At 40.5% G+C, this 62,353-nt stretch overlaps 1 protein-coding gene across 1 annotated transcript; it reads right to left on the bottom strand.

Annotated features, from left to right (window-relative positions):
• Positions 1-8,406: 8,406 nt before the first annotated feature.
• LOC122553021 (adipocyte plasma membrane associated protein) lies at positions 8,407-51,238 on the bottom strand. The gene is made up of 9 exons (XM_043696435.1): positions 51,055-51,238; positions 41,508-41,624; positions 37,734-37,849; positions 30,744-30,836; positions 29,793-29,909; positions 26,592-26,766; positions 23,613-23,747; positions 17,959-18,151; positions 8,407-10,263 (listed from the first exon to the last, which is right to left on the bottom strand). The coding sequence occupies exons 1-9, from the start codon at positions 51,144-51,146 to the stop codon at positions 10,054-10,056; spliced, it is 1,248 nt and encodes a 415-aa protein (XP_043552370.1). The 5' UTR covers positions 51,147-51,238; the 3' UTR covers positions 8,407-10,053.
• Between the last annotated feature and the right edge of the window lie 11,115 nt (positions 51,239-62,353).

Here is a 62,353-nt window from a genome sequence, read left to right as displayed (position 1 = left end):
CTTATCTCTCCACACTCCAGGCTCACTGCCTTTATTCCTGATGAAGGGCTTTTGCCCGAAACATCGATTTTGCTGGACCTTGGATGCTGCCTGAACTGCTGTGCTCTTCCAGCACCACTAATCCAGAATGAGGCTTCTCTGTCCTTTTCAGTGCATGGAGAAGAGTCATGTTGTGAAGATATGGGTGTAATATGCCTTTAAAAGAGTAAAAGCTAGCAGTGACAACACCTAGTGTTCTCAATAAGACACAATATAACATGTGCTCCAGCTACTGGGGCAGCTGGTTGCCTGGAAATGACAAAACAGATTCAAATTAGGCCAATCGGTTTAAATTATACCCTGAAACATACCAAATTCCAATCAAGTTTGAATTGAGTATATTGACAATCTTAAAAGCCAATGACACAATCCGATGCTTTGGGGTATAAGACCAGGGAAAATTGAACATTTAGGAGGAGAACTGCCACCAGACCAACAGCAGTAGACTGCTAGTCAGAACTCTCTGAGAGGTTCCTATCTCGAAAAGAAGTTCGCACAGAGAAAAACCTCCACACAGACCTAGAGAGCCAATCTACCGATGAAGATAAAGAGAAGATTCGACCGCTGCATGGTTTTAAAATTTGAATTTTCTTGTAAATCGTAATTGGGAGTTTTATCAGTCTAGTATTATAGAAGGGAAAGTAAAGATAGATTAGAGAAAGGAGGTGTAAATAGTTGTGAGTTAATTATTCTCTGTTATTCTTTAAGAGATGAAGTTGTTAATTTTTACTTTAAATAGTTCTTAGCCACTCAAAGTTTTACAGATTATTGGACAGGATAAAGCTTTTCTGTGTTGCTGGTTTTAAATTAAGCAGGAGGATTTACCCGGTGTCATAACAGTCAACAAAGCTATTCTGGAGAAAACTGGAACTGTCTGTAAAATCTGAGCATATTAATCTTTCAGTCAACATCACTAACCTTGTAACACCCCATTTAACTGTTGCTTTATTGTGAAAGTGGCTACACTTCAATAGGTGTGCATCAATTTTGGGTGTACTAACTGAAAATGTAACTCCTTACTTTGTTATGAAAGCTGGGATTGATTGTTCTTGTTGAATGTTCTCTCCTCAAGAGCTAATAGCTTGGGCCTTTCAAGAGTTTTTCTCATTTTTGTCCAAGAAGTGAGATATTGCTTCCTCTGAACAAATACATGCATATCCAATCTGCTGATTGTATATTTTACTATTATAACAGAATAGATTTAATTAAAGGCTGATTGGCTGTAGACTCATTAAGCAGTAAATCAAGCTTTGTGTTACTGAAGCAGAGATCGTAGAATCCCTACAGTGTGAAAACAAGTCCTTTGGCCCAACAAATCCATACCGACCCTCTGAAGAGTATCCCAACCAGACTCATTCCCCTACATTTACCCTGACTAATGCATCTAACCTACACACCCCTGAACATTATGGCAATTGAGCATGGCCAATTCACCTAGCCTGCACATCTTTGGATTGTGGGAGGAAACCAGAGCACCTGGAGGAAACCCACACAGACATGGGGAGAATGAGCAAACACCACACAGAAAGTCGCTCGAGGGTGGGAATGAACCAGGGTCCCTAGTGCTGTGAGCCAGAAATTCTAACCACTGAGCCACTGTGGTACCCAGTGTTAGATTATTAAATGATTACAATACTGTACTTGCAAGAACCCAGTCTTTCTTAAACTGTTTGGGAGAATGTATTTGCTCCACCTTCTATGGACTCTTAGCCCTGTACCAACCCCTCTTTGCTACAACTCAAAATGAAAACCTTTTAAAAAGTGACTAGATCCTAGTGTGCAGGGGTCAATTTAAAAGTTTGCAGATGATGCAAAACTTTGAAGCACTGTGAACCCTTGTGGAACTTCAAAAAGACATGGACAGGTCAATGCAGTGAGTGGATAGGTGGCAGATGAGGTTTAATGCAAAGAAATGTGAAGGGATGCATTTTAGTAGGAAGAAATTAGATGGACAGTATAAATAAAGGGGGGGTAAAAGACAATAAAAATTTTATAATCAAAGTGCATACTTACAGTCAATAGACATGAACATGTAATGATTTTATTAGAATGATGTACTCATGAACATTTGGATTTGATTGGATAAAATAATCATGTATAAATTTGAACATAATAATATAATCACGTGTACTAGCAAGATAAGTTGGAATGAACACCGTCGGACAGAGACAAGAACGTGTAACTTCTTTTGTTGGAAAACTGTTACCTGTAAAATATAGTATAAAACCATTGTTTTGTAGCTAATCAGTTGTGCACCATCTTTGATGGGTACACCTCCCATGCATACATGAATAGCATTTAGACAAAGAAACCAAAGTCTTGTTTGATCGTTGAGGAATCAAAGGGTTGAAGATTTTCCATTTCAGGATACAATATCCTGGGGTGGCACGGTTTCTAGCACTGCTGCCTCACAGCGCCAGAGACCCGGGTTCAATTCCCACCTCAGGCGACTCTGTGTGGAGTTTGCACATTGTCTGCGTGGGTTTCCTCCGGGTGCTCCGGTTTCCTCCTACAATCCAAAAATGTGCAGGTTAGGTGAATTGGCCACGCTAGGCTGCCCGTAATACTAGATGTAGGGGAATGGGTCAGTGTGGACTTGTTGGGCCGAAGGGCCTGTTTCCACACTGTAAGTAATCTAATCTAATATTTAGGAGGTGGGTGTGCAGGAGCATTAGTCTGGGTGCATATGTGTGTAGATCACTGAAAGTGGCAGGACGAGTGGGGCTCAATCAACAAAGCATACAGTATCCTGAATTGGGCTAACAGCGGCATGGAGTAAAAGAGCAAGGAGTTTACACTGCACTGGTACAAGATACTCACTAGACTCTGCTGCAATATTGTGTACAGTTCTGTGTGTCACATAGGAACGATGTCATTGCATTGGAGATATTTGCACAAATGTTTTCAGGCATGAGACATTTCAGTTATGAGGATAGATTGGAGAGATTGGGACCCTGGTGAGGAGGAGGCTATGAAAATTTCTCAAAATCATCAGAAATCCAGATACTTAGGGAGAGAGAATGAGAAGGCACAGATTTAAAGTGATTTGTAAATGAAGTAAATGTAATATTTTAAACAAAAACTTTTTCACATGAATGGTTGGGTCTGGAATGCACTGCTTGGCAATATGGTGGAGGCAGGTTCAATAGTTGAATAGAAATAATGTGCTAGAGTATGGGGAAAATGTAGGAGAACTGCATTAGATCCTAGTGCTTCTTAGACTGCTGGTGCAGATATAAGGAGCTGAATGGCTTCCTTCTGCACTGTAACAATTCTGAGATCTTGTGGACTTAAAACAATGACAAAGATTGGGCTGAGAAAATTATTAGAACTGGAAGTCAAGTACATAGGTCCTGATAGATAGCGTTCAAGAGTCTTCTAGAAATGGGTACTGACGTAATAGGTACATTGCTTTTAATTTTTCAAAATTCCCTAGATGCTAAGAAAGTTCCATCAAATACTATTTTCCACTATTCAAGAAAGGAGCATGGCAGAAAGTGGGAAACCATTACAACTTGACATCTTTCACAGGAAAAATGCTGGAAGCTATTATTAAGGAGACTATGCCTGGGCACTTTAGAAAATTTCACTGCAATTGGGCAGAGTTAGCGTGATTCTGGAGGGGAAAATGTGTGTTTGATAAATTAATTAAAATGTTTACAGGAAGTACTTGTGTTGTATGTAAAATTCAGGAAGGCAGTTGACGATATTTTACATAAAATATTATTACACAATATGAGAACCCATGGTATAGGAGATATTATTAGTACGGTTAGAGGATAGGTTAGGTAACAGGAAACAGAGTGAGAGTGTAAAGAGGCTTTTCTTTGAGCTGGCAACATGTAACTGGAGCACATGGAACAGTGTTGGAGCCTCAAAAGCTAGAAATCTGTCAATTACTCACATGAAGAATTGAAACTACAGCTGCTAAAATTGCTGAACCTTAGTTGTGAAGAGGACATGAAGAATCTGAAAAGGGATATAAGTAAGTTAAGCGGGTAAAAAGTTAGTAGATGGAGTTCAGTGTGAAAAAAAATGAAACTATCCACTTTGAGGAAGAATTGAACAGCAGCATTTATCAAAATGGACAGAGATCACAAAACTGAGGTACAGAGGGACCTGGTACATGAATTGCAAGACGTTAGTATACAGTTACAGCAATAGATTAGAAAGGTAAATGGAATACTGTCACTTATAAAGAGGAATGTGAAATCAAAGTAAGAGCGTTTTGTTAGCTGTACAGGGCATTGGTGAAACCACATTCAGTCTCATGTATATATATATACACACACACACACATATAAAATCGCATTCAAAGCAGCTCAACAAAAAAGTTTAGTTAGCCCCTTTTGTCCATGGAACTGGTTATCTTACGAGGGAAGGTTGGGCCTATATCCATTACAGTTTAGAAGAATGAGATCCTGAGGAAAATCGATAGGATGGCTGCTGAAAGGATATTGTCCGTCGTGAGAGAAAACCAGACCAAGGAACATAGCTTATAAGGGGGATCTTCTATTTAAAACAATTGAGAATTTTTGAAACAAAATCAAAACCAAAATTGCTGAAGGTGCACTGGACCTGAAACATTAACTGATTTCTCTCCACAGATGCTGCCAGACCTGCTGAGGTTTTTCCAGCAATTTCTCTTTTGGTTTCGTTTCTAATTTCCAGCATCTGCAGTTTTTTTTTGAGAATTTTGTTTTCTTTCTCATGGAATATTGCGGAACTCTCTTCTCCAGAGTGTAGGCAGAGTCACTGAATGTCTTTAAGATAGAGATACATATTTTTTGATTCTCTAGGGATTCAAAGAGTATCAAGGGTAGGCAGGCAAGTGGAGCATGTTTGATGGGCCAAATGACCTAACCCCACTCCAGGTCTTTTTTTTCCCCTGAATGAAAGTGTGCAGCCAGGTTTACAGACATCAGTTTGCTTATATCTGTTATAGTTTGGAAGAATGAGGGGAAGCACATCATCCTGAGGCTCATGACAGAGTGTGTACTGGAAGGATGCTTCCCTTATGAAAAAGCTTAAAATCGAGAACACAGTTTAAAAGGAAGGGATCTCCTATTTAAGTTGGAGATGAGTTTTTTTTTCCCTAAGGATTTTATTTTCCGGAATGATCTTCCTCAAAAAGCAGCGGGACGCAGGATTATTGAATATTTTTTTAAGTGGAAGTCAAAGGTTATATTCAGGTAGGCAAGGGAAGGTTGGGCCTATATCCATTACAGTTTAGAAGAATGAGATCCTGAGGAAAATCGATAGGATGGCTGCTGAAAGGATATTGTCCGTCGTGAGAGAAAACCAGACCAAGGAACATAGCTTATAAGGGGATCTTCTATTTAAAACAATTGAGAATTTTTGAAACAATCAAACCAGCCATGATTTAATCAGAGCAGATTTGAGGGGTCACATTTATTTCTGCACCTAATTTATATGTACACAGAACTGCTGCGGAAAGATCCCTGTTCCACAGATCAATCATCCCTTGAGAAATAAAAGTGAGCTCCAATTCTGTCCCTACACTTTTCATTTCACTAAGTGTCACATTTCTCTAGTATCAAATAAACCAGTATCAGCAAATAGAGAATGATTACCATAAATAAATCTAACAGCTTCATAAATGTCCTTCAGAAAGGAAGCATGTAATCCTTAGTCTTCTCAATGTAAGACTGCAGTCCCACATCGTGACTTTTATCTGCTCTCACGCAGTTGTGTCACCATCTTCATAGAGCAACTAGGGATGGGTAATGAAAAACCATTTTGTCAGAACGCCAATGTAAATATTCACTTATTGGCAGTCTTGCAAGCTCCCAGTGCCCTTCATAATTCCAGTGGAATCAGATCATCTCTTAAGTGTATGCCTCTCTAATTTTAAGACCAAGAATAAAGTCTGCCCTATTATCTCAATCTACTTAAACCAGGAATCTTTCTTGTTCTCCTACTCTAGTCAGAATCTGCTTCATGAGGTAAATGCAAAAGTAATAAAACCACATACAATTACTGCAAATGAGGTTGCACCAGAATTTAATGGAACTTATTAGCTCTCAGATTAAAAAGGAATCAATCCCAGGTCATAGCTCCTGAGATTTGGAAATGCTCCATAAAAATGGCCTAATCTACAAATTAGGCCTCTCTCCATAGTTGTTTCCTGCAACAGGCATTAAAGGGAGGCATATAACACAAATGGATGTGGCAGTGTACTATAATCCCAAGGCCTGGACTAATCTGCTCAAATCCCACCACAGCAGCAAGGAAAAAAAAACTGAAATTTAACTCATTAATAAGTTTGGAACGAAATGGTGGCACCATCTGGTTTACAAATGACATTCAGGTAGTTTCTTATCTGGTCTGATCATGCAGTTCCTGATCCATAGCAATGATGTTGATTCTTAACTACCCTCAAATATCATTGCAAACCACTTAGTTCAAAGGAAATTAGAAATGACTAACATAAGTGATTCTCATATCTACAGAATAAGTTTTTAAATGTTCCTGCGCCAACAGTGACACTATTATGGTTCACAACTTGTTTTTTATTTAAAAACTATTACTTCACCACTGATCCCACTTTTACAACAGTTTTCTTTAAAACTAACTCATGTGTATGGAATTCACAATAAGGCTATTTATTCTTTGACTTTAGCTACCCCCAAAAAAAGTGTAAACAAGCAACAATTAAGAGTCATTCATATTGACAGTGGACCAGAAACAATTATTTAATTGCTTGTTGTGCATGGTAGAGCTTAACAGGAAATTCCTCCATCAGTGACCATAAGCTGCAAAGCACTTTCAAATATCTTGCTGTCATAAAGCAAAAATAGAACTTTTTTTTTAAAAGTGGGACAAGAGATAACTATTAGCCAGAGTACCAGGGAAAACTCCAGTTTTCTTCCAGGTGTTCTAGATGTGTCAAAACTACCTGATGGTGCAGACAGGTATTAACATTTCATCTAAAGTACAGCATTTCTGACACTGCAGTAGTCCTTCACTCAGCAAAGTACTGCTGATACTGGAAAACTGATACTGGGAATGGAAGGACTGTCCTATGATGGGAGATTGGCTCGACTGGGCCTGTATTCACAAAGAGTTTAGAAGAATGAAAAGGGGATCTAATTGAAGCATATAAAAGTCTGACAGGACTGGACATACCAGCTGATAGAGTGGATGTTTCCATTGGTTGGAGGTCAAGAATCAGGGACACTGTCCCAAATAGAGGATAGACCATTTATGACTGAAATGAGGAAAGGTTTATTCATTCAGAAGGTAGTAAACGTGTGAAATTCTGGACTACAGAATGCTGTGGAGGGCAAGTCTCTGAATATATTCAAGATAGAGATTTTAAAGACTCAAGGGGTACAGGGAGAATGTGGAAATATGGCATTAAGATAGAGGTTCAAACATAAACCGGTTGAATGGTGGAATGGGCTAGAAAGGTTGAATGGCCCACTCCTGTTCCTAGTTTTTATGGTGTCAGCACTGCTGGCAAGGCTAGTATTTGTTGCTCATCCCTAATTACCCTTAAGCTGAATGGCTTGCTGAACCATTTCAGAAGGCAGTTATGAATCAAATATATTGCTATGGGTCTGAAGTCTCATGTAGGCCAGGCCATGCAAGAATGGCCGATTTCCTTCCCTAAAAGGCATTAGTGAACCAGATGCATTTTTAGGAGCATGGTTGTGTGATCACTGGAATTCCAGATTTCAAACGTCATTATCCACTATTGAATTCAAGCTTCACTGTCTGCCATGGCAGAATTCAAAACCATATCCCCAGAACATTAACCGGAGGTTCTGGATTTCTAGTCCATTGACATTATCACTTTGCCATCACTTCCCCTGTCTTAATTCCTCGAGCAACTCCCTCTCCACTCCCTCACTAGAGTATGCTGATGATAGGCCAGCAGCCTAAAGCATTTTACTCTTCTTTATCTCAATGGGTGCTACAAGATTTTTCCAGCCTTTTCTGACTATAGTCTTTTGTCAATAATCGTCCTAGAGTATGTACTAGATTATGTAATCAAGTTTCTTAAATGTGACTTAGTGCAATAACTTTCTAATTCAGAACATGTTTGTTGAAATATGCTTCACATACTATGCTTCAGACAGGGATGCAAGGGCTTGAGAGAAAGTCTGCCACCCCTACAGGAACGTTGAGATAAAATGGTCGATTTATTTCTCCAGAATTTGACAGATGCAAAAGGAGGGAAACTTAATGTAAATCAGATCTATTCCAATGTCTGCTCCTTTACTGAAATTATGTCCTCATGCAGCCATAAAAGAGATTATAATCCTTACATTAGTTGTGTTCCCATCCTTGGCATTCCATAAACTAGTGTTGCATCACTAAACAAAAACACGGAAGAATAAGTTTCAGCATGATCATCTTTTTAATGAACAATGCAAGACAAGGTATGCTGCAGTCTTATAAATTTAAATGCCTAGTCTTAATGACTAGAAGTACAATCTTGCAGTGTCCCATCAACAGTCTTGTAAAGGCAGGATGGAGAACTCAGTTGAAATAATCTGGGAATGTGTTTAGTGATCTTTCCTCTTAGTTTCAGGTTATAATTTATACAATTACTGTAGCTAAACTTTAAGCTGTAACAAGTTTAACCATCCTCAGTACAGATACTCTGCTAGATTAAAAAAATCACATTCAGGTTCAATTTATAATGCAGAAGCCCACTATTCATGACTTTTTAACACCTGGTCATACAATTGAAAAACATTATCAACTGTTTTCATTCATTCTTCTATTCACAAGACTAGTAGTACTGCCTGAGGAAGAGGTTTGGAACAGTGAAAAATTTTTCAAAATTATTTTAAAAGACAAGTAGTAACTGGAAATAAACCATTGTGTTTGAATGAGAAAGGGCCAGTCTGACCCATCACTGATCACACTAGCAATAGGTATAACCACTTGCAAAGCTAAAACATTTCAGTAGCCAGCATGGAGGAAGCTGAATATGACAGCTTCCATTTCGTACCTGTACATCTTTATAAATGAGGTAGCCTTGAATGCTACAATCAAAACAACAGTGCAGTGGCAACTTTTGATAAGGCCCATTCAATCCATCAAAATGTAGCATGATGTAAATTCTATCATAAACATTACACTCTGATTTCCATTTAAGAAGCATTTAATCTCCTTCAAAACTGTAAGTAATTTAGTATGATAGCATCTCAATTGTTCAAAGAAAATTGACTGTGAATGTTCTCTCTTTATGACAGTCTGTTCTGTATGTTTACATCCGTGTGGGACTGGATGGAAAATGAAGAGGAAATGTCTCGCCCAAATCTTTAATTTCTGGAACGACATTGTTAGATAGAGAAAATACTGAAAGGTTAACAGATAGGACTAGCTATCTACCAATATCTGCCTATTAATGTTGTAGTCACTAATTGATATGTAAATTGATAATTTTGTTTACTTTTTGACCCAGACAATAATATCCTGGTGTGGTTCTCCAATTAAAAACTCCAAATCATGATTCAAGTGTGTCCTCCCAAATCGATCTAAACCCAAAGCTCAATTGAATGGAGCCTAAATCTGTCACATTATTAAACAGAAGAACCACAAACATCACAATCAGAATTAGCAATTAAACTTTCAGTAAATTCCAAAATCCATAATGTTTATTGCATCACATTACATAAATTCACAAAATTGGTTAATATGATTGCTGTACTTCCAAAAGTAGATAGTTATAGGTTTAGTGCAATATATTAATTTCACAAACTTTTATTAACCCAACTTCAGACAATGAACTGTTTCATAATGAACATAATCAGAAATTATTCCTCATTGTCTAGTTTCACAAATCATTGAGGAAACTTGTTGATATTTAAAGGTCAAACAAAACAAAATTAAATCTTGAACATTCATCATTATGATCTTCAAAGCATGGCAAACTTTTGAAATGCATTTTCTTGAAGTATCAGTTGGCGGGATGTTATAAATTAGCTTTTGTAGATGGACCTTCGGCAAAAATCCTTTCACTTCAGACCAAGCATGTTAAACCTTGTTGAGATCCAGCCGGCAGAGGAAAGGGGAATAATAGGAACCAAGGTACAGGTAACCATCATGCTCATCTGCCTCACTAACTGCAGGCACCACCACTCCATGGGGATCATGGAAGCTCCTGTTGATGGATCCATCCTCATTTAGCTCCAATACAAGGCCATACTTGGGTACAAACTTCATTGTCATCTCCTGACTGAACAGCTAAAAAGGGTACAAATCACAAACACAGTAAGGACTGTTAGGCATTTACAAGAGAAAAAGTGGAAGATAACAGTCACTCCTTTTGATCTGCAAAAGTGACCTGTGAATACATTAACATCGGACAGAACAAAAAAAAACAGAAATATAGTACCAATTTTTGTTTTTATTTGAATTGGTCAGTGACCATGTAGATATTGTTGATCCAAACAAAGCTAGTAGATAGAACATCACTATCAGAGGAGGTATCTGGGGCGTACGAGGAGGTGAAGAAAGCCATCTTAAGTGCACATGAGCTTGTGCCAGAAGCCTACAGGCAATGTTTCAGGAATCTAAGGAGCGACCCTGATCAAACATACATTGAGTTTCCTGAAGAAGGGCTTTATGCCCGAAACGTCGATTCTCCTGTTCCTTGGATGCTGCCTGACCTGCTGCGCTTTTCCAGCAACACATTTTCAGCTCTGATCTCCAGCATCTGCAGCCCTCACTTTCTCCTTTAAAAGGATCAAACAAAGCAATTTTGATAGGTGCATAAAGGCATTAAAAATAGATCAAACATATGACACTCTTAGAGAGACGATTACAGGGGAACCTCAATCATCCAAACTTGATGGGCAGGCACTATTTCGTTCGGATAATCGATTATTCGGTTAATCGATTAAATGCCTTTCCTCTGGAGCTCGGAGTTTTTAAAATGTCTGCTCCCTGTTCAGGAGACTAGCAGCAGCACACAGCGTGGAGACCCCGCCCCCAACCCCGGGCAACACCTCTCCCCACCCCCAAAACTACACCCCCCCCCCAACACTACCCCAAACTTGTGCAACACCGCCCAAACCCTGTCCAACACTGCCTCCCACCCCCTCTCCTGGGGCAGCTGGACTGGACTCCAACAAGACTGCTGCAGTTACCTTTATTGGGTAAGTCTCCAAATAGCGCACACACACGCAGCCACAGCCACACACACAACTATTTACTGCAACTTTTAGACAGGTTCCACCTTTGCCCTGTACAGAACAATGTTGGAGAGGTTATGTGGGAAGGGGGGTTTAGGGTACATGGCTGTGTAGAACTTGAGAGAAAGTGTGGAGAGAGAGAGAGGGCGGGCAGTCAGTCAGTCAATCATTTGGAGACGATGCCTGTTTAATCACTATAAACAAAAGACACGATCACTGTTGGAAACACGTCTTTGATATAATGTTCCCATCGGGACCTCAAGATCTCCTTCGGATAATCGGTACTCAGATAATTGAGATTCCTCTGAATTTTGAAGGAGTTCAAAAATTCATTTCCTGAAATAGTTCATGTGGAAGTCATGTGAAAGAACAGAATTACAATGGCAAGATTAGCTACTGAAATGGCTGACGATGAGTTGGTTCATAAATCAAAGTTTGGCTTTCAACATCAATTTCGATCAGTGAGGGATAGAAATTGGGGAAAAAGAGAAATCCTCAAGTGGTAGGGGAAAGGTAGGTCTCAGTGAAGATAGTAAAGATAGCTAACCACAGGGTAAAAAGGAAACCCATGCAGGGGAAACAGAAGTTTAAAAACTCCAGTGTTTTCTATGCAACAAAGTAGGCCACAAGAAATCATAGTGTTGGTGGGTTAGAAAAAAAAAGTGGGAAGCCAGATGTAGGAAAACAGGATAAGCCAGTAAATTTTGTTGAAGTGGTAAAGGAAGGCACCGAGGAGGCTAAAAAGCTGCAGCAGAATATCCAACCTGATTAGAGGATGGTTAAGGAGGAAGTGCCAGATCATCTTAAACCATTTACGTGCCAATGCAATTAAACCTTACCTTCGCAAGGAGCAGCAGGTAAAGAAGTTATAGTATTAAGAGATACGGGTTCATGTCAATCATTGATGTTGGGAGATGAGGAGATATGTAACTCAGAAGGACTAATCCCAGAAAAAGTGCCAATACGTGGAATTCACAGTGAGACAAGAAGTGCTCAGTTATATAAAGTGAGGTTAAGACTGTCCAGTGGAAAGTGGAAAAGTCAGGGTAAGAGTACTGGAAGGACTCTTGGCTCCAGGAATACAAGTTGTCCTTGCTAATGATATATATAGCTGGGTCACAGGAGGTGTACTGCCTGCTGTGGTCAAAAAGCCAGTGTGAAAATCAGGCAACTGAGGTATTACAGGAAGCATGTGCTGAGATTTTACTTGACTGTGTGGTAACAAGTTCACAAAGTCACCAAATGAAACAAGAGGAGAAACCAAAGAATACAGAGAAGGAAGTTGAAATAGAATTATCGGAGACCACATTTGAATAAATGGCTGAGACAAAACAGCTGCTGGTGGAGGACAAAGTGGATAGTTTTAGTTTAGAGAAATTAACTGAGTTATAACAGAAAGACAACAGACTGAAACAATGGTATCAAAAAGCATACACGGAAGAAGAACCTGAAGAATCTGAGTGCTACTATCTTAAAAATTATGTCTTAATGAGGAAATGGAGACCATGATATATTCAGGCAGATGAAAAACAGGCAGAAGTTCATCAAGTCATATTCCCAGAGGATTACAGAAAGGTGGTGTTGTGGATAGCGCTTGAACTACCAGTAGGAGGTCATTTAGGAGAAATAAAAACGCAAGCTAAAATATAAGAACATTTTTACTAGCCTGGACTGCACAAGGATGCAGTTGAATTTTGCCAGACATGTTAAATACATCAGGTCATTGGAAAACCCCCTATGCTCCTGGATCAATGAATTCGACACATTTTGCAACATTGAACATTTCTTCCACCGCCTCCGGGTTTACTTTTCCCACCAGGACTCCCACCCACCCTCGGAGGACCCCTTCTCCCACCTACAGCACACCCCATCCACCTGGACAGCCTGGGCTGGTCTGTTATATGCCCTTGATCTCTTCATCTCCAGCTGCCGCTGGGACATAGACCGCCTCAACCTGTTCACCCTCCTCACGCACTCCAACCTCTCACTCTCACAATGCGCAGCCCTCCGCTCCAACTCCAACCTCACCATCAAACCTGCAGATAGGGAGGGCACAGTGGTAGTTTGGCACATTGTCCTCTATACTACTGAAGCCAGGCACCAATTCAGATACATCCTCCTCATGCCCCCTCGACCACGATCTCACCCCCTCCATCACCAAACCATCATCTCTCAGACTATTCGCGACATCATCACCTCTGGGGACCTCCCATTCACAGCATCCAACCTTAGTCTGGGAACCCTGCACCACCGAGTTCTACCAACTACCCAAAATCCACAAACCTGACTTCCCTAGTCGACCCATTGTCACAGTCTACTCCTGCCCCACCAAACTTATCACTGCATACTTCTGACAGCGTCCTGTCCCCCTCAGTCCAGGAACTCCCCACCTATGTTTGGAACACCACCTCCACCTCCTCCTTGACTTTCAATTTGCCAGTCCCCAATGCCTTATCTTCACCTTGGACATCTAGTCCCTGTACATATCCATACGCCATGACGAAGGCCTCCAAGCCATCTGTTTCTTCCTCTCACACCCACCCAACCAGTAGCCTTCCACCAACACACTCATTCGACTGGCTGAACTGGTCCTCACCCTCAACAACTTCTCCTTCCAATCCTCCAGACTAAAGGGATAGCCATGGACACCTGCATGGGCCCCAGCTACGCCTGCCTCTTCGTCGGGTAAATGGAACAGTCCATCTTCTGTAGCTACACCGGCGCCATTCCCTTTCATTTCCTCCGCTACATCAATGACTCCCACGAGGAGGTTGAACAGTTCATCAACTTCACAAACACTTTCCACCCCGATCTTAAGTTCACCTGGAGCATCTCAGGCACTTCTCCCCCCTTCCTGGACCTCTCCATTTCCACTTCCGTTTCCGGCAACCGACTCAACACTGATATCTACTACAAACCCACGGACTCTCACAGCTACCTGGACTACACCTCCTCCACCCTGCCTCCTGTAAAAACACTATCCCTTATTCCCAATTCCTCCACCACATCTGTTCCCAGGAAGACCAATTCCACCACAGAACATTCCAGATGGCCTCCTCCTTCAAAGACCGCAATTTCCCCTCCCACATGGTGAATGATGCCCTCCAGCACATCTCCTCCACATCCCACACCTCACCTGGGTCCTCACCTTCCACCCCACCAACCTCCAGATACACCGCATCGTCCTCTGCCATTTCCATTACCTACAAACAGACCCCACTCCATAGATATATTCCCCTCCCCGACCCTATCTGCATTTCAGAGAGACCATTCTCTCCGTGACTCCCTTGTCAGGTCCATGTCCCCCACTAACCCACCGTCCCCTCCCAGCACCTTCCCCTGCCATTGTAAGGCCTGCATCCACGTTTGCCCGCTCATCACAGTCCAGTGCGGGTGTCCTGGAGATGTTCTCTGAAACAATCTGCAAGTTGGCGTCCTGTCTCCCCAATGTAGAGGAGACCACATCGGGTGTAACGAATGCAGTAGATGATGTATGTGGAAGTACAGGTAAATTTCTGTGGGATATGGAAGAATCCTTTGGGGTCTTAGAACATATGTCCTAAGACCAAGACCCCAAAGGATCCTTCCATATCCAGAAGATGACCAGAAATATTCGACAATTGAGACGACTTTGAGCTTGGTGTTGGTGTTACAACATTTCAACATTTATGTTGCCAATATGGTGCCATAACCCATTAAGGGTTTTGAGAAATTTAAGGACAAAAAATGCCAGACTGTTTAGATGGAGCTTGTTATTGCAGCCATTAAATTTGAAAAATATGCACGTGGCAGGACGAGAAAACGTAATTGCCGACACATTGTCGAGACCTGGATGAATAAACTAAGGCGTTTGGTGGCAGGAGTTAACAGACTGAAATAAAACATAGTAGTGCATGTTTGCATGGTTGTAGTTAATGTAATGTATATGTATTGTAGTGTACTAACAGGGTAAGTCTAAGGGATTTAAAATGAAGCCATCTTTGTACATTTATGGTTCATTTCTTAAGGGGGGATGATGCTTTAAAAGGTTATTTTGTCCTTTTTTTTCCTCAAGAGAGGTTGTAAAGGTAGAAGTGCTGAAATGCCTGGGCAAGAGCCTAGTTTAACAATGGCAGAGGAGTGGTCAGTTCTTCTCGTCCAGGTTTTTTACTAGTTTCTGTTAATTGTAACAATGAGGAGCTGCAGCAATGCAGAGAAAAGTTCCAAGCTTCAGCAGATAGTTCCTGACTGGCTTTCTCTCCAAAGTCTCTTTGGAAATTGTTTCCTCCTGCCTGTAAGAACCGGAGTTTGAATTTACCTTTTGCCAAGGCGTGTGTTTATGGGATGTTATGGGAATTGGAACAGCTCCTTAGCTAAATTGCTATATCAGGTCGGTTGGGTTTTCAAATAGTTAAGTTATTCTACATTCTGCTCACTTTTGTTCATATTTCAACTGTAGTGTTTAAATAAATTCTGTTTGCTTAAAACCGAGTGGTTTGACTCACTCCTGCATCACTCCTGGAATATCCACTTCACATCTGCCTTTAAAATAAGAAGTAGTTGGGGTCTAGGCTACCTTTTAAAATACTTTGAGGTCTGGCCTGGTCCATAACAGTCTCTCAGAACAACATGAATTGAAGCTGAAACTGGTTCAAGCTGTGTAACTGCATCAAGGAAGAAGGCAAACATATTGCTGATGCAAAAATGGATGGAAAGGTCGAGAGAGGGACACAAACAGTTTGCAGAGAGATATTGATAGAATCCCTGTGGTGTGGAAGCAGGCCATTCCGTTCATTGAGTCTACATTAACCCTCTGAACAGCATCCGCCCAATCCAAAAAATGGATGTGAGAAACGTTGGATCAGCTGTGATCTCACTGAATGGCCAAGCAGCCTTGAGGACTGAACAAACTACTTCTGTTCTATTTCTTTATCATTTCATGGAAGGCAGTTCACAGAAGGTCCACTAGGACGATCCCCAGTATGGAATGAGTGTTTTATGAGTGAAGGCTAAACAGATTGGGACGCTACTCTCTGGAGTTTAGAAGAATGAGAGGCAATCTCATTGAGACATATAGAATTCTAAAGAGGCTTTACAGGGTAAATGCCAGAGAGGATATTCCCCCTCATGGCAGAGTCTAGGGCCAAAGGACAGTGTCTCTGAATAAAGCAGCACCAATTTAAGGTTTGGAGAGAGGAACGTCTCATCTCAGATGGTTGGGTTTTTTGAAACTCCTTGCCACAGCCAGCTTTAGGGGCAGAGACCTTGGGTATATCTAAGTTTAAGGTGGATAGATACTTTATCAGTGGGGGAATTAATGGTTACAGAGAAATGGTAGGAGTCAGATCAGCCATAATCCTACTGAATGGTGGAGCAGGCTTGAGGAGGCAAATGGTTTACTTCTGTTCCTATTTCTTATGTTCTAATCAACAGTGGATCAGTGATACACTCTCACCTCAGAGCAAGGAGGATTTTGATTGGTCATCTTCACAGGCTCGAGCCTGTAATTCAGGTTGAAATTCTCACTGCAGTATTGATAAGGTGCTACTTTTCAGGTAAAACATTAAACTGAGACCCCACCTCTGGCAGATGTAATACAATTCAAAGAACAGGGAGATATTGGTCAATATGTAGCCCCCAAACAATGTCACTGAAATAAATTACCTGATCATTACCAGCTTATAATTTGTGGGACTTTTATTCAAATTAGATGTCATGCTTCCTATATTATTACACCTCAAAAAAAGTACTTCACTAAAAATCTCTTCGGAACATTGAGGCATTATATAACTGCAAGTGTGTTTTTTAAAAATAACTTTGCACTGCATCAGAATGTACATTTATTCACAGAATGATTTATGATGTAAGTGTACTGCCCCTTACAGCTCATCTCAGTCATAACACAGCTAAATCACAGCATCACCCACTTCAGAAACAACTTCGCCTCCCTTCACCCAAAGGATTATGTTTGGAGTTGGCCAGCTTCCTTTCCTAATACTTGTCCAGAAATACTTACTGGACAGTGCAGCAAGTTGCAAAAGATACTGATTATAGTAAGTCAGTGAACAAAACAGTAGTAGATGGAGTATAATTAGGAAATTGTTTTGTCGCCCACTTTGGAAATAAGATAGATAGATTACATCTGAAATGGCAAGAAGCTGTCAATTATGGCAGTACAAAGATTTATGAGCCTAAATACAGAAGCCATTAAAAGCTGACAAACTGGGGGAAAATAATGATGAAGCTAATTGACATTGGCCTTTATCTTAATGGGTGTAACATACAAAAGGATTGGTGCTAAGTTGCATTTATACAAGCCTGGATATGATCCTATTCAGCTTTCATTTCTGGGCAATGTATTTTAGGATGAATATACCTGCTTTGGAAGGGATGCAGCTCAGACTCACCAAAATGATGCTGTGGCTATAATACTTAAATTAAGCTACATTCATAATGCATTTTCTTGCATTTGAAATATGGAAGGGGGTCACTCAAATTAACCATTACTAGAGTCGACAAACTTGCCACAGAAATGTTCTGGCATGTAAGATACTTATGGGCGTTGTCTTTGCTTCCTTCCAGGAATACAAGTTAGGAACCAAAATTAAAAACCTGCTCAGTTGAAAGGTTCCATAGCACTGCACAAATTTCACAAACACAGCTAAACTAGGAAATAACATCTGAATGTCCTGTACCTATCTTGTGTAGTGTTTTTGATCCATTGTAACTTTTCTGTATTGCAAGCCAACAATGAAGTATTTCCTACCTTGAAAATCAAATTCTTAAGCCAAGGCCTTGGAGCAAGGAAATCCATCATAGAAAAGCCAGGATTTGGGCGTAGTACTGCCATGCCAACCCAATAGCCTCCTGAACTACTTGGTCGGATATTGTCAGGAAACCCAGGAAGATTGTCAAAGAATATATCATGTCCTCCTTTTCTTAATCCAGAGATGTGGTATCTGGCAAGGACACAAAGTTTGAGTGACAAATCATTATCTCTTCATTCAGTTTATATTTCTTTTCACTTTGCACTTGTCCATGCTTAACTGGTGCTACTATCACCTGAACAAAATACCTAAAGAATTGTAGATGCTGAAAATCAGAAACAAAAACAGAAATTGCTAGAAAAATTCAACAGGTCTTGCAGCATCTGTGGAAACAAATCAGTGTTAAAGTTTCAGGTTCAGTGACCCTTCTTCGGAATGTTCTCAGAAGAATGAACTGTTGGTGTTAAACACCAAAAAAAACTCAAACTCTCAAGTCAGTGTTAAGACATCATTAGAGAAGAGTTAAAATTATTCTCCACATGGCTTTATTCTGTACTTGACCTGGAAATACTTTGAAGCAGATGCTAAATTGTTTTTATAAAGTAAGTTAATGGTGCATGGAGATTGGCCTGTCTCTGTGCTTTAAGTTCATTTATGTACTGAAATGTGCATGTGTTTCAAAGTACTGATACATTTCAAGTATCAAAGTATAATGGAATCAATGTAACACACTGAATGGTTCCTATAAATTATAAGAATAAAATGGAAACACATCAACATAATAATATCTGATTATCCTTGTGGTTAAGCTGATTGTCAGTCTTGTCAGAGCACAGCGAACTGCAGCACTTTGTGCTTGCTCCAGTTTAGGGTGTCATTTTATATTTGGGACATGCCAACTATGAGAAACTAAAAGCTCATTTCCTTATTGCAGCTGAAGTAATTGGCAGGAAATTACTGAAATTACTGATTTTGTATGCTTAACTTTTTAAACAAAAACTCACTTTATGAATTGTCCCTAGACAGGAAAAGAATAGGACATCACACAGCAATTTGTTCTTGTTACAAGGACAACAAACAACATAAAATGTGCCATACTGCACTCTACTGGAAAGACTCAATACTTCTCATGTGCAACAACAGCTTAAAACAAGTTCCACTTAATGCACATACAAGTTGTCACTGTATCTTTGTCACAGAGTTATAGCGCTGATTAGTTATGATTGATTAGATGTGGAAAATGTTATCAATTCTGGCAACCTGATTTGTCACAAAGTTATTAAACCCATCGACTTTAGCACTTTACAGGGTAAACCTTTTACATTGTTTCCTTCTCTTTCCTTCCCTGCTCTCAATATCCTGTTAATCCAAATATTTTATTTTGACTGGAAGATTAGGTTTGTATTGTTTAATCTACAATGAGGTAGATGTAGGCATAGATAACAAATACTCAATCCTAAATATGGTTTGGATAGCCTGAAAGCTGAGAGAGAGGACCTTTCTAAAATACTTTGCTGCACACTGGCCTGAGAACTTTCTCCAGACCTTTGTTTTATCTCAAAGATTACATGGCATACCGGGCTTGGGAAAGGTGGAAGCATGACATCCATCAGCCTTAAGTCAACCTGCAGAAGGGGGGGGGGGGGGGCTTGATGAGTTGGCTGCTCTTTACTTCCTTATCAGTTTCAAATGTAACAAAGCAACACTGTTGGTGCCCTTAACCTGTAGGACTGCAGCATTTAATGTCTACCAACTTCTCCATGGCAATTAGGAGTGGGCTGGAAGTATTGACTTAGCCAATGACAGCCAGCTTATATGAAGGAATAAAGCAAAACTAAGAACTAAATTTAAAGACAAGACCTCAAAAATTATGATCACTGGATTATTAGTGAAATCATGTCCAAATTGGTCTGCAGATAAACAAATAAGGGACATGAACACATGGTCAAAAGTGTGAAGTAGGAGAAAGGTGCTCCATTTAGTCAGATACTGTTACCAGCATTTCACCAGGACTGAAATGTACAGTTGGAATGAGTTCAACTCGAACTACACTGTCCTGATGACAAGGATAAATAAAGGTTGTGGTAGATGCTCTAGACTTGTAAATGGGTGAAGTGTTCATGGAGTAAAGTTAGCATAAATGATAATTCAAGACGTAACCAAAAAGGAAAAGTTTGGAGTAACAGCCAGAAATTGTGCTTAGGTGCTACGGATAAAATGAAATCAAAAGATATTAAATAATTAATCAAGAAATGAGAAATAAGAAAAATGTCAGTAAAATATTAGAGCAAAAGGACAGGTTAGTGTTTGTCTTAAAAGTGCTCTTTGCATAAGGAACAAATTGAATTTCAGGTGCAAATTCTAATATGGTAGCCATTACAGATTCATGGCTGAAAGACTGTCAGGGTGGTAAATTTATAAAAGAGGTTGAGTAACGTTTACCATTAAGGAAGATAACAAAGGACATGAGAGGCATGCAGGAAGGGAAGATTTGACGGGTAGAATCAATGAATACAAAAGTATACAAATACTCACTTGGTAGTAAAGCTTTTCACTGTTGTTGAAAAGAAATACATTTGTGAAAGCATTTTACAATGCACTCATCATGACAATTCATGACAATGGATAATGATGACAGTTAATTTCCAAAATGCTTCGCAATCATTAACTGATACATTCTCCATGGCAACCTCTCTTTGAATCAGCGTCTACTTGTCAACCAATCAGAACTCTTCCCTTGTACAGTATAAACATCACTTGAACACAGAAAGATTGAACACAGAAATATTTAAGACTGTATCAGCAGTTGTGTTTGGACTCTTGTGCCAACTGTTACACAGTAACTTGCTTACATTAAACAAGTTTGCTCTTGTGGCAGTGGTACTGTCCCTAACTCTAAAACCAGGAGACCTGGACTCAAATCTAACCTGTCCCAGAGATGTGCAATAATGTTTCTGAACAGTTAGTTTAGAAAATATCTGCAGCAATGGTAGCACAATTTTAATAGGGATTTCAACTTTCTTATTAGTTAGTGATAAGCAGATTAGCATATGTCAGAAAACTGGTGAATTTCTAGAGTACATTCACAATAGTAACCTGTACAATATGGCCTAGAATGAACAAAAGGGTATGCCATAAAGACTTAGTAAAATGCCTCACAGTGCACAGACATTCATTGAATAGTGATTACAACATCAAGCTCAAGTTTTAAAGGGTAAAATACTCAACAGCCAGTAAAATGCTACACTTAAGGAAAACTGAATTCAATGCAATGATAGAGAAACTGGATGCAGTGAAGTGTAAATGTGATAACCAATAAAACGGTAGAAATCAGTGGACAGTGTTAAAGAAAGAACTTAATTTGATTCAAATGAAATTATTCTCTTAAGGAGTTTACTTGACAAAATTGTCAACCATGAATCACTAAAGAGGCAAGAGTCAACCTAAATCCAACAAAACAAAATCACAGATCCTGATTAATACGATAGATGCAAAGAATGACAAAGGGGGACAAAGCTGTAAAAAAATAAGGAAAAGAAATGTGCAAAGTGCATCAGAACAAATAGCATTTTTTCATACTAATTATTCATTTCAATTCAAATCCAAAAGTAATTGAAAATCTTCAGGTTGGAAAGAATTAAAGCGCAATGTTACAAAAAGTCAAATTCTGAAGTACTTAAAATGAATGCTATGGAATTTTGAAAAGCTCTTAAAGAAGGAAGACAGTTGGAATCATGTCAACTATTCCTATTGTGCAATAGTAATCCAAGTAAGATCACAGCTCAGTACAAATTCTGGAAAGATCAGGATTTCAACAAATTAAAAATAAAACAGAACTATACATTAAATACTTAAAATAGCACCAACTTGGTATAGGGAGGTAACAGATATTATCCAAAACTAGTCATGATAATCTAGTTATGCTGCAACTGCATTCCAAAAAAGAGCCAGAATTGAATTACATAGCACAAATACATTTCTATACTACCAGAAATATTAATGAAAAGAAAAAGTGGATAAAATAGGATAAAAGGAGGCAACGGTCTAGTGGGCATTATCATCAGACTATTAATTCAGAGATACAAGTAATGTTCTGTAGTCGCGGGTTCAAATCCCGCCATGGTAGATGGTGAAATTTGCATTCAATAATAAAATAAAACTGGAATTAAAAGTCTAATGATGAACTGGCTTCCTAGGCGCAGGAAATCTGATGTCCTTACCTGGTCTGACCTATGCATGACTCCAGGCCCCTAGCAACGTGGTTGGCAGCCCTCTGGGGAATTCAGCAGAAATGCTGGACTAGCCAGCAACACCCACATCCCATGATTGAATAAAAGAAAAAGCAACAAAAACCCCTTGAAAACTCAATATTGATGCTGTCAATAAAGAACAATAGACATGCTAAGGATTTATTTGTATGGCTATGTACAGCAGAGAAAGAGATTAGCTTGGTAGGCATACCAAGGAAACTAATATTGAAATCAGGGACAGGGACTTAAAGAAACATGCTAAATAACAGTAACAAATACATATCGGCAAAGAAGAGAGAAATAACCCAGGACCAAAAGATTTCCCACAATAGGGATTAAAGAAAGTTATTATTGATGAGAATATTATTGATGCTTTGGCTATAATCTTCCAAAATTCTCACAAGTTGAAAAGCATTCCTTCGGAATAGAAAATTATGCACATCATTCAGCTGTTTAATAAACATAGGAAAACCAGAGGATGAGACACCAACTAGGCTAAATTCTATTGTCAGAAAACTAGTGGAGTGAATAATTAAGAAAAAGTGACTGAAGATTGCAAAACCATTCAGCTGACCAGCAGGAGTCAACACAAGTTTGTAAACATTCCACAAAGATTTATATCGGGGCCTCAATTGTTCACCCCATTTTTCAACTTGAGGATGGGCTAAAATGCTACGTATTCAAAATTAGCCAATGACACAAAGATAGGTGACACTGCTAACAGTGGAGGTGGAAGAGTAAAATTACTGTAACGTGAGTTTCATTGCAGATCGAAGTTTTCAAAATATTAAAGACAACAGATAAGAGAGACAGAGAGGAAATATTTCCACTATTAGACAGTCTAGGGCCAGGGAAATATTGCAGGCAGCATTTTCAGCAGTAAAATTCAGAAACATTTCTACATACAAAAAAAGTAAAATCTACAGCTCTTCTACAAACCTCAATTGATGCCACATCGATTGTTAATTTTAAATTGAGTTAGTTTCTTTTTGTTAGTCAAAGGTATTAATAAATATGGGTTAGGATTACAGATCAGTGATGATCCCACTCAATAGTGGAAAAGGTTCAAGGAGCTTAAATAACTGATCCTATGCTCGACAGATTACCATCTATTCAGTAGCCATTATACTGATTCCATAAATTTTATAGAACATTTTCTTTACTTGTTGTAAGCCAATCTTGGGAAACATAAAATAGATTAGGTATTGTAATTTGTTCTTTCCTAGACAAAGCATGTTTTACTTAGAGTAATACTTTTTGTATGATCCACAGAAATATGCAGAGAACATTTTAAGGGAATATGACAGATTTGCTTTTAATAAAACTAAGTAGCAAATGTACCTGCAATCTAATAATGGTCTTGTTCACACAGATATTATTTATGCACAGCATTTTATTCTCACCTTCTAATTCGAGCCATGGTCGTCTCAGTAACTAGTACATAGTCCTCAGCTGGAGAGAGTTGGACTCCGTTTGCAAACCTTAGGTCATCCATTAATACCTCCACTTGTTTTGTTACTGTGTCATATTCCATTAATCTGCAATAATAATAATATCAATTACACACAGGATTAACAACTAGGCAAGAATATTTCAAGAAATTAAAAATGGTGAGTATTGACTTTTTTTCTCACCTCAAAACCAAAAGATAAGCAAGGAGTGCAGAAAGATTTGCAAATGATATCAACTAAAACATAATAAATCACTATTATTATCCATTAAGTTCAATTTCATAGGTGGCAGTCGCAGCACCTCAAGTGCTCAGTTTATTTCAGGGAGAAACAGTAATCGCTACTCACTGGTTCATAATTTGGTGAGGTGTACTGAATCGAAGAGGAAATTTTAGCAAAATATTTGGTGAATGTTGAACAATCTTTTCAGTTCATAAACCCTTTGTCAAATCTTGAGGTTACTGTTGTACTAAACATTGAGCTCATATATAAAATTACGGATCAAAATGGGTCTGGAAGTAATTGAGAAAATGATCACAACACAGAAGGAATACTTTCATTACATGTTATATTGTAGTAGTGGAGGCTGGGTAGTTCAGTTGGCTGGATGGTTTACAATGAACAATAATGCCAACAGCACAGATTCAATTCCCATGCTGGCTGGGCTGACTGTGAAGGTTCCACTTTTCAACCTTGCCCTTCGTCTGAGGTGTGGTGACCCTCAGGTTAAACCACCACAAGTCGTCTGTCTCCAATGCAAGTGCAACCTTGTGGTTCTCCGAGACTATGGCTACTTTTCCTTAAGTAGTAGTGCTACATTTGCTTTTGTTTGAAGGTGCCCATTTGTACCTGACGTAATGTTGGCAAATACATCCCAGTTCAGGACAATTATCATTCAATGTATCCTAGAATCTACATTTCTGTAGTTAGAAATATTACATCTCCCCCCGCCCCCTTTTATTGGTATGGGATTTGAATTCTTGACAATTTTCAACACAGAAAAAATATTTAGAGGTTAGCCAGATTAGATTCCGGATAGATTAATAAGATATTGATGTAATGGAAAAACAAGTCCAGGAAGCTTGTCAGGTTAAAGGCATGAGAAAACACTTAGGCCATAACCACAATAAAAAAGGTAAAGGATGGTTAGAAAGACAGTAGGTTTTGAAATTAGAATAGTCCAAAAATAAGAGTTGTCAGACTTTGTTCAATGGAGTGCTTCAGAGACAGATTATGGGACTTCTGTTTATGATCTAAACAAATTACATGGTCTTAGAGACAATTTAAACTGGTCAATTTCACAGATAATAACCAAATGGGAGACAGATAAACCAAACAAGTCGTTCTAGAAGGACATTGACAGTACCAGCCCGTGGAAAGAACTCAATAGAATTTCAATGCCAATAAGTGAAAAGATTTACAAACTGGAAGATGCAAGGGAACATCTTTAACATTGAAGTAGAAATTAAGAGAAACTCAGTATGATCAAATTAGCTGATTAGTGCAGCATTCTGTGTGACACAGAATCACGCTGACCAAGACAGCTTCACATTTAAATCATTGCTCTGGGCACTTCAACCATATCTCATTATTCCTAACACTTCAAGATTGAGTAGAGTATTCATGAAGTGGAAGGCAGAAAGCTAGAGTTTGTTTGTTTAAGTGACAGGAGGGCAGACTGTGTGGTCCCTTTAAGAGATAAAGTACTTTTCAAAGCTTGGGGATTTTAAAAAAAATATCTGCAAGCAGCTATAGATACATAGATAGTTCTAAATTGGAAACATGTAAAAATTGGCTGTGTCATTGGAAAATCTTAGGCTTGTTTTGTTGTTTTGGTAACTAGCTTGAATCAGCCAATTATTTTAGACCAAGCTCTTAGATACTGAAAACATATCACATTTAAACCTGATGATTTTGACTACCAGGAACCAATCTGATTGTAAAAAATATACAAGAATATAAAACATGTGGACATTTTGAAAACTGACTGAGAGCCAACTGCCATCTGAACTGAGAGTACATCTTTGAGAAAGATGGTACTCTCTGCCATCTGAAGAAAAACATCTCACTCTCACAGACATCTCCACGCTCTCCAAAAACACTATCTATTCATAAAGGTACACAGCACTCTTAGATAATTTTCCAGACACCAGAATTTACTTGAGAGAGGTAGAACAGAAGAAATTACTGAGAAAACATCTCTGACAGCAGAATCAACTGAAGACAGGAGAAACAGCGGAACATTCCTTAAGACACATTGTGTGAACTTCAGACTAAGTTTTAATATTTTGTTTTGTTATTTAAGTGGGGCTTGTATTTATTTGAACATCATCCTATTAGAATTTTGATTTATTCTGAAATAGGTAGTTTGAGAGGAATTGTTCATTTTATTAATTGTTCTGTTAATTCGTTCACTGTTGGAGTTAGATAAGGTGTTCCTTATTGAGTACAGAGTGAATGAAAGAATTTCACTTAATTTAACCACTCCTTCATATCAGTCTGGGGTGGGGGTGGTGGTGAGAGATACGTTACACCACTTGTCACACTTCTTTATCAGATTATGAAGTAAGACGAGCTTCTTTGGGTGCTTCAGTTTTAATTATCAGAGATGTGTTGACCTCTACTCCAAACACTAAAAAGAGACAACGGAGAGACAATCCAGGCTGCACAGTGATCTCTAATAGAAAGGGCATGTGAGTGAAGGTCATGTTTGGCCATGATGTCTCCTTAACAAATTAATTTCGAAGGTTTGTGCAAGTCAATTCAGGCTGGATAGAGGACAGCCAACAGCTGCTAAAATGGAACAGCATAAGTCAGTGATTCCAGGAGAACCAAAAGGAAAAGATGTTACATAAATACAAAGTTTGTCATCTGTTAACAATACAACCACAACTAACAATACAAGTAAAGACAGAACTCCAAAATACTCACCGCCCATCAGCAGTGCCCTCCATCACCAGGTATCGGTTATCTCTTCTCTGCCACTTACTGCTGGAATCAGTGAAGTAGATCTTTCTGCCATCCTGTGTGATGCTGAGGTCATTCACAAAGGCCATTCGCCTGCCTTGAATAATCTTCTGAGCAGAGACCAGCATCTCCACTTCACCTGAAATTATTTATGACAGAACAGGTAAGTGCTGTCCATGATTGGAACCATGAAGTCTATATAAACAGGCCTGTTTCATTAAAGATTTCAAACAAAAGAGCTTATCTTCCAATGTCTGGATGTTTAGATTGTAAACATCACGAATTCAATGGAGACTTTCAGCAACTGCTACAATTAACCAAGAATCTTTGATAAAACAACATTTCATAATATAGTAAATTCACAACAGAACAAATCCCAGGAGGTGCACCCAGAAATGTGTGTTAAATGGAGCATCAAGATAGCAATGGAGGGGCCTATACAATCCAATTTGTTCAAATGTACCATTATACCAAAACAAAATTCCAAATAAAAACACACCGTAAAAACACACAAATAAAGTTGGGAGTCAGTGCCAGAAAAACTCAGTGATCTTTTTCTGTTTAGCATGCTACCTCTGTGATTTAATCCGCTATGTTGTCAAATATATTTCCACCGTTCTCATGCTACATTGCAAAATCCTGGATCATCTCCATGGCCTTTGCATCTTCAGCAAAAAAAATGGGCAGTTGACTGAGTGAGCATTCATTGAACTCTTCAGGGTCATCAGCCTCAAATACCTTGGTTAAAGAATGTAGTGCATCTATTATCGCCTCTTCTATCAATTACATTGTGCAGCATGGTGTCATGCTGTCCACCTTGACATACGTTTTCTTGATTGGCTCTGGTGGAATTTCCATGGCCGCTACACGAGAGTATAAAGAACCTCATAATTGGGTTTGTTGGTTTCACCCTACTCCTTGGCATTCTAAGCGCCTTGTTCAGTCATAGCCGATTTCAACCCAGTGTGGTGGAAGCAGTTGGTATGTGCAGTTTACCTTGCCATCTTCCATGCCTTCGTGAACATGGCCTTTAGAACAGCTGGATTGTACAACTGCAAACCTCTGGCCTGGATAACCTGAAAGATCAGCTGCCATCTGTGGGTTTTCAGTTTCATCCTGTGACCCATCGGCAAGAGTTTAGCAGTGATGTTGGAAGGCACCTCTGGACTTAACACTAGACGCAAGTGGTGAGAGAAGTGGCAGTCAGTAGCTCCTTGGCAAGTAGGAGAAAGGGGATAGAAAAATAGGTCACTGCAAAAGTAAGCCTCTGAAAACCTTCACCTACTTTAATCACGTGTAATTTGAATGAGCTCCTCCTGAACTGACTTCTGCTTTCACCATGAAATCAAGAAACAGCGAGGATCATTTTATGCAGGAATCAAAAGGAATTGATGCTTGGGGTGAGGGGCTTCAATGAAGGAAAACGGCATACTTGTTATTACTTTTTAATTGCTGTCTTTTTAGCATAATGCTACCTGAAACTGGGCCGTGCTCATGCTGTCCAGAGAATTTGGCAAGTTGTGAATTTACTAGTGAACAGAAATTGCTTGAGAAACTCAGTAGCTCCGGCAGCATTTATGGGGAGATAACAGAGTTAAAGCTTTGAATCTGCTGACTCTTGAACAGAACTAATGTGAATCTGACTTTCTGGATCCTACCCACGTAAGCAGCACAAAATTGGGTGTAGAATTGCTATAAGGTCCAGGCAAAATATCATGAAACAGAAAAGGAAATTGCAAATTTTTGCAAGAGCTCCACAGACATGAGAGTCTAAAATTGTTTTTACAACAATTAACAACGGTTAAATGATTACCATTGCTTTCTTTTCAGATTTTTAAAACTGAATTCAAATTTCACCATCTACCACAGTGGGATTCAAACCCATGTCCTCAGAACACAAGACTGGGGTTCTGGATTATGAGTCCAGTGATATTACCACCTACGCAGCCTTCCTCTCTTGACAGAGATTCAACTATTAGAAAAGCACATTGTGGAGTTCTGCCAATTCAAATAACTTGTTCTGCTGACATTCCAATTTCAATTCTCAGTATGCCAATATAGAATCATAGAAAACATGAGCAGGAATAGGCCATATGAGTAGCCCTTTGAGCCTGCTCCAACATTTATGATAACCACAGTACATCATTCAACTCAACAGATTTTCCCACTCTTCCCTCATATCTTTTGATCTCTTTAGCTTCAAGTGTTTTATTCAACTCGTTCCTCAAACATTCAAGATTTTGGTCTCAACTGCTTTCTGTGGTAGAGAATTCCACCAACATGCTGGATTAAGACATTTCCCCTAATCAGAGTCCTAACTGATTTACCCCATATCCTTAGACTGTGACCCCGGTTATGGACTCCATCAACAGTCCTCATGCATCTAACCCATCTAGCCCTGCTAGAACTTTTTAGGTTTCTCATTCTTCTGAACTCCAACGAACTTAATCCAAAAGCCTATATGCCAGCCCTGCTATCCCAGGAATCAGTCTGGTAAAGGTTTGCTGCACTCCTTCTATAGTAAGAACATTTTCCTCAGATAAGGAGATCAAAATTGTATATATTCCAGACGTGGTGCCACCAAGCCCTGTATAATTGCAGAAAGACATACCTGCTTCTCTATTCAAATAACCTCATTATGAAGGCCAACATACCATTTGCCTTCTTGACCGCCTACAGAACCTGCATGTTTACATTCAATGACTGCTGTATGAGGACACCCAGATCTCATTGCATACTTCTCTCTCTCAATTTGTAGCCATTCAGATAATAATCCACCTTCCTGTTTTTGCTCCTGAACCGGATAACCTCACATTTATCCACATTACAATATATCTGCCTTGCATGTGCCCACTAACTTAGCTTCTTCAAATTCCACTGAAACATTTCTATATACTCTTCACAGTTCACTTTCCTACCTAGCCAAGCAATAGTCTGTAGAACGATTGAGACTGGGGATGACATAAAAGTTGTACAGTGTGTGGTGTAAGAACAGTTAGCTCATTCCATTCCATTCCCTTGGACATCAAAGTTGTGCAGCCTAATCCTTGGGGTACTGGAGAGGGAAGAGCATTCTCTCTTTACAAAGAAATAAACACCAGATCCATTATAAATCTTACACGTTCTTAGTGATCAATTATCTTCCAGGTGATTAAAATACTCTACCTGTGACTGGATTAACCTCAAATAATCCATAGTAAGCATCAGCCACAAACAGAGTCCCATTAGGGCCTACTCGGATTCCCAAAGGTCTTCCACAAGTTGGTTCATCTTCTCTTGTTCCTGGATTCAAAATAAAGTTTCAGCAACATCAACAGTTGGAAGGATATCATGAGAGAAAATAAGATAAAGAAAACAGAGAGCAAGAAGGTAAAGCAACATAGAAAAGGAATTAAATAGTTTCTCAAAAACTCAAGGATTAGGGGTAGGAATAGGCCCTTATAGCCTTTCAAGCCTTAAGATCCATTTTGATAGGATCACAGCTGATCTGATTGTGGCTTCAAGTCCTGTTCAGTCCCAAACCCCTCAACTCCATCATTCAAAAATCCAACTTACTCGGGCTTGAATCTATTCAATGACTTAGCATCCACTGCATTGTGAAGAGGAGAATTCCAGAGAATGGATCTCAAAGTAAAGATTTCTCCTGATCTGTCTTAATGAGACTCCTAAGCTTCAAACTGTGGCCCCTAGTTCATACTTGACCACAAAGTGAAAGGTCCTTCCTACATGTACCCTGTCAAGTCCCCTTAGTATCCTATACTTTAGTATGATCAGCTCCCGTTCCTCTAAACCACCATGAGCAAAGGCTCAACCTCTGCCCTGCTGTGCTGTTGCTGTGCAGCCAAAGTGAAATCAGGGGTAGCATTAAAGATATTTTATTTTTCTTAACTTTAGACATGAACTTTAAATTAATTTTATTCTCACCATCAAGCCAACTTTTACAAAGCAGCCAGTTTGTTATTAAATTAACACTTAAGTTAAAGCTAAAGAGAACAGAAAATAAAGCCATTTGAAAAAGTGACTATTACTGCAGGACCACTTAACTAAATACAGCTTGATGTAAAAACTACTCCGAAACCGTATCAAAGAAAACAGTCATTTTTGTCCATGACTCACCACAAGGAAGTTTGCCTATTCTTGCCAGGGTATGTATTTGTCCATCACTTATTTTCAGAATCTGTCCATCAGCCGTACCAGTGAATATGACCTCTGCAGAGATCCCACATATAGAATTCAGTTACAAAACAAGCTTCACTCAGCACCTTCCTAGAAAAAAGCAAAACTAGAGATCCGGTCACTCATATCCTCAGCTGCAAGTTTAATCAGAACTAAAAAGAAAAGACTTGGATTTGAGGTTCTGGATTAGTGGTGCTGGAAGAGCCAGCAGTTCAGGCAGCATCCGAGGAGCAGTAAAATGGATTTGAGGTTCATGACCTCAAGATGTCCTAATGTTCTTTGCTGACAATAATGCAAAACCACTGTTGTAGGAAAAGACAGTTGCTAATTTATGCAAGATAAAGCAATAAACAATGGTATAGAGCCATGATAATGTGCTTTTTGTAACAATGGTTGAGGGATGAATAATAAATCAAGCCCAAGACTACAAGGAAAAAATCTCTTACACTTCTTTGAAAAAACTTTATCTAATCAGGACTGCACTGAAATGTCAGCCTGGATTTGTGCTCAAGTCCTTAGATTGGGATTGGAGTCTTTTGCCTCAGAGGCTAGAATGCTGCCAATTCATCTGAGTAGGATGAATATTCCCTTCCTCAGCATCAGTTAAAAAGATTCAACTCCAAATGAGTATAGTTAATGCTAATTTAGTTGCTGTTCGATCCACAATCACAAAACTGACCCGAAACCAACATTAATTACTAATGTCATACAAAGGGCTATCATAATTCCCTGATATAACAAACACAATTAAAAGAAAGATTGCTAATAAAGTTGAAAGGTTTTAAGATAGTGTTTCAGCACAAGAGACCATTTCCTTCCTTTTGTGCATCTTGTCATGACGACAGAAGATTCATGTGCAAAATAATTTCTGTACTGTACTGAGAACGTGATGCACTGAGATGCTGCCTTATGGGTGAGATATTAAACCAAGGCCACATCTGCCCCTCATGTGAATATAAAAGATCCCAAAACACTCACAAAGACAGAAGGGTTCTTCATAGCATCCTGGTCAACATTCATTCCTCAACCCACATAATGAAAGAATATTACCTGGTCATTATTACATTACCACTTCAAGGGGCTTGCTGCTTGAAAAAAATGTCAAGGAACATGAATCATAATAGTAAAGTCTGTACTGGAACATTAATAAAAAAAGGAAAGTCAAGCCAATTTATCTACTCCTTCAGGAGATGCAGGTGTCATTCACTTGACCAGCATTTATTACCAAGCCCTGATTGCCTTTGAGAATGTGATACTGAGCTACCTTCTTGAACTACTGTCGTCTTTGTATTGGAGGTACACCAACAGTACTGTCAGGGAAGAAGTTTAGGCTTTTGACTAGGCCACATTGAGGTAACTATAATAAAGTTCCATGTCACAGCACTATGAAAAGGAACTCCTAAGTGGTGCTCCTTCATCCTTCTGAGCAGTATGGCTCTGGGTTTGGCAGATGCTCCCGAAGCACTCTTGATAAGATAATATTTAACATGACAAATAGGGTGACAATCAAGTGTTCTGCTTTGTCCTGGATCATGCTGAGCTTCTTGAATGTGACTGGAGCTGTGCAAATCCAGGCAAGTGAAGTGTATCCCATCACATGCCTAACTTGTGCCTTGTACACAGTGGACAAGCTTTGGAAGGGAGTTACTCACTACAGAATTCCCAGACTCTGTCATTTTCTGACAGCCACAGCATTTATATGGCTGGTGCATTCAGTGATTGTAATTCTGTTGATCAAAGCAAGGTGGTTAGAACCTTATTTATTAGAAATGGTAAATGGCTAGCAGTTGAGTGGCAAAAATGTCACTTACCACTAATCAGCCTAAGCCTGGATATTGTGTTACTCTTGCTACACGTGGACACAGACTCCGTCAATGTCGGAGGAGTTATGATAGCTGCTGAATATTTTAAAATCATCAGCGAACAATCCCACTTCTGATCTTATGATGAAGGGAATGACAATGATGAAGCAACTGAGATGGATTGGGCCACAGACAGTACTAAGGCTGAGTTAGTTGACTTCTAATTCCTTGTGCTAGGCATGATCCCAGTCAGTAAAGTGGTTTCCTCAAATTCCCATGAACCTCATTTAGGACTCCCTGTAGTCTCACCCAGTCAAATACTGCGCTAATGTCATGGGCAGCTGCTGTCACCAAAATTAGAAATCACACAACACCAGGTTATAGTCCAACAGGTTTAATTGGAAGCACACTAGCTTTCGGAGCGACGCTCCTTCATAAGGTGATTGTGAGCGTCGCTCCGAAAGCTAGTGTGCTTCCAATTAAACTTGTTGGACTATAACCTGGTGTTGTGTGATTTTTAACTTTGTACACCCAGTCCAACACCGGCATCTCCGAATCATGACCAAAATTAGAGTTTAACTCTTTTGTTTGGTCCAAAGCTATAATGAGCGTGGGAGTCAATTGGCTCTAGTGGAACTCAAACTAAGACTATGACTGAGCAAGTGCTATCTAATACCACTGCCAATGGCCAATTCCATCATTTGCCTGAAAATGAACAATAGACTATATACACTCCCCAGGCCACAAATGGGTTCTGTCCTGGATTCCATTTGCAAGTCAGTTTGTACAATCGTTGGAACACAATACAGGGCCATGTAAAGCAGCCATTCGTAAGTACAGGAATGTTTGTATGTCTAGTCTTGAAACCTACTCCCCAGTATAGGACAACATTCATAAATTTGAGTATTTGTAAATTGGACACTTGTTAATCAGGGACTTCCTGTAATGGGACAGTAATTGCTTAGGTTATATTTGTACTGCTTTTTTGTAAACAGCATATACCTGGGTTATTATCTACATTCCCCATAGTGCAGCTATTTCTGGAGCATAACTCTTCAGTAGTATGGTCAAAATATTTAGCACTCATAGCCTTTACAGTATCCAGTACCTTCAGGTCCTTTTTGATATCAAACTGACAGAATTAAATTGGTGGAAAACTGGCATCTGTGATGATGGGGACCTCAGGAAGAGCTTGAGATTGATCATACAGTTGACATTTCTGGCTAAAAGTAAATGCAATTACATTAGCCTTGTTCTTTGCACTTATGTATTGGACTCTCCCATTGTTGCAGAAACTTCTACTCCAGCAAGTTGCTTTATTGTCAATCACCATACATTGAATTCATACACTGTGCAATCACTTAGCTCTGTCTACTTGCATGCAGCTTCTGCTATTTGGCATGCAAGTAGTCCTGCATTGTAACTTCAGTGGGTTGACACCCCTTGTTTGGTTCACCATCACCACCTTAAATATTCACTCCTTTCATCATCAATACACAGTGGCATGAGTGTGTACCATCTGCATGAGGCATTGCAGTAATTCACAAAGACTCCCTCAAAAACATTTTCCAAATGTATCCCCCAAGATCCATCGCCTTGTACCCTCTCCAGTGCAATCAAAACTACATGACTGCACTGGAGAGGGCACAGAGGAAATTCACCAGGATGTTGACTGGGATGAAAAGTCTGTGTCAGGAGAATAGACTGGATAGGCTGAATTTGTTTTTCTTGGAGCAGAGGCGGCTCAGGAGGGGGATGGTTCCTGACTGAAGTTTACAAAAATAAGAGAGATATACACAGAGTGTCTCATGAGATTCTCTTTCTTATGGCAGACATGACTAATACTAGAGGGCATAAGTTTAAGTTGAGAAGCAAGTGATTTAGAAAAGATCTGAAAAATAATTTTTTCACCCAGACAATAATAGAAATGTGAAACATGAGGCCTGAGAGGATACTGGAAGTAGATGATGGCAGAACATTTAAGCAGCACCTGGATGAGCACTTAAAATACCAGGCATACTGGCTATGGGATTAGAGTAGTTTTGTATTTGTTGGTTGGCAAAGAGATGGTAGGCCAAAGGGTCTGTTTCTATGCTGTATGATTTTATATGAACACCACCATCTGCAGATTCACCTCCAAACTATACACCACCTGCTAATGTTATCCCCTTGTTTAAGAAGGGTAGTAGGGATAATCCAGGTAATTACAGACTGATGAGTCCAACATTAGTGGTAGGGAAGCTGCTGAAGAGGATATTGAGGGAAGGTCATGTCTTACCAACTTAATAGAATTCTTTGAGGAAGTGACAAAGTTGATTGATGAGAGAAGGGCAGTAGATGTCATATACATGGACTTCAGTAAGGCATTTGATAAGGTTCCCCTTGGTCAGCTGATGGAGAAATGAAGTCGTACCGGGTCCAAGGTGTACTAGCTAGATGGATAGAGAACTGGCTGGGCAACAGGAGACAGAGAGTAGTAGTGGAAGGGAGTTTCTCCAAATGGAGAACTGTGACTAGTGGTGTTCCAAAGGGATCCGTGCTGGAACCACTATTGTTTGTGGTATACATAAATGATCTGGAGGAACGTATAGGTGGTGTTACTGGCAAATTTGCAGGTGTCACTAAAGATTGGTGGAGTAGTAGATAGTGAAGGGGACTGCCAGAGAATGCAACAGAACATAGATAGATTGGAGGGTTGGGTAGAGAAATGGCAGGTGAAGTTCAATCCGGGCAAATGCGAGGTAATGCATTTTGGAAAATCTATTTCAAGAGCAAACTATACAGCAAATGGAAAAGCCTTGGGGAAAGCTGATGTACAGAGAGATCTAGGTGTACAGGTCTATTGTACTCTGAAGGTGGCAATGCAAGTCGATACAGTGATTAAGAAGGCATAAGGCATGTTTTTCTTCATCAGATGGGGTATTGAGTACAAGAGTTGTCAGGTCATGTGATAGTTGTATAGGGCTTTGGTTCGACCACATTTGGAATACTGTGTACAGTTCTGGTCGCCACATTACCAAAAGAATGTGGATACTTTGGAGAGAGGATAAAAAGGTTAACCAGGATGCTTCCTGGTATGGAGGCTTCTAGCTATGAAGAGAGGTTGAGTGGATTAGGATTATTTTCATTAGAAAGAGAGAGGTTTAGGGGGAACCTGATTGAGCTCTACAAAATCATGAGAGGTGTAGACAGCATGGATAGCAAGAAGCTTTTTCCCCTCAGAGTGGAGGACTCAATTATTAGGGGCCACGAGTTCAAGGTGAGAGGGGAGAAGTTTAAGGGAGATATGCACGGAAAGTTCTTTACACTTAGGGTGGTGGGTGTCTGGAATGAATTGCTAGCGTAGGTGGCAGAGGCGGGCACGATAGCGTCATTTAAGATGTACCTAGACATATACATGAAATGGGCAGGCAGCAAAGGGATACAGATCCTTAGAAAACAGGCGACAGGTTTAGATAGAGGATCTGATTTGGTGCAGGCTTGGAGGTCCTGTTCCTACCCTGTAATTTTCTTTGTTCTGACTCGAAACCATATCCGTTATTCCTTCAATTTGGCTAGGCCAAAATCCTTAAAACTTCTTTCCTACCAGCACTGCAGGTTGTAGAGCTCGTAAGAACTGACTCCAAAACTGCAGTGCTCCCACTGACCTATAGGTGACACTGTAAATATAGTGTAAAATTTAAGAGCATTTCATCAACCATGTCCAAAAATTATTCAAAAAACATTTCCCTACAATTCATCATAGTGCATTTAACAGAATTGCACAGTGACACATCTCAAAAGATTTGGCCTTTGGTCATTATACTCTCATTAACAATTACTATGGTGTAGCATGCTACTATAAACTATCTAGTTCTGTCTTGCCCAACATAACTTAGAGAAAGGACAGACATTTACTGAAATGGTAGCAGGAATAAGAGACTTCAATTATGTTTGTGATTTTTGAGAAGATTTGTAGCTCAGGTTGATAAGTCTGAGCTTGAAGGTTTGTTTTCAGACATTTCGTCACCATTCTAGGTAACATCGTCAGTGAGAATCTCTGGTGAAGTGCTGGTGATATGTCCCGCCTCTCTATTTATAGGTCTTGGTTTCTTAAGGTTGGTGATGTCATTTCCGGTTCCTTTTTTTTTCAAGGGAAGATAGATAGGGTTTAAATCGATGTGTTTATTGATGGAGTTCTGGTTAGAATGCCATGCCTCTAAGAATTGTTGTGCGTGTCTTTCACCTGTCCTAGTATGTGTGTGTGTGTGTGCTGTCCCAGTCAAAGCGGTGCCCTTCTTTGTATGTATGTATAAAAACTGGTGATAGTGGGTCATGTCTTACATATTTCAATTATTAGATTACTTACAGTGTGGAAACAGGCCCTTCGGCCCAACAAGTCCACACCGACCCGCCGAAGCGCAACCCACCCATACCCCTACATTTACCCCTTTAACCTAACACTATGGGCAATTTAGCATGGCCAATTCACCTGACTCGCACATCTTTGGACTGTGGGAGGAAACTGGAGCACCCGGAGGAAACCCACGCAGACACGGGGAGAATGTGCAAACTCCACACAGTCAGTCGCCTGAGTCGGGAATTGAACCCGGGTCTCTGGCGCTGTGAGGCAGCAGTGCTAACCACTGTGCCACCGTGCCGCCCAGAGGATGTGGAGAGGATTAAGAATTATGTGGAGAGGATTAAGAAACAAGGATCTCCTCCTTGGACAAAATAGTTTTAAGGGAGATTTATTAGAGGGGTTCAACATTGTATACAGTTTTGGTAGAGTTAAATTGTTTTCACTGACGTTGGGGTCGTGTTGTGTATTGCACTGCTTGAAATAAAATGGGTGGAAGCAAAATCAATAGTAATGCTCAAAAGGAATTGGATATCCATGAAAAAGTAAAAATTGTAGGGCTACAAGGAAAGAGGAGAGTGGGGTGAACTGGATGATTCTTGTAAGCATTGACCCAAGCACCATGGAAAAAAATGACCTCCTTCTGCAATATGAATCTTGATTCTATAGTAACATGGGCTGCACTGACCAGAAGAATAGTAACGAAAAGACTTTGCTTCTTGAATTTTACAAACTTTCTCCTACCCTAAAACCAGGTTTAATATTAAAGTTACCAAAGTGAATCCATACCTCCAAGGTGTGCAATAGATTCTGGTCCAATCAGCTGGCCGTCAAATAAGCGTTCAGCTTGTCTGAGTTTAAGGTTGGGCTCTAAAGGACCTGTCAGCAGAGGAGGTTCCTTGTAACTGCAGACAAGAAAGAAAGCAATCATAAAAGGTTAAAAACCTGAAGTTAGGGATACTTTAAGGACAAACAAACTTGATTTAATAACTGAATTAACTAGAAACATTCCAACTTTAGTGGAAATAATGGTGTTAAAATGGAGTAAAGGTTAGAAACAGTATGTATAAATAGCAAATGCTCCTGAATGAGAATATTTGTGGAATTGCCATAGTTGGCATGATTTGTAATTGTGACAGCAATGACTAGAAATACCTCATCTTCGAAAATTCAGACTTCCAGTGAAACTCCAATATACCATGCAGGTGACAGCACATTTATGCAGATTACTAGTATCCTTCAATATGACGTGCTTGCACACATCACCTTTGAATGTTCTCTTATCAACTTTAAGGTTAAAACATCTTGACCTGGAACCCCACCATAGGGGTAATTGTTTTTCTCTATTTATCCTATCAAATTTATTCATTTTCAATATCTCAAATACTGTTTACACTATAAAGTAATTGCCTCCTCTATTGGTTGACAAGCATGAGTGTAGCAGTAAGGAGTAGCGTTTTAACGTTTATAATTTTATTAAGTTCTAAACAGTTTTGTTTATTCTCCTATACTGGTTTAGTGAGAAACAGTACTCAAAATTGTAAATTCAAAATTTAAAAAGTTAGATGATACTTAATCGCCCCACATCTTCTGTTTTCAATCAAGAGAACTGTTCGAGACAGATCACATTTTTTTAAAAACTCTCCCTATTCTCACTACCTCTCCATAAGCAGATTGTTATTTAGTTTTTCTGCTTTATGAAAGAGATGAGGCATACTTCTCCCACTCACTGCTCACAAATTCTGACTTTGTAAAAATCATATCAACATTGGTATAGGTAAATCAGAAGTAGGGTTTATTCCACATATTCTTAAAACACAGAGTTACCTTGCAACACAAGCACATGTAAACACAGACTTACATAGAATCAAAATGGATAAAGAGATTATTTAGTTAAATAGAAAACAATTGAGAAATGTGTCCTGGCTTTTAAGATGGAGTCCAGAAGTTCAAAATTGGAGTTAGCAATCTGGAATTACTTTGAGTTGGAGTGAGTTGACTGTCTAGTTGCCAGTTGAGGAGTTGCAGGCAGTTTCTTCTCTTTAAAAATACCTTCAAAAGTTTTAAGGAAGTTTTCCTTAAACGTGAGTTCTGTTTCACTATTGTGCTTTGTGATGATACGCAGTTTTAAGAGGTTATTTTGTCCTGGATTTTTTGAAGAAAGGTTTCAAAGCAGAGATGCAGTACCAAACAAACTAGAGTAAACAGCTTCTGAGGCCTTAAGATTTTTTTTTTTAAAACTTGGAACAACTGGAGCAGCCTGAACAAGTGCGATCAAGCTCTCATAGAACTAGGAGTTGTAGTTTTTTTAAACTGCCCCCCAAGTTTTCTCTGGATATTATTCCTCCTGGGCTGCTGGAGTTGCATGTCAGACAACTATTTTCTGAATTTGCCTTTTGCCAAGGCTGTGTTAGTGGGATGTTACTATATTGAGACTGTTACTGTTTATTAGTAAAATAATCTACTATTCTGTTAAGTCTTTCAAAAGAGTTAAGTTATGCCAATTCCTACTTTCTGTTGCTGTATTTTAACTACAGGGGATGAATAAAGTGTGTTTTACTTTAAAGCCAATCGCTTGATCAATCGAGTTGCATTTGGAACTCAACAGCTTACATTCACCTCTAATATACGAAAAAGTTAGGGTCTAGCCTATCTTCTGAATATTTTGAGGGTATTTGGTCTGGTCCATAACAACTTGAGGTTTTTATTTGCAGAGTGCTCAAAGATAAGTTCATGGCTGATTTTTAGGCAAGAAGCATTTCTTTTATAGCCTGGAGTTAGCGACATTGATCTTAGTCAACAGATGTTGCATGGCATTGCAATGGCCCCTTGACCATTTGCTGTATTAAAATTGAAAGGTAGTTCAATACTATGGGAGTTGCAGCCAAGCCACCTGCTTATATCAGCCATCTTTCTTTATTTTAGGCTACTCACTGTGTTATAAAACAATCAGTAAACGCATAGAAGTATTAACAATTGGCTTTTACTCTGCTCATGATAAATTGTATGTTTTTAATAAAAAAAAGCAAAATAACCTTCACTATGTTTCAACTGATTCCCTAAGTCAATTGTATTTTGCAAGCAGGTTTAACAAATATGATTCCAATCTTTTACAAAGATAGGTAAAGGGACAGGCAGCATTGAGGAAGACGCTGCAGAAGGATTTGGACAGGTTAGGAGGGTGGGCAAAGAATGTGCAGATGGAGTACAATGTGCGAGAGTGTGAGGTCATGCACTTTAGTAGGAAGAGAGGCATGGACTATTTTCTAAATGGGGAGAAAGTTCACAAGTCTGAAGTACAAAGAGAATTGGAAGTTCTAGTCCAGGATTCTCTGAAGTAAGCTAGCAGGTTGAGTCAGAGGTGAGGAAGATAAATGCAATGATGGCATTTATTGTGAGAGGACTGTAAAAGCAGGGATGTACTTCTGAGGCTCTATATTGCTCTGGTCAGACCATGTTTGGAATTCTGTGTGCAAGTTTGGACCCCATATCTCAGGAAGGATATACTGGCCTTGAAGCACGTTCAGAGGACATTCACGAGAATAGTTCCAGGAATGAAAAGCTTAACATATGAGGAACATTTGAGGACTACGGATTTATACTTGATAGAGTTTAGAAGGATTGGGAGGGATCTAATTAAAACATACAGAATACTGAACGGCACGGACAAAGTAGAGGTTGGGGCTTTTGCCCGTAACGTCGATTTCGAAGCTCCTTGGATGCTGCCTGAACTGCTGTGCTCTTCCCACCACTAATCCAGATATTTCCATTAGTAAGAGAGACTAGGACCCAAGGGCATAGCCTTACAGTAAAGTGAAGACCTTTTAGAACAGAAATAAAGAGAAACGTCTTTGGACAGAGAGTGGTGAATCTATGGAATTCATTGCCACAGAGGCTGTGGACGCCAGGTCATTGAGTATATTTAAAACTGAGATAGATTGGTTCTTAGGTAGCAAGGGGATCAAGGGTTACCAGAAGAAAGCAGGAGAATGGGGTTAAGAAATTTATCAGCCATGATTGAATGGCAGAGCATACTCGATGGGCTGAATGGCCTAATTTCTGCTCCTATGTCTTATAGTCTTATATTCGTGTAAACCTGCACTCCACAGATCTACTCCTATATTAACAGGCTGTTTTGCAATTACTGCTTATGCTAGTTCATAACTGATGATCTTTGCCCTGACCTTATTTTACAAAATAACAATTATGCAATTTTAGCACCCATTTCTTTTCTATATGATAAATTTCATCTTATTTTTAAGCTAATATCCTATAAATTCATATTTAACATTTTCCTTCATGCACCTTGCTTCCTCACTCAACTTGATTTTTCCTCCAAGTGGAACTTTTTCTTTTATTCCTTCTTGATCCGACCCTCCAGAAGCAGCTGCATTATTCTGATAATAGATCAATTGACCAGCAGCCTTCCACTAACATTTCCATACGCCAGTCCAAACAGCAAGAGTTGGTATGCTGTTCAACCACGCCTTCCAGCTGATGATATACAATTGGAGATTATTGGCTACAATATTAACATTTGATCCAGAGCAAATGAACACTTACCTGAAAGGCTCAGGGTTTATTGGTGACTCCAGCAGCAATGTTGCCACCAGTAATGGGGCCAGAAGAGTCACAATGAGGGTTGTCAAGGTTATCCGGAAAACCTTCCCACTATATGCACTAAAAGAGAAAGATACTCAGGAATTTATTGTGGAAAGAGAATGTTATTTTACATTAACTTGGTAACTTCTCAATGAATGTTTTAGGAGGATGTGTGCCCCACAAATATTTCAACCTTCATTAAGTCTTCAGAAAAATATTCAAAGAACAGCAAAGTACAAACTTTACAGAGTAAGGCAAAAAACATCTGTACAGAAAAAACTGTTGCCCTAAGTTTTTTTTTCAAAATGTATGATTTAGAGGCATTAAGGTATATCAACACAGAGTCTAACAATTTCAGAAGAAAATGCATAAACCTGAATACAAACTGACATTTTCCAAGCTAGCATCAGTTCTGAGGAAGGGTCACTGGACCTGAAACGTTAACTCTGATTTCTCTCCACAGATGCTGCCAGAGCTTTTCCAGCAACTTCTGTTTTTGTTTGATTTACAGCATCCACAGTTCTTTCAAGTTTTATATTCTGGTAATAATTCTGTTGCCATTTGCAATTCCTCTAGATCCAACTTTTGTTGCTTCACTAGTCTCATTACCACTTCCTTTCACTCCTTGTAGAGTGAAACAGCCTCTCAGGGGGAAACTGCAACAGCCACGTTCGTGATACCACAGTTGGTTCTGCTGCACAGGGGATGGGCAAAAAGAGTGGAATTGCAATAGTCATAGGGGATTCAATTGTTAGGGGAATAGTTAGATGATTCTGCAGTCACAAATGAGACTCCAGGATAGCATGTTGCCTCCCTGGTGCCAGGGTCAAGGATGTCGCAGAGCAGTCACAGGACATCCTGGAGGCAGGGAGGGTTAACACCCAGTCATGGTATACAAGGTACACAGGTACACAATGTAAAAAAAAGTTCTAAAAGCAGAACACAGCAAGTTAGGAAGCAAACTGAAAAGTAGGACCTCAAAGTGATCTCAGGATTATTACCAGTGCCACATGCTGGTCAGCATAGAAACAGGATATATTGGATGAATATATGGCTAAAGAAATTGCGTAAGAGGAAGGCTTTCAGATTCCCAAGGCTTTGGGACTGGTTCTAGAGAAGGCATGACCAATACAAACTGGACAGATTACACCTGGGCATGACTGAGTCTTATTTGCTAGAGTAGTGGAGGGTCTAAACTAAATTGACAGGGGAATGGAAACCTTTGCAAGGAGTTACAGGGAGGGTAATCAAGGACAAGAACAAAAGTCAGCAAGGGGAATCAGAGAAGTGATAGGCAGAGGGATCAAGGACCAGAGTCAAACAAGGCCATAGTAAAATATAGTGGGAATGGAACAAGCAATGTTAAAAAGACAAGCCTTAAGGCTTTTCCTGAATGCACAGAGCATTCAAAATAAAGCAGACAAATTATTGCGCAAATAGATGGAAATGGGTATGATATGGTTGGGATTACGGAGACAAAGCTGCAGGGCGATAGGCAGGTTAGGAAATGTATATCCGAGGTGTTCAGTATTTTGGAAGGATAGACAAAAAGGAAAAGGACTTGCATTACTGGTTAAAGAAGATATAAACACAATATTTAGCAAAGATATTAGCTCAGACAATGTAAAATCCATATGTGTAGACTGGAAAAATACCAAAAAACACTCGTACAGGTGGTATATAGACCACCAAGTGTAATGGTGATGGTGGGAACGGCAATAAACAGGAAATCAGAGATGCATGCAGTATAGGAGTATGTAACACGGATGTCTTTAATCTGCATATAAATTTGGCAAATCAAATTAGTCACAATACTGTAGAATAGGGATTCCTAGACTGTATATGGGATAGTTTTCTGTACCAATACGTTGAGGAACAGACCATCTGACACTGGGTATTATGCAATGAGAAAGGAATAATTGGTAACACAATTGTGAGAGACACAGTGAAGTTGAATGACGATAACATGATACAATTTTTCATCAAGATGGAGAGTGAGGTAGTTGATTTTGAGACTTAAGGGAAACTACAATGTTATAAGCTGGTTATGATGGATTGGAAAATGTTAATGAAAGGAACGACATTTAGTGTTTGCCATTGCCTATCCAAAGATCAAATGGGTGAACTACAAAAATTGTTTATTACTGTCTGATGCAAAAGTGCAAAGAGAATAATGAAAAGTTAAAGATAGTATGAGATACAAAAATGAAGTATACAAATTAGCAAGAATAAAAATAATAGGCCTGAGCATTGGGAACAGCTTAGAAGTCAAAAGGGGACCAAGGGAATGATCAAGAAGGGGAAAATAGAGTATGAGAGTAAGCTTACAGGGAATGTAAGAACTGACCATAAAGGTTTCTATAGATACGTAAAGAGAAAAGGATTGGTGAAAATTAATGACGGTCCCTTAAGGGAACAAGGGGACTTATAATGGGGAACAAAGACACGGGTGACCAATTAAATTCCCTCTGTATTCATAAAGGAGGAGATGAATAACGTATACCACAAATGATAGAGAAACAGAAGCAAATCTGTATTAGCACAAAAATGATGTTGCAGAAATCGATGGAAGTGAAGGTTAAGAAATCCCTAGTGGCCCAAGAAACAGTGGATGCATTGGTTGTCGTCTTCTAACGTTCTATAGACTCTGGCACAGTTCCTATAGATTGAGAGGTAGCTAATGTTTAAAAAGGGTACAGAAAATGGAATATAGGCCTGTGAGTCTGACATCACAAAAAGAGAAAATGCTAGAGTTTATTACCAAGGGTTCTACAGCAGAACAGTTAGAAAACATTAGGAAAATTAGTCACAGTTAGCATGGATTTCCAAAAGGGAAATCATGTTTAACAAAGCTATTGGAATTCTTTGAGGATGCAACTAGTACGGTTGATAGTGGATGTGGTTTACTTGGATTTTCAGAAGCATTTCAATATAGTCCCACGTAAGAAATCAGTGCATAAAATTAAAGCATTTGAGATTGGGGAAAGTGTATTGAGATGGTTAGAAAATTAGTTACAGACAGAAAACAGTAGGAATAAATGTTCGGCAGGTCGTGACTAGTCAGGTTTGACACAATGACCCCTGTTATTTATTAAATATGTTACTGATTAAATGAGTAAACTAAATGCATTATCTGAATATTTGCAAATGATGCAAAACTTGGTGGAAGTGTGAGCTGAGAAGGATGCAGAAATTAAGTGTGATTTGAACAGGCTGAGCAAAAGGTAGATGCAGTATCATGTGGATAAATATGGAGTTATTCACTCCGGTAGCAAAGAATAGGAATGCAGATTAATATCTGAATGCTTGCAAATTGAGGTGGTGAAATGTTCAACGAGACCAAGGTATCCTTGTGCACCAGTCACTAAAAGTATGCATACAGGAGCAGTGGGTAGTAAAGAAGGCAACTGTACATTGACCTTTCCAGTAAGAAGATTCGAGTATAAGATGTCTACCGCAAGTATACAGGGCATTGGTGAGGCCACAACTGGAATAGTGTGTGAAGTTTTGATCTCCTTATCACAGAAAGGATGTCCTTCCTATAGAGGGGGTGCAGCAAACATTCAACAAATTGATTTCGCGTACAGCAGGATTGATGTAGGAGGAATTGAGTCAGTTAGGATTGTATTCACTGGAGTTTAGAAGAATGAGGTGGGATCTCAGAAATCTAGACAATTCTAGACAGCTTTGATGCAGGATCGATGTTCCCGATGGTGGGAGAGTCCAGAACAAGAAGTCACAGTTTAAAGATTAGGGGTAAAACTTTTAGGACAGGATTAGTGTATTGAGCTTGCTGATCAGCCAGGGTCATAATGAATGGCACAGGAAACTCAAGGGGTCAAATTGTTGACTCCTGCTCCCATCTTCTATATTTCTATATTTTCTATGTTCTCTCATGTAGACTACATGCAATTTCTACAATGAACAAGATATCACATGGTGGGAAAGAGGAATCCTAATGCATCATTGCATTCAAACCATTAATAAATCCCCAAACAGCATGAACCATTTTAACTGTTAGTAGCATCCCAGGAAGTTATCATTGACCAGAATCTTAATTGGAACAGCTGTATAACACCATCAGTAAAAGAGCAGTATAAATGCTGAAAGTTCTCTGTTGAGAACTAGCGGTCTTCTTCCAATCGGTGTTAACTCAGCATTCCATATTTGATACTTCCTGTGTAGAATGAGACCTTATCTAACTGTCACATTCATACATAGCCTTCTTCAAACAAACAAATCTCTAAATGAAAACAGAAAAGATACCATAAGAATCAAAACTCTGATTCTCCAAGATTTATTAGGTGCCACCCTACTCACATTAATGCAGTATATCAAAGATAAGATTTTGATCTTAGAAAGAATGAAAACACACCTGTAGATAGAGGAAGGCAAAGGAAGAACTGTCATCTGACATAGTAGGGAGCAGTCTCATGTCCAAGGGCCAAGAGGGTTGAGACAGCTGATTAAAGTAATTTTGATGGCCAGTTCCCAAAATAAGGTACATCAATCAACAGGTCATCAACCAAATGGAAGAACAAAGACTGTTGGTACTGAAACCACCAAATACTACTAGTGACCATCACAAGAGATGTCAGACCACAAACGTGGGAGTATGCTGTCTCTACTCCTGTGTTTTCAATGGTTCAGGTATCAGCAAAGCATTCTCATCTGTCAGAGGTCACATATTTCCTTTTTTTGCCTAAATGACTAATGAATCATACCTAAACTGCAGCTTCTCAATAAAATATCAGAAAATAGCAATAAATAGTCAACTGCCTATGCAAGGTGACTGTGATGACAAACCCATTAAAATCAATATGTGACAAGTAACTCAGCTCCTACTTCTCCAAATCCCGTTCACCATCTACAAGGCAAAAGTCAGAAGTACGAAAGAATACTCTTTTACTTGCCTGAATCAAACAACTCCAAAAACATTCAAGAGGCTCAACACAATCTAGGATAAAACAGCCTGGACAACTGGCACCGCGTTCAAACAAATGTTGGAGGCAAAAGTACGCATCTTCTATAAGATGCACTGCAGGAACTCACCAAGGTTCCTCCACAGTACCTGGAAACCTGTAAACTTACATCCTTGAAGGACAATGGCACGTGATACAAGGAAACATCACCAAGCCAAAAACAATCCAGTCTGATACTATATTGATGTTCTTTTACTGCCAACCAAGTTAAAATCCTGAAACTCATTTTCCAACAGCATTCTGGGTGTACATACATAGACAAGATAGACTGACTGCATTAGTTCAAGAAGATAGCTCATCATCACCTTTTCAAGAGGAGTTAGGAACAAGCAACAAATCTGGCCTAATCCAAGATACTCATAACACAAAATAAAAACAATATATTTCCCTACTTAACCCACCCGACATGGTTCATATCTAGGACTGCACAACATACTTACCTCTCCATAACATGCTTTCCACTAACAATCACACAAGTTTCCAATGCAAGAAACCTATTAAATACATACCACCCTGCAACTGTGGGAAACCTTTGCAGAAAATTCACTTTCAGTTTCCTGGGTAGAAGTATGGGTCCAAGACAAGTGTTCTAAACCTGAATAAGGTTACAAAGGCAGAGTTAGCAAAAGAAAACTGAAGAACTAGGTTAAAAGATAGGGCACCAGAGATGTGGTGGTAGATATTAAATAACTCTTGGCAAAGGTTTATCTCAATGAAAAAGAATCATCTGTAGTTAAATAAGGAAGTTAAAGATCCATTCAAATTGAAAGACGCACTACAAATCTGCAAAGATCAGTGATAGGTCAAAATATTGGTCAGATTTCAAGGGGCAAACAATGACTTGAAAAAGGGAAAAAGATAACTTGTAATATAAAAGGAGACACAACAATTTCTGCAAATATTTAAATAGGAAAAGAGTAACTGAAGCCAATGTCGGTCCTTCAGAGTGTGAGTCTGGGGAATCGATAATGAAAAACAAGAAAATGGCAGAGGTATTGAACAGGTATTTTATGGATGTCTTTGCTGAAGAAGGTTAGAAAACCTTCCAAAGATAAGGTGAGCATGAAGGAGCCACCTTAACCAATCACTATCACCAGGGAAGAGCTGCTGAGAAAATTATTGAATCTATAAACTAAGTCACCAGAATTGGATGACCTTCATCTAAAAACCTTGAAAAGAAAAGACATTACTGACAATGTTCCAAAACCCTTTCCTTCTGGAAAGGTGCCAGAAATGATAAAAAAGCAAATATTACACCGTTATTTAAGGACAGAGTCAGAAAACAAAAATTATAGGCTAGTATATACAGCTGCCATAGGAAAATTGCTAGAATCCATTATTGTGATTGCAGCAAGATACAGTACTTAGAAAATCGTAACATGATCAAGCAGAGTCAACATGGCTTTATGAAAGAAAAATGGCGTTTAACTCATCTACAAGAGATTTTTTGAGGAAGTAAGAAGCAAGATGGATAAAGGAAAATCTGTACTTCAAGCTCCAAAAGGCAAATAATAGGGTGCTGCATCAAAAGTTACTACAGAAAATAACAGCATGAATAAAGAATTGATTCCTGAACAGGGAATACACAGTAGGGGTATGACGTGGAGGAGCCGGTGTTGGATTCGGTGGACATCGGAGGCAGGACGACCACCGATGAAGGCGCAGCACTCTGAAAGCTAGTGCTTCCAAATAAACCTGTTGGACTATAACCTGATGTTGTGTAATTTTTTAACAGTAGAGATAAATAGGCTGTTCTCAGCATGACTAGCTAAAACTAGCAGACTGCCTCAAGGATCAGTGGTGTGACACTGACATCTATTGTAAACAGTCAATGACTTTGACGAAGAGATCAAATGAATGGTAGCTAAATTTGCCAATGACACCAAGATAAAGAAGCGAGTAAGTTGTCAATGAGGAGGATAGAGAGTCTTGCAGACTTAATGAATCGGAAAAATACTTAGATAAAATAAAATCTCAGAAAATGTGAATTGTCCATTTTGGCTGGAATTATGGAAAAGCAGCATATTATCTAAATGGGGAGAGATTACAGAACTCTGAAGTACAGAAAATTCTGGGTGCCCAGTTCATAAGTGTTCACAAAATGTTAGAATGTACAAACAGAAAATGATAAGGAATGGAAACAAACTGTCATTTATTTCAAGGGAATGAAACGTAAAACAGCAATGGTTTCCTATAGTTCTACAGAGCTTTGGTGAAACGACATCTGAAGTTTCACATGCAGTTTTGGTTTTTAAAAGTACGTATAATTGGATTAGAAACAATTCAGAGAATGTTTACTTGACTGATAACCGGATGAGGGAGTGATCTTATGAACAACAGTATACAATTTGCATGTAAAGAAATTTCAGAACTCAGAGGCACAAAGGAATCTTGGGTATCCTGGTACAAGTTAACATGTAAAAAATTGACGAGATTAGGAAGCTAATAGAATGTTAGCGTTTATTGCATGAGGAATGAAATGTATCTAAGGAGGTCTATTTGGCCTTGATGAAACCACATCTAGAACACTGTGTACAGTTCTGATTTCCTTATTTAAAAAAATACATAATTGCATTTGAAGCAGCTCAAAGACGACTCACTCAGCTCACTCCTGGGATGAAGGATTTATCTTACAAAGGAAAATTGAACATTCATACAGGCCTTTTGGCCCATCATATCTATCCCAACTAACAAACACCAAACTACTAATCCAATTTACCTGCACTAGGCCTGTTGCTTTACGTGCTTGTCCCAATGCTTCTTAAATACTGTGAGATTACCTGCCTCCAACACCTTCTTAGGCAGCGTGCTCCATATTTCTACCATTCTCTGGGTGAGAATATATTTTCCTCTGATCTCATCTAACCCCTGACTCCTCACCTTAAACTTATGCCCTCTGATCTTCAACAAGGGGAAAAGATTTTCATGATCTGCCCTGATAATGCTTCCTATATGCAGTATATTTCAATCAGATCCTGCCTCAGCCTCATCTGCTCGAAGGAAAGCAATCCCAGTCAATATCCTGGTGAATTTCTTCCGCATCCTCTCCAGTGCAATCACGTCCTTCTGATGGTGTAGCAACCAGAACTACACACAGCATTACATCTCAGAGCTAACCAATATTTTATAAAATCGTAACAAGACTTCCTTACTATATTCTACACCCCGTCAATCCCAAATGCTTTCTCCACCACCTTGTTTACCTGTGTTGACATCTTCAGAGATCCATGGACTTGTACGCCAAAGTACTTTTGTTCCTTGGTACTCCTTCGGGATCTACCATTCATTGTGTATTCTCTTCTTTTATCAGACCTCCCAAAATGCATCACCTCACACTTATTAAGGTTAAATTCCATCTGTCATTGCACAAGCCAATTCGCCAGCTGAACAATATCAGACTGTAGCCTCAGACAATCCTCCTATCAACACCACCACCAATTTTCATGTCATCTGAAAATTTACCAATCATACCTTCTGCATGAGCATCCAAGTTGTCATGTATATAAAGAGCAAGGGTACCAGCAGTGATCTCTGTGGTATACCACTGCTCACAGACTTCCAATCACAAAAGCAATCCTCCAACATCAACCTTTACCTCCTATTTCCAAGCCAAATTTGGATCCAGTTTGCCAACTTACTTTGGATGCCATGGCTTCTTACCTTTGGGACCAGCCTTCCACATGGGAGTTTGTCAAAGGCCTTAGCGAAATCCTTGTAAACCATATAAACCACATACCCTCAATACATTTAGTCACATTTCTATTCCCACTCTTTCAGACTAATAGCAAAGCTCCATTTACCCTAAGCAGAACATAACAAACTATACTGTCCCTATTAAACAGATACAGCATAGGGTTAGATCGAGTAAACATTCCAACTACATTATCCCCATCAAACACTCCCATGTCAGGGATGGAGGTGTCTTTACCTACTGGAGTTGTAAAAATATGACAGGTGATCTTTTGAAATACACAAAATCCTGAGGTGACTTTGTTGGGAAAGTACCACAACCATGTCATATATTGTGCAGGTGGAGAGTGTGGTGCTGGGAAAGCAGAGCAGGTCAGGCAGCATCCCAGGAGCAGGAGAATCAACATTTCAAACATAAGCCCTTCATCAAGGAATCATTATGTGAGAAAGAGAGAGAGAAATATAAGGATCACAGTTTCATAAAAGGTGTTCATTTAGAGACAGATTTCTTTTCTACCAGGGCCTTGTTATTATGTCAAATTATCTCCCCAGAAAGCTTTGAAGTCTGCGTTTATTAATTTACTCAATGCAGACAGTGGCGGGCAGACAAGAAAGTGAGGGATGGAAGATAACCACATCAGCCATGATCTTGTAGAATGTTGGAACAGCGGACTAAATCTTATCTCCCATTCTGTTAATATTGACCTCTAAAGAAGGGGCAAACCCAGTCTATTACATTAAGGAACCCAGTTAGCAAGGTTACTGTCAAAGGGTTGTTATATGACCGCCACCGCCACCGCCACGACATCCCCCAATATCCCTTACTCAGCCGCTACCTCACATGCTTGGTCTCAGCGTCCCGCGATTCATCAGAAACGACCTGCGGCTGCTGTGGCCGGCGCTGCCGCAGACCTTCCGCCTCCTTCATGATCCCGGGCTCCGCTCCACTGGACAACGCAGCCCGAGGCCAGCCGCCCACACTGGGAACGGCGGTGCGCGCAGTCAACTACGTCACCGCGGCGCAAGTCACAACGGGACGTCGAGGGGCGCGCGCACGACGGGCGGCAACTGCCAAACGGAAAGGGGCGGGGTTTCCTCTAACTCACGCCTTGGTGGTGAGGTTGCCTGAAAATGTCCAACTGAGGGTGAGTTTACCTGTAACTGTCCAACTGATGTGATTTTACCTGTAATTGTCCCACTAATGAGGGGAGTTTAATTTAGATAAATGTGACTTGCTGCATTTTGGAAAGGCAAATGAGGGTAGGACTTATGCACTTAATGGTAAGGTCCTGTGAAGTGTTGCTGAATAAAATGACTTTAGAATGCTGGTAGATAGGATAGTGAAGAAGGTGGGGTACCACTCCACCAACCTCCGTACATCAAATCATCCTCCACCATTTCCGCTACCTACAAATGGACCTCACTACCAGAGATATATTTCCCTCCCCACCCCTATCTGCTTTCTGTAAAGACCATTCCCTCTGCAATTCCCTTGTTAGGTCCATGCCCCCACCCCAACTCACCCTTCCTTCCTGACACCTTACTCTGCCAGTACAGGAATTGCAAAACTTGTGCCCACACCTCCCCCCTAACCTTTGTCTAATACTCCAAAGGAGCCTTGCACATCCATCAGAGCTTTTCCTGCACTTCCACACATGTCAGTTACTGTGTCCCTTGCTCCCGATGTGGTCTCCTCTACATTGGGGAGGACAGGATGCCTACTTGCAGAGCACTTCAGAGAACATCTCAGGGACACCCGTATCAACCAACCCCACCGCCCCATGGCCAAACCCTTCAACTCCCCCTCCCATTCCGCCAAGGACGTGCGAGTCCTGGGCCTCCTCCATTGCCACTCCCTCACCACCTGACCTCTGGAGGAAGAAAGCCTCATCTTTCGCCTTGGGACCTCCAACCAGACGGGATCAATGTGAATTTCACTAGTTACCCAATTTCCCTTCCCCTCACCCTATCCCAGTTCCAACCTTCTATCTTCCTTCCCACCTATCTGCTCCACCCTCCTCTCCGACCTACCTTCTCCCCTGTCTCCCCCCCCCCCCCCATATATCTCTCTACCCCCTCGGCTCACAGCCTCATTCCTGATGAAGAGCTTTTGCCCAAAATGTCGATTCTCCTGCTCCTCGGATGCTACCTCACCTGTATGCTTTTCAAGCATCACCCTCTTGACTCTCTTCTCCAACATCTGCAGTCCTCGCATTCGCTTAGTGAAGAAGGTGTTTAGTATGTTTTCCTTTATTGGTCAGATCTTTGAGAATAGGAATTGGGAGGGCATGTTGCAGCAGTATAGGACATAGATTAGTCCAATTTTAGAATACTTGTGTGCAAATCTGGTCTCCTTCCTATAGGAAGGATGTTGTGAAACTTGAAAGGGTTCAGAAAGGGTTTGCAAAGATGTTGCCAGGGTTGGAGGGCTTGGGCTATAAGGAGAGGCTGAACAGGCTGGGGCTATTTTCCCCAGAATTTCAGAGGCTGAGGGGTAACCTCATAGAGGTTTACAAAACCACAAGGGGCATGGACAGGGTAAATAGACAAGGTGTTTTTGCTGGGATGGGGGAGATCAAAACAAGAGGGAGTAAGTTTAAGGTGAGGGGGGAAAGATTTAAAAGAGACCTAAGGGGCAGCTTTTTCACGCAGAGGTTATGTATGGAATGACCTGCCAGAGGAAGTGGTAGAGGCTGGTACAATTACAACATTTAAAAAGCATCTGAATGGGTATATGAATTTAAAAGGATATGGGTGAAATGCTGACAAATAGGACTAGATTTGGTTAAGATATCTGGTCCGCATGGATGAGTTGGACTGAAGAATTGGTTTTCTGTGCTTTACATCTCTTATAACTCTAATGGCAGTGTTTCTGTATTGTCCAACTGATGGGAGTTCACTTAAACTGTCCTAAATGTGGGTAGTCCAGCTGTGACTGTCCAACTGATGACTTTATCTGTAACTGCCCTAGTGATGGTGAGTTTAGCTGAAACTGTCCCCTGATGTGGAATTTAACAGTAACACTGCCACTGATGAGGAGTTCACCTGTAAATAACCAACTGATGGGGTTCATCTATAACTGTATCACTGATGGGTACTTCACCTGTAACAGTTCCACTAATGGTGAATTTACCTGTTACTGTCCGATTGATGGTGAGTTTACTTGTAACTGTGTGACTGATGGAGAGTTCACCTATAGCTGTTTCACTGATGAGGGTTCACCAGTTACTAACCCTTTGATGGTAAGTTTACTTGTAACTGTCCCACTGATGGTTAATTTATCTGTTAATGCCCAATTGACGGGAAGTTTACCTGTAAATGTTCCACTGGGAGTTCACCTGTAACTGTCTGACTGAGGAATTATTTATCTGTAACTTATCTATTGCTGGGGGTGTTTACATGTAACTGTCCTACTGATGGTGAGTTCACCTATAACTGCCTTATTGATAAAAGCGTACCTATTAATGTCCTACTGATGGGAGTTTACTTGTGGGTTTACCTTTTCTGTCCAATGGAGGGGAATGTCCCTATCAGTTTTGCTGTAACTTGCTTATTTACATGGAGTTTACTGGTGAGTTTATCTGTTGTTATCCAATGGTTAGGGAATTTACCTGTCAGTTAACCTGTTGACATCCTATTGAGGGGTGTTTATTGTAAATGTTCCACTGATGGGGATGAGTTTCCATATCAGTTTACCAGTTACCATCACATTAATGGCAACTTTTATGTACCACCTTTCCTGTAAGCAGAATTGCTTACTGCCCTGTTGATGCCGAGTCTACCTCACAGTTTACCTGCTACTGTTTTGATGTGGTTAAGGAGATGATGGGCGGCGCCTCCTCCTCACTGATGTCATGTACGCTCCCCTGAGACTGATTAATGTGTACACCCCAATGGGTAAGAGTGAACGGTTGGCCGTCCTGCAGCAGCTTCCACTGTTGCTGGCTATGTCCAGGCTGGTCATTCTGGCCGGAGACTTCAACTGTATCATTGATGCAGATGGACGATCCGGCGGCAGGGACAGTAAGCTGGACACCATGTCCAGAGTCCTGATGGAAACGGTCAAAGATGCCAAGCTGCACGACGTCTTCACCCCTGCAGACGGAGCGCAGCGTAGATACACCTGGTCACGGGCAGACGGGTCTATCCGCTCAAGGATAGATTACCTGTTTGTGTCCCGAACGTTCTCGGTCAGATCCACTGACGTCAAGCCAGTGTTCTTTTCTGACCACTGCCTCCTGCTGGCCGACTGTCACCTACAGGATGAGCAGCGGGCTGGTAAGGGAACGTGGAAGCTGAACACCAAGCTGTTGAGCCCGGGAAACATTGAGGAGCTCAAGAGGGACTACGCAGGACGGAGAACTGTGAAGCCCCTCTTTGAGTCCCCAGCGGACTGGTGGGAAACAGTAAAAGGGAACATCAAGAGGTTCTTCATCCTCAAAGGTGTTCAGGAGGCGAGAGAGAGGTTGGGAAAACTGTCCCAACTCCAGGAAAGTATGCAGAACCTACTCCTGCTGCAAACAATGGGGGTCGATGTCATGGAGAACCTCCAGGAGGTCAAGGGCCAGCAAGCCTCGCTCTTTGCCTCCGAGGCCTGCAAGATAATATTCCGGTCTGGGGTCCGCTCTGTGGAGCAGGACGAGACTTGCTCAATTTCTTCTTCCAGAAAGTGCACAAAGAGAGATCATGCTCAGCAGCCTGAAGGAAGAAGATGGCTCCGTAACGTCATCTCAGGCTGACGTCATGAGGATCAGCAAGTCCTTCTATGCCAGTCTGTATGACTCGAAGCCAACCCTGTCGTTCCTGTCCTCTATCACAGAGGTCTTAGACAACAGAACACGGGAGAGGCTGGACCAGCCACATGTCTGGATGAGCTGGCCAAGGCCATCGAGTCCTTCGAAAAGAATAAAACTCCCGGAAGCGACGGCTTACCGGTTGAGCTCTATTCTGCTCTGTGGGACTTGATTGGCCAGGACCTGCTGGAGCTGTATGTCAGTATGCTTCTGGCAGGTACCATGAGTGAATCCATGAGGAAAGGCATCATCACCCTCATCTACAAGCGGAAGGGGGAGAGGGAGGAAATCAGAAATTGGAGACCAATATCACTATTGAATGTGGATTACAAAATCTTGGCAAAAGTCATCGCCAACTGGGTCAGGTCTGCTCTGGGGTCGGTGATTCACCCTGACCAAACCTATGCTGTACCGGGCAGGAAGATCGCTGAGAGTCTCGCACTCCTCAGGGATATGATCGCCTACGTGCAGGACAGGCAGCTAGACACCTGCCTCATCAGCCTGGACCAGGAGAAAGCTTTTGACAGGATATCACTTACGTATATGAGAGATGTTCTCTCCAAAATGGACTTTGGGGAGGGAATCTGCAATTGGGTCAGACTGCTCTTCACCAACATTGTCAGTGCAGTCTCAATCAATGGGTGGGAATCAGATAGCTTCCCAGTCAGATCTGGAGTCAGACCGGGCTGCCCTCTCTCTCCTGCCTTGTCTGTGTGCTGCATAGAGCCATTTGCCGAGTCCAACAGGAAGGATGCGAGCCTGAGAGGGGTGACTATTCCTGGCTGCAGGTTACGGCCTCCCAGTACATGGATGGTGTTGCCGTTTTCTGCTCTGATCCGCTGTCCGTGCACAGACTGTTGTGCATATGTGACCAGTTCAAACAGGCCTTGGGGGCCAAGGTAAACCGAGGCAAGAGCAAGGCCATGCTCTTTGGGAACTGGGCCGACCGATCCTCCATCCCCTTCACCATCATGACTGACCACCTGAAGGTGCTGGGTATTTGGTTCAGAGGGGCTGGGGTATGCGCCAAGTCTTGGGGGGAGCATATCAAGAATGTGAGGCAGAAACTGGGCAGCTGGAAGCTACGGTCGCTCTCCATCGCGGGTAAAAACCTGGTTATCAGGTGTGAGGCACTGTCAGTGTTGTTATATGTGGTACAGGTCTGGCCTATTCCCAGAACCTGTGCCATCGCAGTCACCCGGGCCGTCTTCCATTTTGTATGGAGACTAAAAATGGCCAGGGTCTGAAGGGACTCAATGTACAAAGATCTGGGCAATGGGGGGAAAAAACACACCCAATGCTACCCTCACCCTAATGGCCACCTTTGTGTGTGGCTGCATCAAGCTGTGTGTGGATCCCCGGTACGCAAACACAAAGTGTCACTACGTACTGAGGTTTTACCTGTCCCTGGTGTTGCGAAGGATGGGCCTGGCCTCACTGCCGCGGAACACTCCAAGTAATTGGACCATTCCGTATTACCTGTCCTTCGTGGAGAAATTTGTGAAGAAAAACACCGTTGACCACAAGTCCATCAGGAAGTGGTCAGCACGTAGAGTCCTTGAGACCCTTCGGGAAAAGGAGAGGGTGGATCCTATCGAGCGGTTCCCTGAGCAGACTGTCAAAGTCATTTGGCAGAATGCCTCATCGCCAGAACTTTCCAACAAGCACCAAGACATGGCTTGGCTGGTGGTGAGAAGGGCTCTGTCTGTGAGATCCTTTATGCACGCCCGGACTCTCTGCCGCACCGCACGCTGCCCTCGAAGCCGCTGCGGAGAGGACGAGACTGTCACACACTCCTTGTGGAATGTGCTTACGCAGAAGAAGTCTGGAGTTGAATGCAGTGGTGTTTGTCAAGGTTCGTCCTGAGCAGCGCCGTGACGCGGGACTCCGTGCTCTACGGTCTGTTCCTCGGGACGCACACCGAGACAAACATCAACTGTGCCTGGAGGATCATCAACTTGGTGAAAGACGCTCTTTGGTCTGTCCGAAACCTGTTGACCTTCCAGCTGAAGGAGCTGACCCCGCCTGAATGTTGCAGACTGGCACATTCCAAGGTCCAGGACTACGTGTTGAGGGACGCGCTGAAGCTTGGGGCAGCTGCCGCCAAGGCGCGGTGGGGAAAGACCACCATGTTACGTCTGCCTGCCAAAAAAGAACAGGGGGCTCACGCAGTAAGTGGGCTCCGCTGACACCTCCGCTAAACATATGGATATATGGATGGTAAACGTACAGACCTGTATATACAAATGATTAATTCCGATCTCTGTGTGCAAAGAAATAGAATGTATACGTACGTATGGCATGACCAATTGTATAGATCATTAAAATATTTTATGAATAAAGTATATTTTGAAATTAAAAAAAGGTTCTCCAAGGATGAGGACGTGTCTGTCGAGGTTCGTCCCGAGCAGCTCCGTGATGCGGGACTCCGTGCTCTATGGTCTGTTCTCCGGAACGCACACCGAGACGAACATCAACTGCGCCTGGAGGATCATCAACTCGGTGAAAGACGCTCTTTGGTCTGTCCAAAACCTGTTGATCTTCCAGCTGAAGGAGCTGACCCTGACTGAGTGTTGCGGACTGGCACATTTCAAGGTCCAGGACTATGTGTTGAGGGCGCGCTGAAGCTTGGGGCAGCTGCCGCCAAGCCGCGGTGGGGAAAGACCACAATGTAACGCCTGCCTGCCAAAGAACAGGGGGCCCACGCAGTAAGTAGGCTCCGCTGACGCCTCAGCTAAATATATGGATATACGGTAAACATACAGACCTGTATATATGAATGATTACTCGATCCCTGTATGCAAAGAGATGGAATGTATACGTATGTATGGCATGACCAATTGTACAGATCATCAAAATATTTTATGAATAAAGTATATTTTTGAAATTAACAAAAAGCTACTGTTTTGATGACTGGGGAAACAGTTATGGTTTGATGTTGAGGTTAACAATACATTCAAAGACTTCAGCTGATACAATGCCTGACTTAGATTATCTCAGTCACAAGTTGAGCTATTCATATTCTACTTCTGGCAACATTTTCCCCGGCCTTTCTTCAAATAGTGCGTGTTGTACACTTTTTCCATGGAAGTTTAAAACCTGGGAAATCATCAATGGGAACATTGATGTTGTTTTGATCTGCTTCTGTTTTATTGGTGAGTGTTTATTGATAGGTTTACTTGTTACTGTTCCATTGATAGGTAATTTCCTGCAGGTTTACTTGTTATTACCCTATTGATGGGAACTTTACCTGTTAGTTTCTCTGTTATTGTCCTCTTGAAGTGAGTTTACATGTCACTATTGTATTGATGTAGAGGTCAGCTATCAGATTATACGTTACTGTCCTTTTTTTGGGGGCGGGGTGGTCTGTGTGTCAGTTTATGTTACAGTTTTATTGATAATGATTTTAACTGTTAATTTACTTCTGAACCATCATTTGACTCAGGTATTTATTATGCTTTTATCCATATTTGTCTAATTAAAGGAGAGTTCCACTGGATAATTGCTTCGTCATTCTTTTAATACATTAATGTGTTTGGTAATGGCTTTATTTTTTACTAACAAAACATTAATTTTAAACTGCCTAACCAATCCAAAACTTAATGTGAGTAGATTTAAAAAGAAATTATGAAGATGACTTCTCTCTGGGCATAATTACAGTTTTCTTTCCTTCTAAGTAAACATTTGTACAATACTGCTTTGATTTATGATTGTCTTCCTACTGAATGCAACCTTACCTCATGTTTTACAGTCACCCATTTGTTTGAAATGGTTTGAAAAACATGGAGGAAAGGCATTATACCAGATTGTTACTTTCTATTATTCCCTTCAAGACCCATGCTTTATTGTAACACAGTCTTTGATGCATGCACTCATACTGTGTCAAGTGGCTGTGACAGAATTTTGTGACATTTGAAGGAGTTTGAGACCTTAAGACTGTCAGGAATAGAGACAGGAGTTGGCTTTTCAGGCCTCAAGCCTGCTCCACCATTCAGTTGGAACATTGCTGATACAACATTCCTCACATCTACTTTCCTGCATTTTCCCTGTAATCTTTTATTCCCCTACTTACCAAGACTCTATCTAACTTTAAAAATATAAAAGGACTCCGCCCCCACAACTCTCTGTGGCAAAAAATTTCAAAGTCTCTCAATTCTCTGAGTGAAGAAATTCCTCCTTTTCTCAGTCTTAAATTGGCAGCTCTTTATTCTAAGACTATGCCCTCTGGTCCTAGAGTCTCCCATGAGGAGAGGCATCTTCACAGCATTTATCCTGACAAGCCCTTTAGAATCCTCTGTGTTTCAATAAGATAACCTCTCATTCTTCTAAACTTCAAAGAGTAGAATCCCAACACGTGTGGCCTTTGCTCATAAAATAACCTCTCCATGCCAGGAATCATCCAAGTGAACCTTCTCTCTACTTCAGTGAAATGGTATACTTCCTTAAATAAGGGGACCAAAACTGTTCACAGTTCTCCAGATGTGGTCTCACCACACCTTGTACAGTTGCAGTATAGCTTCCCTACTCTTATCCTCCAATTCCCTTGAAATACGCGTCAACATTCTAGTAGTCTTCCTAGTTACCTGCTACACCTATTTATTAGCTGTGCTCATGTACAAGTACCCCAAAATCCTATGATGCTGCTGTCTGTAGTTTTTCTCCATTTAAATAATAATCTGTCTCTTTTATTCTCCTTTCCAAAATGAACAACTTCACATTTCCCCACATTATACTCCATTTGCCAAGATTTGTCCACTTACTAAACCTATCAATATCTGTCTGTAAACAAACAAACAAATGCGATTCCAAAATAGAAAACAGAAATTGCTGGCGAAACTGAGCAGGTCTAGCAGCATCTGTGGGAAGGAAGCTGACTTAGCGTTTCGAGTCTGGTCTTTCTTTATCAGAACTCAGATTCCAACTGAAGTCTCATCCTTTGTGTTTCAAATACACCCAAGATCACAGATATCCCTGTAATGTACAGTGTTCCTCAGACAACTGTTCTTGCCACATCCTGAATCCACACTCAGCTCTATATGCGCTATATGCACACTGTGAACTTCTGTTTCCATCAGTATCACCTCACGTTGTTTCAGAGCTGTCCTTTCCCCCCAGTTCCACTTCATTCCCTAGCTCACTCAACAGAGTTTTGATGAAAAATCAATAGACTTAAAACAGTTGCTTTCTTCCCACAGATGCTGACAGATTTGCTGAGTTTCACCAGCAATCTATTTTTCTCTGTGTTTGCAGCTTTCTCACAACCTGACTTTCTTCCTATGTTTATGTCATCCGAAAATGTGGCTACAGTTCACTTCCTTCCCTCGCCTATTAATATACTTTGTCAACAGTTGTGGTACCATCACTGATCTCTGTGGAACCCCAGGTCATCAGGTCAGGTCATCTTCAGTTCATCAACCATCATCCTTATTCCCACTCGCTGTTTCCTGCCCATTAGCAAATTCTCCATTGTTACCAAGTCGGAAGCATGTATGTTCACTTTAAAATAGAAAGTGTTTTCTAAATTTGAAGTAAACACAAAGTGCAGGCTCAGCTACTCGAATGGAAAGGCTGGGAGATATGTTGTTCCAAAATAGATACATGTAACAATTCGCTGTTAAATGGATACCTGAATTTTGGTTGTTGTTTTGACAAAAACTAATTGGTTAAATTTGAATTAAAATTATGCTCAGGATACTAAAACCCAAACGTGTTTTAATTTATTGTTTTGATAGCGTCGGACCAATGAGATGGTACGATGTTGGTGGGTATAAAAAAGTGGGCATTTTGAAAATTAGAGAGCAACTGCCATCGTTCAGCCGAGCAACTGCCAGAGAGCCAACTGCCAATCTAAATTCTTGCTCTCAAAGAAAATTAGAAAACACACTATATCAAAGGTACCTACTCATGTAAAACATACTTGCAAGTAAAAGAAGGAAGATGACCCAGGGAGATCAGACAGAAGATTGAAGACCACAGAGAAGACAAAGACTGTGTGGTCTTGTGATTAAGTTAATGTAATGTTTAATAAGTGTGTCATTGGAACAGCATTTTATTAATAGAGTTGGGGTCAGATAGTAAGCAGTTAAGAACAAAGGGGGGCTTGGATTTGTTCATAGTTATTGTTTAGTATTCACTATTAGAGTTAAGAAAATAATTTTTTTTTACTGGAAATTAGGAGTTCTCTGTCACACTTTTTAACAGATTATTAGGTGAGGTGAGCTTTTCTGGGAATTTGGTTTTAATTAACAGAGGGGTTCGACCTCTGCATTGTAACAGTTTGGGGGCTCATCATTCTGGATTTGGAGGATGGAAGATCCCAGCAGATTTAAACACTTGGCGATTAGTGTCCTAGATCTTTCAATAAAACTTAGGTGAGTAAATTTGTTTAATTTTGGTTACTAGTAGTTGGTTAAGTTAAGAGTGAAGGAAATAGCTCTTAATGTTGCTAAAGAGGTTCTGAGGTTTGAAGATGCTTCCCAAATTTACGAAGAAAGTGTGGAAAGACAGAGGAAGGATCTACTTCTCGAATTAGCAAATAGGTTAGAATTGGGTTTAACCAGGGGTGGCAGGTGGCTCAGTGGTTAGCACTGCTGCCTCACAGTACCAGGGTCCTGGGTTCAATTCCAGCCTCAGACAACTGTCAGTGTGGAGTTTGCACATTCTCCCCATGTCTTCGTCATTTTCCTCTAGGTGCTCTGGTTTCCACCCACAATCCAAAGATGTGCAGGTCAGGTGAATTGAATGTGCTAAATTACCCATACTGTTCAGGGATGTGTAGGTTAGGTGCATTATTCAAGGGTAAATGTAGAGTAGGGGATGGGGTCTGTGCATTAGTCAAGGGTAAAAATAGGATAGTAGAGATGGGGAAGGGGTCTGGGTGGGTTACTCTTCGGAGGGTTGGTGTGGACGTAGTCATAGAGATGTACTACATGGAAACAGACCCTTCGGTCCAACCCGTCCATACTGACCAGATATCCCAACCCAATCTAGTCCCACCTGCCAGCACCCGGCCCATATCCCTCCAAATCCTTCCTATTCGTATACCCATCCAAATTCCTCTAAAATGTTGCAATTGTACCAGCCTCCACCACTTCCTCTGGCAGCTCATTCCATACACGTACCACCCTCTGCGTGAAAACGTTGCCCCTTAGATCTCTTTTATATCTTTCCCCTCTCACCCTAAACCTATGCCCTCTAGTTCTGGAATCCACCACCCCAGGGAAAACATTTTGCCTGTTTACCCTATCCATGTCCCTCATGATTTTGTAAACCTCTATAAGGTCACCCCTCAGCCTCCGACGCTCCAGGGAAAACAGCCCCAGCCTGTTCAGCCTCTCCCTGT

Source organism: Chiloscyllium plagiosum, chromosome 9 (assembly GCF_004010195.1).
Source record: "Chiloscyllium plagiosum isolate BGI_BamShark_2017 chromosome 9, ASM401019v2, whole genome shotgun sequence".
Taxonomy (NCBI): domain Eukaryota; kingdom Metazoa; phylum Chordata; class Chondrichthyes; order Orectolobiformes; family Hemiscylliidae; genus Chiloscyllium; species Chiloscyllium plagiosum.
This window is presented reverse-complemented; position numbering and strand designations above follow the sequence as displayed.

Bases quoted from the DNA above. Each gene is read 5' to 3' on its own strand.
- LOC122553021 (XM_043696435.1), bottom strand. From the start codon at position 51,146: ATGAAGGAGGCGGAAGGTCTGCGGCAGCGCCGGCCACAGCAGCCGCAG. The intron at 26,767-29,792 runs GTAGAGTATTTT...AAATAATTTCAG, and splicing joins TGAGGTTAATCCAGTCACAG to GTGAAGTGGAGATGCTGGTC. The intron at 23,748-26,591 runs GTGAGTATTTTG...TTATTATTGCAG, and splicing joins GAGGGCACTGCTGATGGGCG to ATTAATGGAATATGACACAG.